The following is a 68,425-nucleotide window of genomic DNA, read 5'->3' on the forward strand; positions in this document are numbered from 1 at the left end:
TCTTATTTACCTTGACAACTCATGAATATCAACCTAAATTTATCATAAATAATACAACTGAGTAAATTGTGTGGTAAATAACATGCAGAACTAAGTATCTTTTATATATGCAAAGAATAATTTAAAGATATAATCAAAGAACCAATGGTGAACCCCCAAATCCGGTGTCTGGTCCAGATGATGTGCTCATAAAAAGTGGTTCCAGGGAACTGGTCACTGACATTGGGGCCTGAGATTTGTACCACGAAACAGTCTTTTTAAAAAGTCAGGGCCCTGGCTGGTGTAGCTCAGTGGATTGAGCGCGGGCCTGCGAACCAGACGATCGTGGTTCGATTCCCAGTCAGGGCACATGCCTGGGTTGCAGGCCAGTTCCCTGCAGGGGGATGCACGAGAAACAACCATACATTGATATTTCCTTCCTCTCTCCTTCCCTTCCCCTCCAAAGATAAATAAATAAAATATTTTTTAAAAAAACTATTTAAAAAAATAAAAAAGTCAAAACTCACTGATACTCCACTATAATCAACCACTTTTCCTGCTGACCTGTACTGAGATGTTATTTCCCAAACTTGCCACGCGATGGCAGCAGAGATGCACACTTGGGACATGTATTAGTGGCTTGGCCAAAGGGCTTATTTGATTTTGATGTTTAAAATGAGTGTGTTTTCTTCTTTTTAACCTCTTGGGTTGAAATTCATTTTCAATAGATGTTACTTTCTTCATTGTTTAAGGAAGCTGCAATAAACACAGTGCATTACAAATGTGCTTTTCACACTTGCATCTTCTACAATTTTCCAGCACACTTGGATCTTCTAAAAACCTGACTCTATTACACTATACAGCTAGTTCCAACAAATGGCACATAAAACACATTCATTGCTTCCTTTGCCCTAATCTGGAAACCAGTCACAAGGCAACTGGGCAGTCCTTACATTTAGACATTTTAAAATACAATTCTTTTTTTAATGTATTTGATTGATTATACCATTACAGTTGGTCTATTCCCCCCCTTCCTTCCCCTCCACCCTGCACACCCCTCCCCCACCCTCGCCCCTTTAGTTTATGACCATGTGTCTCAAGTTCTTTAGATTCTGTATTTCCCCTACTATTCTTGCCCTCCCCCTTATCTATTTTTACCTACCGTCTATGCTACTTATTTTCTGTACTTTCTCCCCCCTTCTCCTCCTCCCACTCCCCTGTTGCTAATCCTCCATGTAAATACACTTCTAAATACCATTGCATTCAATAGTCATTGACATTCCACCAGAATCAAGCGCTTTTCTTGTTGACCAGCACTCAAGTGTTATTTCCAACATGAACAAGAAATGGAAGAAGACAACCAAGCTTGGAACCGGTTTTTTTTCTTTGTTTTCATTGACCATATTGTACTATGGAGCAAGTCTTAAAAAAGTCAAATTCTTTGAGGTTCTGGCCAAGATGGAGGCACAGCTAGAAAATCTTCACTTCCTCACACAACCAAAGGAGGATAACAACCAATCTACAATCAATAAACAACCAGAACTGCCAGAAAATCAAACTGCGTGGCACGCTGACAACCAAAGAATTAAGGAAACAGTCAACCAGACCAACCTGACCAGTGCGCCAAAACAAAGAAATATGGCCCAAATGAGAGAACAGAGCAAAACTCCAGAAAAGGAGCTAAGTGATGAGACAGCCAGCTCATCTGTTGGAGAGTTCAAAGCCTTGGTAACCAAAATGCTCACAGAACTGACTGAGCTAGGTCAAAAAATGAAAGAACAAATAAAGACACCCAAAGTGAAATAAAGCAAAATATTCAGGAAACCAACAGTGAGAGAAAGGAAATCAGGACTCAGATCAACTATTTGGAACAAAAGGAAGAAATAAACATCCAACCACAACACAATGAAGAAATGAGAATTCAAAAAAAATGAGGAGAAGCTTAGGAACCTCTGGGACAACTTCAAATGTTCCAATACCCAAATTATAGGGGTGCCAGAAGGAGAAGAACAAGAGCAAGAAAATTGAAAACTTATTTCAACAAAAAATGAAGGACAACTTCCCCAATCTGGTGAAGCAAATAGACTTCCAGGAAGCCCAGAGACTCCCAAAGAAGAACCCACCAAGGCACATCATCCTTAAGTTACCCAAGATTAAAGATAAAGAGAGAACCTTAAAAGCAGTGAGAGGAAAGGTGAGAGTTACCTACAAAAAATTTCCCATAAGGCTATCAGCTGATTTCTCAAAAGAAACCTTGTGGGTAAGAAGGGTCTGGAAAGACCTATTCCAAGTCATGGAAGGGAAGGACCCACATCCAAGGTGACTTTATCCAGCAAAGTTATCATTTACAATGGAAGGGCAGATAAATGCTTGCCAGATAGGATCAAGTTAAAGGAGTTCATCATCACCAAGCCCTTATTATAGAAAACATTAAAGGGACTTATCTAAGAAATTGAAGAAGATCAAAAAGTATGAACAGTAAAATGACAACAGACTCACAACTATCGACAAATGAACCAAAAAGAAAAGAAAAACAAAACCAAAAAGAAAACAAGAACTAAGCAAACAACTAGAACAGGAACAGAATCAGAGAAATGGACATCACATTTCTCCACTGAATGGAGGGACTTCAGTGAGGGGGGGAAGGTAGAGGGAAGAAAAAGCTTAACTGGTAGGCATAGAACAGATGGGGAGAGATAAAAATGGGATAGGAAACAGAGAACTGAAAGAACTTATATGTACAACCCACAGAACTAAGATGCGGGGGAAGCTGGAGGGTCGGGGTGGAGAGGGGATAAAGGGGGGAATTGAGAAAAATGTAATAGCACAATCAATTAAAAAACTTTGCAAAAAAATAAATACAAGTAAATAAAAAATAACAAAATAACTGGACATGACTAATGGTAAAGATGCTCCATACCACACCTTAAAAAAGAAATCTTCACTCTTGAATACACAGCTTAGAAACAGAAGCTGAAAATGCACAAGTTTTGCACCAATACCAGGAACCTAAAATAGTAAACGAAATACAGGCAAAGTGGAGAAAAAGAGCCCATAGACATGTCCTGAGGGGCACGGACATAAAATGAGAGCACTTGTATCTTACTTTACTTTTTTTTACCTCTTTGTGGGGAATTTCTAACAAAGTTGACCTCCATATTACTTAAGGAAACTACAAGAGAAAAAGCAAATTACAAACGACTTTCAAGCAAACTTGGCACTTGTAAAAACCTGCCTTTATTATGCTACAAAGCTAGTTCCAAAAAACATCACATGAAATATGTTTATACCTCGCTTGGCCAATATCTGGAGACCAGTCACAAAGTAAGTACGTAGTCCTGACATTTGGAGGTCTTCAAGTGCGCTTCTAAATTGCACTGCTATGAAAAGTCAATGATATTCCCCCTGGAATCAACCCCTTTTCCTGCTGACCTGCACTAAGGTGTCATCCCCAAAATGGCCGCGAGGTGGGAGCAGAGACCGACAGAGGCGATGCATATCCCACTAATAACTTGGCTGAAAGGTCCTTCACTTTTTACTGTAAGATGCAATGACTGGCACACTTCTCATTTCCCCTCCCAACATGTGACTGCACGACGTCATAGCCACTCAGTTCCACTGCCCTCTGCCACCTTTTGGGCAACTTCCCATTCCATCGTCCCACAGCACGGTTACCTTTAGGAGCACAGAGCCCTTCCAGGCGCCTTCAACAGTCTTCCAGGAAACAGAAATGTCTCTCCACTAAGAGAAATTCGGAATACCGAATTAAACGGGCATGTGAAGGTGCAAAGTCTGGTGAGTGCTACGCATGAATCACGACTGCGCTGCCGGGCTGAAGCCCCTTTTCCCTGGTCACCAAAGAGAAACTTGCGCTCCCACCCCATCCTGAACCTTTCCCGTCTTCTGCTTCGACTCTTTCCCACAGGCAGTGCTTGCGGTTGGTCTGATGGGGCATCACGTGTTGCGAATTTCCCCAAGGAGCTCCCCCTACAGGACGCCCTGTGGTATCACCACAGAGGCAACATCACCTTCTTTGGATGAAAACCGCCCTGTGGAGGGGATGCTGGTGGTGGTTCCTTCATTTGCCTACAGTCTCTCCCGTTCCACATTATTCTCAAATTTCTACGATCCATACCCCTCACAATTTGCTTGCAATCAGAATGGTTTCCATATATTTCTGTAGAGAACCGCAAGTGGAAATGAGGTCAAGAAAGATCCCCCCTCCTGCTGAACTTCTGTGGAATCCAAACCTCAAAGCAATTCACGTAATCATGCAGGTGGAATAGATTTTTGACACTGGATTTGGATACTTTGAGTATGTCACCTGTCTCCCGCATGGCCTCAGTGAACATCTGGACTCGATGGCTCTGAACTGCAAATGGTCTGCCAGACCCATGGGGCACCTTTGTGGGAGAAATCCTGGGGAAGAGACTTCGAAAACCACTTCTGACACATTTCGTCACCTACAGAGCCTTCTCCATGCACACTACCAATCTTTATTTTGTCATTCCAGTTGGGTTTTCACCTGCCTTGAAATGACAAAGCCTAATGTGCCTAAAGTGCTCCTTATGGTCATCCATCTTCAGTATGCAAATGGCCACAAAATCACACCGGTTTGGATGAGTTTTTTCTTTCAATGCACGTGGTGTGACATCTGTCATGATACAGTCTGACCCAACACTGTTGAATGAAGTTAGACAAGTTAGTGAACCAGAGTCACAGGATGGGACAAGGCAGTGAGGGTGTTGGGGGCTGAACTGATTTTTGGGCCAACCCGGTATAAACGAACCTTCAACCAGAATCGCATCATTGACAGTATGTGTTTTGCTCACGCAGCACTTATGCTAGAATTCACTGGAAATGGGTGACTGGAAAGTTCTCTCACTTGGTACTTCTGAAATAGACTCCTACAGACCTTCCAGAATGAACCACCATGCGAGTTACAAAATACTTTGATCTGAATGATGCTACAGACACTACACACCGAAACTTGAGAACAAAATCTGTATGTTTAAACGCATAGGTTCGTCACAAAACCTCCAATTGTACAAGAGCTGCACCCATTTTAGGAACTGAAAAGAGTCAATGAAGCCAAGACACACTGGAGGGAACATGTGTCTAGACATGTCCAGAAAGGCGTGCACATGAAATGATAGTGATGTTATTGTATTTTATTCTGTTTTATTCTACTCTATTCTATTCTGTTTTACCTCTGGATGGAGAATTTTGAATACATTTATTTTGCCCTTGTTTAAGGAAGCTGCAACAGACAAAGCAAATTACAGACAACTTTCAAACACACTTAGAACTTGTGAAAACCTCACTCTATGACGCTACAAAGCCAGTACCAAATAATGTCGCATAACACACGTTCATTGCTCCCTTTGCTCTTAACCTGCACAGCACTCACAAGGTAACTGGACAGTGCAGACATTTACACGCTTTGGAATGCACTTGTAAATACCACTACCGCCAAAAGCCATTGATATCCCACTACAATTAACCACTTTTCCTGCTGACCTGAACTAAGGTGTCATCCCCCCAAATGGCCACAAGATGGCAGCAGAGACCGACACTTGGAAAGCATGTCCCACACGTGGCTGGGCTGAAAGGTTCCTTCACTTTTTCCTGTGAGATTTGATGACAGGCACACTTTCATTCTTCTCTTGTAGTCGCATTATATATAAATTTTACCTCCACATCTTTTTAGGAAGCTGCAACAGACAAAGGAAATTACAAACGACCTTCAAGCACACTTGGCACTTGGAAAAAACTGCCTCTTTTATGCTACAAAGGCGCTTCCAAGAAATGTCACATANGACACTTGGAAAGCATGTCCCACAATGGCATGGCTGAAAGGTTCCTTCACTTTTTCCTGTGAGATTTGATGACAGGCACACTTTCATTCTTCTCTTGTAGTCGCATTATATATAAATTTTACCTCCACATCTTTTTAGGAAGCTGCAACAGACAAAGGAAATTACAAACGACCTTCAAGCACACTTGGCACTTGGAAAAAACTGCCTCTTTTATGCTACAAAGGCGCTTCCAAGAAATGTCACATAAAACACGCCTATTCCTCCCCTGGCTGTTACTCTGGAGAACAGCCACAAGGTAGCTGTATAGTCTTGACATTTACACGCCTTGGTAAATACCACTGCCATCAAAAGTCGTTGATGTTTCACTGGAATCAACCACTTCTCCTGCCGACCTAGACTAACATGTCATTCCCCAAAATGGCCACGAGATGGCAGCAAAGACCGACACTTGGAACACACACTGTACTATGGCCTTGGCTGCAAGGTTCCTTCACGTTTTCCAGTAAGATTTAACCACAGGCACATTTTTTTTTTCTTTTTCCTCAACAGTGTGAGTGGTCCGCGGTTTCATCATTTACTTCCATTGTCCTCTGCTATCATTCAGCCCACTTCACCATTCCATCTGCCCACAACATTGTTATGTTTCGGAGCACAGAACTCTTCCAGGTGCCTTTTGCAGTCTTCCACGGACTGGAAATCCACTAAGAGAATTTAGGAAAGGCTGCTGAAATACCTGGCAGTCTGAGGATATAACGTCTTATATGTACTGTGGATGTATCAGGACTGCCCCGCCAGGCTGGAACTATCTCCCCTGGTCACCAAAGAGAAACGTGTTCTCTCGCCTTTTCCTGATGGACGATTGATTACAAGTCTTCTGCTGACACATTCAGGACTCTTTCCCTGGGGCAGTGAGTTCCACTGGTCCAATGGGGAGCAGCACTTTGGAAGCAACCACCTGATATACAGCAAGGAGCTCCTGGAACAGGACTCCCTAGTGATCCCACCATGTCCACAGCATCACCTTCTTTGGGTGCAGACCACACTTCGGAGTGGTTGCTGGCCCTGATGAAGGGCACTCCCTTCGTGTTCCCACCATCTCTCCCCATTCCACATTAGTGTCAGATATCAACGACTCATCCTCCTGTCCACAATGACTTGGAAACAACATTTTTCTCACATATGAGCAGACAATTTGATGTGGCAATGTGGTCAGGCAGGGATCCTTCCTCCTCCCCCCTTAACTTCTGTGAACCCAAATATCAAAGCAATCAATGTAACCATGCTGGTGGAAATGGTTTTTGACACTAGATTTCAATCTTTTGAGGGTGTCACCTGGCTCCAGGGTGGCATATCGCACCCTGTCCTCAGTGAACATCTGGTCTTCAAGGCTCTCAACTGCAACGGGTCAGCCAGTGGCACTTCCGCTGGAGGAAGCTCTGCTGGCATGAGATTTGGCAAACCTCTGACACGTTCCAACACGCACAGCACCTTCTCCACACACACAACAAATCTTTCCTGTTTTGCCTTACAGCTGTGCGTTTACCTTCCTGGAAACGACAAAGCCTAATGTGCTTAATGTTGCTTGTGCTCATGCATCTTCAGTGTGAAAATGGCCACAGGAATATTCACCAGGTTTGATCAGTTTTTTTTAACACAAGCAGATATGACAGGTGTCACAAAACTCTAAAAAAAATGGTTTCAAATAACTGTAAAGACAAGTATACCGGACCAGAGTCACATGACAGGTGGGAGTGACTTTGTGGCCAACCCGATTTAAAGCAGGATTCAACCAGCATCGCAGCATCGGAACCCTATACAATATGGTTTGTGCCCTAACAACACTTAAGCTAGGCTTCACTGAGGATGCGTGACTAGACAGTTCTCTCATTCGGGACTTATGACATGCACTCCTACAGAACGTCTGAAATGAACCACCGTTGGACTGACAAAATAACCTGAATGATAGTGAGGATGCTCTGTACCAAAGCTTGAGAAAGAAGTCTTCACCCTTGAGTTAGGTCAGAAACAGAACCTGAAAATGCACACATTGAGCCCTCGTATGAGGAACCTGAAAGGGTACACACAGTGCAGGCAAACTGGAGGAAACGATCCCGAAGACGTGTCTGGGAGGGCGCGTACATAAAAATGAAATTGCTTGTATTGTACTTTATTTTTTATCTGTTGGTGGAGAATTTAAAATGAATTTACCTCCACATGGTTTGAGGAAGCTGCAGCAGACAGAGCAAATGACAAATGATTTTCGAGCACACTTGGCACTTGTAGAAACAAGTGTCTATTAGGCTACACAGCAGGATCCGAGAAATGTCACATAAAACCCGCTTCTTGGCCCCTGGCTGTTAATCTGGAGACCAGTTGTAAGGTAGCTGGACGGTGCTGACCTTTGGACGTTTTCAAATGCACATGTAAATACCACTGACGTCAAAAGTCATTGACACGCCCCTGGAATCCACCACCTTTCCTGTTGACCCGCACTAAGGTGTCATTACTCAAGATGGCCACGAGATGGCAGCACGGATCGACAGATGGACCGTATATCCCACGAATGGCCTGGCTGAAAGGTTCCTTTGCTTTTTACCCTGAGATGCAATGACAGGCACACTTTTCATTGTTCCCCAACAACGTGACTGCAAAACATCCTCCCCGTTTTGTTCCTTCTGTCACCATTCCATCGTGCCACAGCACTGTTACCTATCGGAGCAGAGAACTCTTCCAGGGGCCTTCTGCAGTCTGCCAAGGAATGGAAATTTCTCTCCAATAACGGAATTTCAGGAAGACCAAAGGAAATGGCCATGCAAAGGCGCAAGGTCTGGCGAGCATTGCGGATGAATCGGGACCGCGCGGCCAGGCTGGGACCTTTCTTCCCTGGTCACCAAAGAGAACCGTGAGCTCTCCTCACCGTATTGTGAAGCTTCCACGTCTCCTGCGGACGGATTCCAGACTCTTTCCCTCGGGTGGTGCTTTCGGTCGGTGGGTCTGATGGGGAGCAGGGCTCGTTGCAGTTGTAAGGCAAAGGAGTTTTCTGCAAGGAGCTCCCGCTGCAGGACTCCCTCCCGAGTTCACCACAAGGGCACCATCCCCTCCTTTGGATGAAGACCGCCCTTTGGAGGGGCTGCGGGTGGCGGTTCCCTTGTTTGCCCAAAGTCTCTTCCATTCCACACCAGCGTAAAATGTCGATGGTTCATCCCCGCTCCCCACAACTGGTCTTAAAAACGAAATGTTTTCCTTACATTTCATTAGAGAACCCTTCGTGGAAATGCTGTCCACATTGGCTCCCCACCGCCCTGCTTAACCTCAGCGGAACTCAAACGTCAAAGCGATGAACCTAACCAAACTCGTGCAATCGATTTTTGGAGCCTGATCAGGGTACTTTGATTGTGTCGCCCGTCTCCCGCGTGCCACGACGTGGTCTGTCCTAGTTGACATCTGCCCGGGACGGCTCTCCACTGCACCTGGTCCGCCGGACCCGTGGGGCAACGGCACGCGAGTGACCTCCAGAATGAAACTGGGAATCCACTTCTGACGCGTTGCATCACTCACGGCAACGTCTCCACACACCCCACAAGTCTTTCTTTGCCTTACAGCTGCTCTTTTACTAAACTTTCTTGAAATGACACAGCCTCATTCGAAGGGTCGAAATGTTGCTTATGTTCATGCGTCTTCGGTGAGAAGAGGGCCAAACACACGTTCACCAGTTTTGCTGATGAGATGTTCTTTATCTTACTGTGATATGACAGCTGTCACGATCCAGTCTAACAAAACAGTTTGAAATGACATTAAAGGCACCAGGAACCCGGCGGCATGGTTGTGGGGGGGCAAACTGACTTCTCGGCCAACCCCATTTATTTATTTTATTTTTTTAAGATTTTATTTATTTATCTTAGAGGGGAAGGGAAGGAGAGAGAGAGAGAGAGAAATATCAATGTATGGTTTCCTCTCCTGCATCCCCTGCTAGGAACTGGGAGCTGGCCTGCAACCCAGGCATGTGCCCTGACTGGGAATCAAACCACGATCGTGTGGTTCGCAGGCCCACGCTCAATCCACTGAGCTACACCAGCCAGGGCTTGGCCAACCCCATTTAAAGCGAGGTTCGACTACCATCACAGCCTTGGAATCCTATGTTACGCGTTTTCTGCTCTCACAGCACTGAAGCTGGCATTCACATAAGTTAGCTCTAATGCACTCAACCTAGCACGAGGAGAAAGTTCTGTGGTACAGAACTTCTGAAACGCACTCCTACACAACCTCCAAAATGAAGCACTATTTGAATTACAAACTAACTGGACATGAATGATGCTACAGATGCTCCGTACCAAAACCTGAGAAAGACATCTTCGCCCTTGACTGCACACGTGGTAAACAAAACCTGGAAATGTACAAATTTTCCACCTGTACTGGGAACCTAAAATGGTAAACAAGGTCCAGACAAAGTGGAGAAAACGAGCCCATAGACACGTCCAGAAGGGCGTGTCCATACAATGATGGTGCTTATATGAGACTTTTTTTGCCTCAGTGCAAAATTATGAATAATTTTAAGGAAGCTGCAACAGACCAAGACAATGATGAATGATTTTGAAACACACCTGAAACTTTTAACAACCTGATTATATTACACCATAAGGACAGCTCCAACAAATGTCACATAAACCACGTTTATTGTTCCCTTGGCCACTGATCTGGAAACCAGTCTCAAGGTAACTAGCAAGTCCTTACACTTAGACGTTTTGAAATACACTTCTAAATACCACTGCCATCAACAGTCATTGACATGCCACCAGAACCAACCACTTTTCCCACCGACCTGCACCAACATGTCATTCCCCAGAATGCCCACGAGGTGGCAGCAGCATGCACGCTTAGAACACTTTGGAAATGACCAGACTGTACCATCCATCAGTTTTCAACAAACTTCAAAGGACTGAAATGATAAAAACTATGTGTCTTGCCCTCGAGGATGCTAATTTAGAAGTCAGAAACAGAAGGTAACTAGAAAGTCCTTTCATTTGAATGCGATTAAATACTCTTCTCAGATAACACTCCAAGTACCCTTAGTAGATAATTCACTATAGCCAAGGATGTTTCCTGCTGACCAGCACGAAGCTGTTATTCCCACGTGAAACGGGAGATGGCAGCAGAGGGCCACACTTGAGACATTTTTCAAAGGGATCATCCTGTGCTAAGGCCAGTTTGAACAAATTTCAGAGGACTGAAATTACACGCAGTATGTTTCTTACCGTCACTGCTGTTAACATGAAAATTGGGAACGAAAGCTAACTACTAAGTTCTGATGTTTAAAAGTTACTAACTACACGTCTAAATAACATTGCAATCAACGTTCACTGATATTCTACGACACTCAACCACTTTTCCCGATGACCTGCAACTAAACTGTTATTCCCAAAAGGCCCACGGGATGGCAGCAGAGATGCACAGTTGGAACACTGCACTATCTCCCTGGCCAAAAGGTTCATTCTGTTTTTCAGCAAAGACAAAATAAAAGACGCGTTTCCAAAGCTAACTTTATTGAACAATGTATTCACTGTTTTGTTCCACTGCTTCTTGCCATCTTTCAGGCATCCATACTTCCATAGTCCCAAAAGCTTTTCTCTTTTACCAATGCCAACATAAAGCCAGTTTCAACAAGCATCGCAGCACTGAAATTACATACAATGTGTTTCTCCAAGTGCTCTCATCGCATTTAAGCTGGAATTCACCAAAAAGGGGTGACATGAAAGTCCTTATATTTAGTAGTTACATAACACGCTCCTAAACAACCTCAAAAACAGAACAATTCCAATTGCAAAAGAATTTACATTGAACGGGGATAAAGATACGACATATGAAAACAACTTCACCCTTAAATGCAGCAGTTTGGACACTGTCCATATAAAAGCTGAGAATGTACAAGTTTTGTACCCATATTAGGAACCTAAAATAGTACATTAAATTCAAAGAAGGTAGACAGAAACATGCACGTTGACGAATCTGCAAGGGTATATATATGAAATGATAGCAGTTTTTTTAACCCTTGGGGTAGAGTTTTGAAGAAATGTTTTCTCATCGTTTAAGTGAGCAGCAACAAAGTAAATTTCAAATACTTTTCAAGCACACTTGGAACTTTTTTAAAAAATGACTGTATGTAGCTATAAAGCAGGTTTCAACAAATGTCTCGCAACCTTTGCTTACTGCTCTCTTTGCCATTAATATGAAAACCAGTCGCAAAGTAACTAGAAAGTCTGTATATTTAGATGTTTTAAAATACACTTCTAAATACCTTCCCAAAATAAATCACAGAGTGGAAAACAATTTATATAGCAAAATAATAAAAATACTACACAGCAAGATCTTTCTGGCTTCAAAAATAATAAAAGCAAATAATGATAACAATAAAATTTAGTGGTTCTCAACCAAAGGTGAGTTTTGCCCCCAGGGGACTTCAGGCGATGTACTGAGCCATTTTAAATTGTCCTGAGAGGAAAGGAAGTGAGGGTGTTGACGGTGAATAGAGGTACTGCATGCTGACAGGCACCCTACAATGCAGAGGACAATCCCCCTGGAGAACGAATTCTCTGGCCCAAAACCTCCATGGTGCTGAGAATAAAAATCCCTGCTCTGCATCTTGAAGACCCCATTAGAATACAAACAGCATGTCCCTTTGCATCCTACATTTCAAAGGCTGCCTTTCTTGGAACAGGAAGCCTGAAGCTGAAACTTAAAGAAGAAAAAATGCCAGCCACCTTGCCAACATTGGGGAGAAGGGTCCTGGGCAATAGGTCAGGAGGCAAAGGAAGATCTGTCCACTCAGGAGACCAGATCACACTGTGATTAAACAGAGTAGTCACCTGAGGATCTCTGCTTCTTTCCATTGCTCATACATCACTTTAATAACTGATTCATGGTGTCACTTAGAACAAAGAATCTTACTCTGTTAGATTCCACACTTGACCATCTGAAGTTTTCCTCTTTGGAAATGTGGACATTTGTTACCTTCTGTGTTCCCCAGGTGATCTACCTGGGGCATATTGCCCGTCACAAAATACTTCTGATTTCTGGAACACCATGCTTCCAGGCCCTAAACTCATGTAAAATGCTAAGAAGGATGTTACTATTTTATTTACTCATTAATGTATTTATGACTAACAAAGAATTTTTCTAGCTCCTCACATTACCTCACTTCTTCTTGTTTTCTTTCAAGCGTTAACTATTTCTATTTCAAGCTCTATTTCCACGAGAGCATGTTTACCCTCGTGACTCAGGAGATTCAGTGGAAAAGTATCACAAATGGAATTTAGTGCCGTGATGAGAAAATAACATGCAGAAGTAAATATGTAAAAATAGTAAATCAAAGATAAATGTTTTAAAAAAGACTGAATAGCAAAACAGGTTTAAAAGAAAACCTGGAAATAAACTTAACACGATATACAGAATCTGTATGAACAAAATTGGAAATTAATACCCAATAACAGAAACTCTAACAAATGAAATATATCACCTAGTTCTCAAGTTAAAAAGGGTTATCATTGCATATCCATTTACCAAAGCTATCTATAACTGAAATATAATCTAGATTTATAAAGAAAAGTGGTCTCACAGGAAGTAGTCAGCTAAATTAGACCTGAGGCATATACCCCAGAAACAGTCTGGCCCCCCCTTTGGTGCTCCTCACAGAGTAGCTGTATTTGCCCCTTACAGCCTCGTCACCTTGTAGCCCCCATGCAGCTCACCTCCTGTCCTTGGAACACATTGCTTGCATCACGTTACGATGTGAGCATCATCTCGTGACCACGGAGACCAGCAGCCGGCAGCGCCTAAACTCCAGCCCACATACTTGTTCATCTCTCCACCAGAACTGGCCGTCCCTCAAGCCTGCCAGCCTAACTATGCCTCCCACCCAGCCCCACCCACATCTGTGGCCCCCTCTCACCTCCAGCCCAGTCCTGCCTCTGACCTTAGACCCCGCCCCTCATCTGTACGTTTGATTCTTAGTGGTCCATTTAAACAAAACCAGCCATGAATCAGGTACACTTGTGGACATGCAGTGTAGTGATGAAATACATTAATAGTGTATACTTTATAAAATTGAGCAGTACTCTGAAAAACTTCAGAGACTAAAAGGACAAGACACAAACTGGGAGAAACTATGAATGACCTAAAACATGGGGTGAAAAAACATCGAAAGGGAAAGATTGGGAAAAAATACACAGGATGGTGCAAAAGCAGCTTTACAGTTATTCACATGGACAATAACGTCATAATTATTCAGTAATAGGACAACAATAAACTTTGTTTCTCGTATTCACAACTCTAAACCTGCTTTTGCCCCACCCTCTACTACACAAACATAAACCACGTGAAAATTACATAGTAACATGCAGTGGACTTCACAGTAACAAGCATGACTAGAGATGAAGAGCACTTTATATCAATGAGTTTAATTCACCAGGAAGATCCAAATTCACCATGTACTTAGTATCATAAACTTAACTTACAGAGAACAGAGACATGAAAAATAATTGATAATCATAGTAGATTTAACCAACCTCTCTCATCAAAGACAGAGCATACCTCTTTCAGAAACAAGAAACCACCTAAACAATTCAGTAAGTTTGTAAGAAACACCATGAGCAGCAAATTGGACTCACATTCACAAATACCCAACCGACTCTACACAGCTCTTCCCACGGACCTGCACTAAGGTGTTATTCCCAAAATGACCACGGGATGGCAGCAGAGATGCACGCTTGGAACATTTTTTACATTGACCACGTGTAATGAACCAAGTTCCAAAAAAAAAAAAAAAAAATTTCAGAGGATTGAAAGAAATTACATGAAGTATGTTTCTTGCTCTCATTGTAGATAATCTAGAAATCGGTTGTAAAATACAACTAGGAAGTTCTTACATTAAAAGTTATGAAATGCACTTCTAAGTAATCCTCAAAATGAATCACAATTGGAGTTTAAAAATCATTTCAACTGAATAATATTAAAAACAACACATTAAAAACCTATGGGAAGACATAATGATAAATGTGCACATTAGGGGAGAACAGTTAAAAATTCACATGCTTTGCATCCATACTACAAACCCAGAAAAATAAATTAAATCCTGGAATGTAGAAGAATAGAAATAGGCAAGGAGAGATGTCTGGAAGGGTATATACTTAAAACAATAGCAGTTATTACCTGTTTGGATGGGATCTTGAATTAATTTTTACTTTTCTGTATAATTCAAGTAAGCTGCCACAAAAATAAAAAAGCATTCTCAGTTTGGGTAATAAAACAGTACAAGAGGAAAACTTGGCATAATTTAAGAGTAAATAGACTGCCTTGGTAACAACACCACAGGCCTTTGCTCTGCTCTCCCAGCCCAGTCTCCTCCCTCAGAGGGGCCCCTTTTCCAAAGTGCACTTTTTGTGTGTGCAAATGCAGCCCAGCAGCAGAGAGGAAATGCCAGGCCCAGACCTGAAAGAGCAGAGCAGTGCTGGGAGGCACAGCCTGAGGGGGAACTTGCCCTGGGGCTGCCTCACTTGGGGGGGGGCGGGGGGGGCCTCACAGCCAAGTCTCTTCACAACTGAGCAGCAGCAGCACTGGGCTGACCCACACAGGTGCTGCTTCATGATTCACCTGGAACAACACTGAGCTTCCTAACAGCCATGCTGCACTCACACCCATTAGTACCAAAACACAGCTATTTGCACTAAATAGAGTTTCCTTCTTGCCCACACCCCAACTCTGGAACTCCTCCTGGCATTGACTTGGACCCAATGACCATCAGTTCATAGACACCAGATGCCACAGACAGACTCAGGACCAGACACAGGCCCTAGACTCCAGAACCTGGGCCCCAGAGCAGATCCAGAACCAAAAGATGGACCCCAGACCCCAGCCCCAATCCCAAAACTGTACCCACAACCCAGGCCAGACCATTGACCCTGAATGCCAGACCCCAGACGCCAGAGACTGATGGCAAATGCTGGACACCAGATTCCACACCTCAGAGTTAAGAACCAGAGCTGCACATGGACCCTCCACACACCCACCCAGGACATGAAGCTGCACCTGAAGAGACTCCAGATCCCAGACACACAGACACAGATTGAATCCCAGACCACAGACCCAGGAGACAGAACCCAGATCTGGAACCAGGACCCCACAGCCAGACTCCACAGCTGCAGCTGGACAATGGAGCCCAGGTGCCACCTGCAGGAGGGGAACTGAGTCCTCACAATGCAAACAGAGCCAGGAGCTGATAAAGTGCAAGCAGCTGGCCTCAGAATTAGTTTTTTGTGCCAATGCAAATATACAGGGAAGAAAATAACTCCCAACACTCTTAAATTATACCAAGCCCTGCAGAAATAGACCAAAAAGGCTGACAGAGCAAAAAATAATAATAATGCTTACTCTTGCCGGGAAAACTCCATAATCTCTCAGAGGCTGCACTTTCCAGAAGTTAGTGTCCTGGCCATGAATGTCACATGGCCAGCTCACAAAACCAGTCACATGAATAAAAAATTATTTTTGTCCTATCTTCTAAGTTCTAACAGCTGGAATAACAATCAAATTCACATAACCCGATTAATGGGAGGTTTCCAACGTCTAATACATGGGCAAGGGAAAATCATATGAAAATGAATACCAAACATAATGAGGTAATATTGAGTATATGGGGTATTTTGGAAAATGGAAGAACAGAGTCTTAGACTTCACAGGTCAAGTGGGGGACATGCAGGTTATTTAGAAAAAAAAAAGGCAGCATACCTGCCAGGTCAGTTTCTGTTGGGCAACTCCCACAACTTTAAGACACAAGGAGTACAGGAAGACAGTCCACAAGCTCCTGCTAGGAGTCTTACTGTCTGAAGCTGAGGTGATTGTGCTGAAGCTCTCTTCCTAAACCAAGCTGTGGCAACTGAACCTCTTAGGAAGAAATGAGATGAAAATCTTAAGGAATTTCTCAGTCTTCCCTTTCTTAACCGCCAGTTTAACACCGACGTGCCAACTGCAAAACGTGGGCCGTGAGCGCAGCGCGACTCCCTGTCCTCGCACCGCGAAAAACGGGAGGAGTCCTTCGCTCCTTCATCACTCTCCCCGGACGCGGATTTCCCCGGGGTTTCGTCTCTCGCAACCAGGAAAGAGAGGGGTGAGCCAGGCGCCCTCCGCGAGCACGTCCGGTGAACCCCCAGCCGGCTCCGGTTCCTCGAACCCCGGGACCCGCGCTGCGCCCCGTGCGCGCCATTGAGAGGCGGGAGGCGGGGCGCGCTTGTCGCCCAGGGTGAGGTCGCTCCACTCGGCTTTCCTTTCCTTCCGACAGGGAAGAGGGACCCCCAAGCCTGTGTGAGCGCGCGAACCGGTGTCCCGTCGTCTCCCGCCCTATCTCCCTGCCCCCAACCCTCCTGGAGCTTCACACGGTTTCTGTCACCGCCGCCCCACGCGTAGGTCCCCGACCCGAAACCTCCGTTCTCTCTGTTCCACCCAAATGCCTCCCGGGCCCTCCCCCCTGCCGCCCCCCCCAAGTAGCCCGTTCACGCCTCCGGAGGCGCGTCCGGCCCACCCTCTCCGTGCCCGACGCTTCCCAGCACCGAGCACCAGGCTCCGATCCTCCTTCCAGACACGCGCCGCCCGCCCCTTCCCACCGGGGCTTCGACCCCCACCCCCGACCCCAACCCGCCGGGATCGCATCCCACCTGCCCCTCCGCCGCCCCAACACCCCTCCCGGGCCCCTCCGTCACTCCTCCCCATTAAGTTCTTGAAGTTCCCTGGCCCGCAGCACCGCGTCCCCTCCACTCTCAGTCGCGGACCCTCGTCTGCCCCGCCGCGCCGACGCCCCTCCGCTCACGCGGGTTCATGCGCCCGCGCGCGCCGGTCCTGCAGCCGCTGGGAGGGGACAGAAGGGATCGGCTGGCCCCGGGGTGGAGGCAGCCTGGACCCGAGAAGGGTTCCAGGCCGGACGATCGGGACCGTCAGAACCGCAGGGAGGCCGAGCGGAGCGTCGGGCAAGTCCGGCCGGAGAAGGGATCGCGTGCTCGCGGGAAGTGCGTGTGAAGCATTTACTGGTGTCAGGCCCGGGGACGGGCATCTCGCGTGTGATACAGGACACACCCTGGTGAAAGGGACACAGGTGCCTTCATTCTCGCCCCGGGGGCGGGTGTGCAAGGGGAGGCGGGCCTGGGGGCTGGGCGAAGCCCCAGAGACCACCCTGTCGTCCCCACCGGGGCTTGCGTGGCTTCTGCGGGAGCGCCGTCCTGAGCGCCCACGTGCGAGGCACGTGTGGCCACTCGGGGCAGCGGGGACCGAGTGACGGAACAAGGGCACTGGGTGCGGATGCTGTGGGGTGTGTGTACGTGAGACGTGACTGGGAGCAACCGCTTCCCTGATGCCAAACGGGGCGGCACCTCACCGGCGTCGGGAGTCTCGTGAAGGCGCCCGCGTCCCCGTGTGCAGCGACCGGGGCCAGTGAGTCGCTTGGGCCCCCGCGTCCAGGACAAGCCCCTTGAGGCCCTTGGAGCGGGAGGCCCTCGGTGGCCGCTGCGGCGCGGGCTTCTCCTCCTCTTTTATGTGTCTGTCCTGGCTTCTGACCTTTGCTCGCCCAGCCCTAACCCTGACCCCTAACCCCTGATTCTCACTGAGTCCTTGGTTCTGACCCTTGAACTCGATCTTGACCTTTGCCTCGATCCTTACCCTGACCCCCGAACCCAAACCCTAGCTCCAGCCCCCACCTCTCACCCCACCTCCCCTCTGACTCTGTAACCCTAAATTAAAGGGTAACAACGCTAAACCTAACCCGCAGCCTTCACACTCACCTGTCCCATGACCCTAACCACAAATGCCAGACTCTGACCTCGAAATCCGAACCTGTAACCTGGGCATCCAGTCTCTAACCTTGAACCTAAACCCAGGCCCACACATCGTGTTTTCATGTAACTGCTAACTCACAGCGCCAACCCGAAACCCAGTCCTGAACCAACCCCGGCAGCCACCCCAGCTTAGCTCTCACCGCGGAACCTGACCCCAGCTCTCGCCTGCCTTGGTCCGACCTGTCCCAGCCACACGGACCCGCTGCACCCAGGACTCCGGGCGCCGCCCCGCGGAGTCCCGAGTTCTCGGCGCCTCAGAGACGGCGCCCCCTGGTGTCCGTCTTCCGCCGTTCACACCGGCCGCGCGGCTGCCCGCGCGTGTGTGGCTGGTGTAACAATTATCTTTATCTTTTGCTGTTTTTAACATCTTCTCATTTGTTTCGGAGTGGAACGGATTTATTACGGTTTGAGTAAGTGGGCTGCCCTTTTTTCTGCTTGGGATCGTAGAGTTTGCATGTCATTTGGGGTGGAAATCTCATGATCATCTGCTCGAAGACTGTGGGGGGGGGGGCTTCGGGAGAGGGGCACGTGGGAGAGGAGCCGGGGCCCGGAAAGGAGCCCCCCGCCTCCGACTCAGAGGAGGGGCGCCTGCTCCAGGGGGTTAGAGAAACAAGTGCACCCCAACACCCCGCCCTCTGAGCCTGCTGGAACGTCCCTCCACGGTTGCCCCCGCCCCCGGGCTCTGTCCACCCTGGGCCGGCCCAGGGACGTGGGGGCACGAGGCCCTTTGCTGAGTGGAGGGCCCACCGAATCCCAGAGAGGGGTCCAGAGAGGGAGGAGGGCGAGGGTCCCAGCCGGCTGGGCTCCTGGCCCACGGGGACGAGGCGGAGAAGCCCGCGGGGTGGACGAGTCCTGGAAATCCACTCGTCGCACTCAGGCGACCCACCCTGGTGGGCCCGGGACAAGGGCCACTTGGGGCTGGAGGGCCGGACACTTGAGGACGGCAGGCGGCCACTCGGGGCAAGATCACAGGCCCCGCCGCAAGGCCTGATGCAACCGGAGGCCTGGGAGGGCGCAGGGTTTGCTCTGGGCCCGGGCCCAGAGTGACCGCACCCAGGTGGGGAGGGACAGCGGTCGGAGGGGTCGGGCTGCCGGGTCGAGTCCTGGCCTCTGAGCACTGACCCTGGGGTCACCCCGGGACACCCTCCTGTCCCGTCCTCTGTCACTCACAGCAATGGCCTGGGCGTCCCCACTGTCCCCACGAGAGTCTGGGGCTGTGAGGACAGGACCCCCTTCTCCGCGGCAGGGCTGGCCCCACCGCAGGACCCTGGTCCGGACTCGGGGCGCCACTGCCCGCCCCCAGCACCCCTCTGCGGCCTGGGTGGAGTCGCGTGCTGAGGTCCCTCCTCTGGCGCCTCCTCCTGGGCGGGCGCAGCGCGCGGCCAATGAGCGAGGAGCTGCTCTAGGAAGCACCGCGTCTCGGCGGGGACAACGCTGGGGACAGAGGTCACAGAGGGGGCTTTGCTGTGAGGACCTGGGCACCACGCAGGTGGGTGTCGCTGGTCGGATGACCCGAGTCCCCGCAGGGAGACGGGTGGGCGCGGAGCGGCCCGCCGACCTGTCCCCAACCCGACGCAGCAGTGCCGGGCAGAGGGAGTCACCGCCCGGAGGGACAGTGGGAACTCTCTGGGCCACGCACTGCGGGGTCCCCGGGACTCCAGGGCCGCTCCCTCGGTCTGCCCGGCGGGGAGGGTCCCTCGGCCGGACTGCGGCCAGGTGGGAATGCCGCCCGCCGGGGCAGCGGCTCACCCTTCGGATTATTCACCTGCCAGCTGGGCCCGCGGCTGCTCAGGGGTCTCCCCCCGTCAGGTTGGCGGGACGGGGCCGCAGGTGCTGCTGCGGGTCCCGGGAAGCCCGGGGGGTGCGGAGGCCGCCTGTGCGCCAGGGGCGGGGGAGGAGGTCGGGCCCCGCGGGTCTCCGCAGAGCCCGGTCGGCGCGTCCTGACCCTGGCGCCCGCCCGACAGGAGCGTGTCGCCTCGTCTGCTCGTCCTGAGAAAGAGCTCGCTCTCCTCCAGCTGTCTCTGCGACCGACGGACCTCGAGTCAACCGCTCACCCTTCCCTCCGGAGCTGCAGAATTCCTGCGTCGGGGTCCAGCCCCGTGGGCCGCTGCGCTGACCAGGTCCGCCGTCCGCCCCTCCCCCGGGGACCGAAGACCCGCACTCAGACCCTGCGGCGTAGCTCTGCACCCCACCCCCACGGCCCTGGGGCGCCGGTGTAACCCCACAGTGAGCGCCCCCCGTGGGAAAGCGCCTTTGGGGCTGCTGGGGCCTTCTGGGTGCCTTTCTGTATCTCCGTATCTGTGATTCTGCCTGTCTGTCTCTCTGTCTGTCTGTCTCTGTCGGGACTCTCCCCACTCTCGTACCCTCCCAACCTCCCACCCAGGCCTGGAAGAAGTCTGATTTCTTTTCTCTCACAGCTGCTGCCCCAGCGCGGTGAGAAGAGTGGCCCTGGTGTCCTGGGGTTTCCCTCTGCACGACCTCCTGCCCCTCCTCAGCTCCTGGGGGGCCCCGAACCCCCACCATGATGCCGGCAGGTGGGCAGGAGAGTTCGTCCAGCACCCGCCCGGGCCTGCCCTGCCCGGCGAAGAATGGCAACGCGGACTGGATGTCAGCGCTGTGTCCCCGGCTCTGGGACGTCCCCCTGCACCACCTGGCCATCCCAGGTGAGTGCCTGCCCGGCGGGGGTGAGCTGCAGGAAGCGTCCTGAGGGTGTCCCAGGGCCGCGCTCCCTCTTCGGGCTGCAGGGAGGGTCCTTGCCGCCTCTTCCAGCTCCGGGGGGCTCCGGGAGTCCCTGGGCTGGTGGCTATGTCCCTCCCGTCTCTGCCTCCGTCTTCACGTGGCTTCTCTTCTGGGTCTGCGTCTCCTCTTCTGTCACTTCTCAGGACACTCACTGGACACAGGGCCACCCTGACCCAGGACGACCTCCTCTCAGTGCCTTCCCTCATCCCGCCTGCAAAGGCCCTGTGTCCACACAGGTCTAATGACCGGCTCTGGGAGGGTCTGACTTGGGGGCTGCCGTCCCAGTGTTCTCGGCATGCTCTCCACGAGTGTCCTGCGTGCTCCCTGCCTGTTGCCGGTCAGAGCTCCACGCGCGGCGCCACGCACACCTTGGGGAGGGGCTCACGGCCGCCGTGCGGGCTTCCTTGCAGGCAGCCACGACACGATGACCTACAGCCTGAACAGGAGGTGCCCCATCTCCCACACGCAGTCCCCGCTGCTGCAGCTGCTGGCCAGGGTGCTGCCCTGCGTCACCCAGCCCGCCGTGCTCAAGTGGTCGGTCACCCAGGTGAGTGTGTGCGGGCGCGGGGCTCGGGCCGAGCCGCGCCCCCCCCCCCCCCCCCCCCCCCCGGCGCCCCCCCCACCCCCCGGGGGGGGGGAAGGAGAACAAACAACCCNTGGGAAGGGCTGGAAGGCTCCCAAGGAGCGGCGCAGGTAGCTGCACAGGCTGCACTTCACCGTACAGCCACACGGGGGCGGCGGTGCGACCGGCCGACCCGGGGGTTGTTGCTGGGAGGCCCGCGGCGTCAGAAGGTGCGGAACCGAGACCTTCCGGGGAGCCATGCGGGGGTGGAGGGGGGGGCTGGGGGGGTGTCAGACGGGTGCCACCCACCCGGCCAGCCGGCCGGGGAGGGGACTGGCGGGCTGGTGGCCCCGGGTCCCAGGAGCATGTGTGACCTACGTGGCTGCAGGTACCAGGAGCCTGTGCCTTTGGGGCCTGGGATCCGGGACCCGGGACACCCGCCCAGGCCTTTGCATGCGCTGCGCACCCGGCCCAGCACTCAGCAGGGTTCAGTCCTGCCCCGCCAGTGGGGTTGGGGGCGAGTGGAGCAGAGACCCAGCTCCCTGCAGGGCCTCCCGCGCTGCAAACCGTTCTCACGGCCGGCCGTTCCTGGTTTGTCTGCCTGCCGTCGCTCTGAGCAGAGCCCATTGCTGTGGACGTCCTCGAGGTTGAGGTTGACGTTTCTCGCTGCTTCTGCTCTTCTGGGCAGAGGTCTTCGTCTTTCTTCTTTTCCTTTACGCAGATTCTGCTTTTCCATTATTGCTGCTACCGGGGGCAGAGTACCATTTTCGTTTACTTTCATGCGGTATTACTCCTGACCTTTTCTGGTACTGGTTTGGAGAGAGGAAAAATACCATTTCGTCTCCCATTTTCTTTTTTTCCTGTTTTTTTTTAAAGATTTTATTTACATTCATCTTTAGAGGGGGAGGGAAGGAGAGAGGAAGAGAAACATCCATATGTGGTGCCTCTCATGCGCCCCCTGCTGGGAACTGGCCTGCTACCCAGGCATGTGCCCTGACTGGGAATCGAACTGCGATCCTTTGGTTTGCAGGTCCGCGGTCCATCCACTGAGCTACACCAGCCCTGGCCACATTGATTTTCTGATCTCCCTCCTGACTCTGTGGGGTGGGGGCAGAGGCCACGGGTTGCCCTGTGTGTGGTGTTTGCGTGGCTTTCCCTTGGTGCCCTGGTGGGGGCGGTGTTCAGCCTCTGTTCTTGTCACTGATTCCTCCTTGCCTCTCCTGGAGCTTCTTCCGGGTGGAGAGTCCCCACTGGAGTCAACCTTCCTGAACAGGCTCTGACCTCCCAGGGCCCAGCAGGGCTTTGGGGGGCCCTGGGGGGAGGGCTCCTTCCAGTGAGGGCCTGGGAGGAAAGCAAGGTGGGACCCTGAAGGAATCTCCAAGTCCGGGGCCGAGCCGAGGGCACGTCGTCGGCTGGGGGCCGGCCTGGCTGCTTCCCAGGACAGGCCCCACCTCAGGGATGCTGTGTGGCTCCACTGGCCCGTGTCCCCTGAAGAGCTGGACCCACGTGGGAGACCTGGGCTCCCGTGGTTGCCTGTGCTGTGAGCCGACCTTGGCGACACAGCACGGGGCGCCGATGAGCGAGCCGGGCAGCGTGGGTGTGAGGTGGGAGCCCCCCCCCCCCGGCGCCACCCACCGAGAGGTGACCCCCCTGGGTGTGCAGGTGCTGACGGTGACGGAGCAGCTGGACGCGGGGGTGCGGTACCTGGACCTGCGGATCGCGCACGAGCCGGGCGGCTCTGAGAAGAACCTGCACTTTGTGCACATGATGTACACGACGGTGCTGGTGGAGGTGGGCACCCACCGGGCACAGGGGTGGCCGGCCGGGGCTCCGGGCGGGATGTGGCCAGCCACTCCCGGTCATCGAGGCCTCTGGGCCCACACGGGCCCACACGCGCTTGCTCCGTGGGGCTGCCTGGAGTCTTGCCGATGTGCATCTCCCTGGACTTTCTGCCGCCCGTGCAGCTGGTCTCCGTCCCTCCCGCTGTCAGCGGCTGCACCGGTGTGCCCAAAGCCGCAATCGGACGGGCCACCGTCCGCTCCACAGCTGCCCTGGGCCCCTCTGTAGACCCCTGGGGTGGGGAGAGGCCAGCTCTGGACCTCCCTCTACAGGTGGTCACCTGCGGGCCTGGCATGCTCCCGGGACATCCCGGGCTAGCGCCTGCACACACAGCATCCTCAGTGTGGACGGCACACACACGCAGGCACACTGTCTGCACGTGGTACTCCATACACACAGCCACACACGTGTGTACGTGCACACTTCTCCCCACACCTGTGGCCAGCTGGCCCAGTGTCCCTTGGGCAGTGGGGTCCAGAGAGGGCAGCCAGATGCCTTCTGTGTATGCTCCTTGGAACCTGGCCCGTGTGCTGGCTGGCTGTACATGGCAAGGGTTATCCCTGAATTCCAGGCTGGGTCAGGCTGAGTGACTGTGCCAGGCTGGGTCAGGCTGTGTGACTGTGTCAGGCTGTGTCAGGCTGTGTGACTGTGACAGGCTGGGTCAGGCTGGGTCAGGCTGTGTCAGACTGTGTGACTGTCAGGCTGTGTCAGGCCGTGCACCCCTGTCCCTGCCCAGGACACGCTCACCGAGATCTCCGAGTGGCTGGAGAGCCACCCCCGGGAGGTGGTCATCCTGGCATGCAGGAACTTCGAGGGCATGACGCAAGACCTGCACGAGTACCTGGTCACCTGCATCAAGAACATCTTTGGGGACATGCTGTGTCCCCGAGGGGTGAGACGGGCCAGGCCTCTGCACAGCTCCTGGGGGGAGTTGGGGTCAGAACACAGCACAGGCTGCCTCTGCTCATGGGCTCCCCTGATGTGACCATGATGTCACCCAGCGGTGGGCAGGGCTGGGTCCTCCTGAGGCCTTGCTCCTGGGCCTGTGGATGGCCGTCTTCCCCGTGTCCTCACACAGGCGTCCCTCTGGGCGTGTCTCTGTCCCCACCTCCTATTCTTACAAGGACCCCAGTCCTGTGGGATCAGGGCCACCCTAGGGACCTCGTTTCTCCTAAATCACGTGTATAGAGACCTGTCAGGTCAGGGCTCTGACCTGTGAACTTGGGGACGCAGGTCAGCCCACACTCCCACTGTGGTTTCACAAAGCAGCTAAGTCTGTGTCGGCTGCTGGCATCTCAGCTCTGTCCCCTTCCCCTCTGGGGAGTGGGAGTTCAACCCCCGGGGGGGGGGGGTTTAGGCCGACCCCATGTCCATGCACCCTGTGCTGCGCCTGGCCCTGCCCCAGTGACAGTCAGCAGCACAGTCGGACCCTGATGGGCCTGGGGTGAAGCAGACGGCAGCGCTGCGATGAGCCAGGGGACACCCCGTTCTGTCCCCAAGAGGGCACCTGGGGGACAGGCTGCCACGGGGGGTGTGCCAGCTGTCCCAAGTCTCCCAGGGATGTCACTGAGGGTGGGGACACGAGACTGCCAGACATGGAGGGACAGTAGAGTTGCCCTCTCACGTGTCACGCTGACTCCCGGTGACCCTCTGTCCCGAGATGAACCGAGTGGGACCAGGCCACATGGAAAGAAGCGGGCATCCGTGTCCCGTGACAAACCGATGCTATGACACAGACAGAGAAGCCCCCTGCCACCCTGCCCACCCCTAGACCCCGACACCCCCCAGCTCTGACCTGCCCCTGCCCTGCAGGAGGTGCCCACGCTGCGCCAGCTGTGGGCGCGGGGCCAGCAGGTGTTGCTCTCCTACGAGGACGCGGCCTCCGTGAGCCGGCACCGGGCGCTGTGGCCCGGCGTGCCCTACTGGTGGGGCAACCAGGTGAAGCCCAAGAAGCTCATCCACTACCTGGAGCACATGAAGAGCTTCGGCCGCCCAGGTGGGTGTGTGCTGCGCGGGGGGCAGGTCACACGCGTGGGCTGGGCCCAACAGGGGGGGCTGGCCAAACAGTGTGTGGTTCTGCTTGCAGATTAAATACGTGGGCACAGCCACACGTGACATGCATGTGCACACACGTGTGTACAGACAAGTGTGCACACACCCGGCATGCCCGTATGTGCACCTGTCCACACACATGTGGACATGCCCATGGGACCCCCCCCCCATGCCACGTGTGTACACGGAGACTAAGACATAGGACCCTTGGGGACGCTATTCCGTCCCCACACGGGATCTGGACAGGGGGCCTTTGGGGCCACTTCCGCCGGGCGTGCTCAGAAATGACGAGAGCACACAGACTGGACACTGTGGTCCAGCCCAGCGGGCCGAGTTCTTGTCGTTTCTGAAGGGGGAGCCGAAACCCTGGGGGGGAGCTGCAGGGGACACAGGCGGGCTGGCGCCTCTCCTGGGGACTCGGAGTCACCGGCCCCACCCTCCGTGCTGCAGACGGCATGTTTGTGGCCGGCATCAACCTCACGGAGAACCTGGAGTACATCCTGGCGCACCCGTCCCAGTCGCTGCGGAAGATGACGCTGCGGGGCCTGCCGCCGCTGGGCGCCTGGGTGCGGGAGCAGAGCCCGGGGCCCGGCCCGCGCTGCACCAACATCATCGCGGGGGACTTCATCGGCGCCGGCACGTTCGTCAGCGACGTCATCAGGCTCAACGAGAAGCTGCTGGGCTGCTGACCAAGGCTGCCCGCCCTCCCGGCGCAGGGGGCTGTGTTGAGATGGGCTCCTTGGGCACAGCGGCCCCGAAACCACGAGTGGCCCCAAGACTGCCTGGGGCGGGCAACAGGTACCACCTGCCCCCCAAAGGAAGCCCCCTCTCCGGAGCACCTTTCCCCGGGAGCCCTGAGGCCTCAGCCCTGACTCTGGGCCCCCGTCGCTGAGTTCCTGCTGTGCCTTTCGGACCCCGCAGGCAGGCAGGCAGGCAAGCCTCTCGGAGGGACAGCCAGTGAGGGGGGTGGGTGCCCCCGGGAGGCCACGGGGCACTGCTCTGTGGGCTGCACCTCTGAACCGGGGACGTGGCCCCTGCGGGAGAAGCCCCCTTGAGTTCAGAGACCTCTGGGGAGGGGAGCTCATCCGGAGGCTAGCTGGTGCCCTGTGGCCCAGGCTCTCAGGGACGGCTGGGTCGGGCCATCACCCCCAGGGGCTCCCGGCAGCCCTGGCGCTGCCTCCCATACCTGGGTGTGCGCCCATCCCAGGCTGCCGGGTCACGTGAGCACTACCACCCGGAGGTCAGTCCTCACTGATTTATTCTCTGCGTTTGGAGCCGCGGACGGCCTGGTCAGCGGCAGGTGTGGGACGTCCAGGGGTGCGGGCAGCAGGCGGGCGGGCGGTCGGCTGCAGTGATGGGGCGTGTCCGCGGCGTGTGCGTCCCAGCGTCTCCGGAGATGAGGATGGCGCTGCGCTGGGTTCAGTCCGGTTCAGGTCCCTTCGGCAGACTCAGCACAGCCCTGGGCGGAGGGCGCCGCCCCATCACCCCCGCGCACACTGACGCTCGGGGCCGTGAAGACACGGTACTCAGACGGGAGGTTGAGCGCCAGTCTAAGGGAAGACGCGCACAGACACTTCTCACGTGAGGAAAGATGCAAACGGAACCCCTGCGCTCCGCACGTCGTTTGGAGGCGTGCTGGGCTGCGTGGGCTCCCAGAGGCGCGTGTCTGTGGAAGCTGCAGCTCTGTACCCGGCCTCTGTCTCGGGCTCCCGCCCCGTGCTCAGCAGCGGCCGTCTCCGCGGCAGTTTGGCTCCAAGAAGCACCTTCCTGCTTGTGGGTCTAGCTCCGGGCGGAGGCCGGAGTACGGACTGGGAAACGGAGGGTTCAAGTCCAGCAGGGGAAACTTCCGGGAGCACACCCCGTCCACGCAGACTGCTGCCGGCCCACTGACCTGCCACTTGCAGCCGCCACCTCCACACAGGACCCGCCTCCCTCTCGGGCGCACAGGACGGTCCCGGTCACAGGTGCCAGTTCACTCTGGGAAGAGCTTCCGGAATCTGCCGTAGGCAGAGTTGCTGATGATGGCCGTGACGTCGGCCACGCCGGCCTCCGGGACCACCTGCACGTCCTGCACCGTGGCCTCCTGGTGCAGCCAACTGCGGGGAGGGCCGGCTTAGGGGGGCAGCAGCGTGGGACGCACAGCGCGCTCAGGGTACGCTTGCGGAGGGACCCAATGGGACGCGTGGAGGCCACGCTGCTGCTCAGAACGCACCTGACCAAGTGCCCCGCAGGCACCGAGGCCGCACAGCCGCCCGGCAACACCCTGCCCGCCCCGCGGCCGGACACACCTCAGCTGCGGCCCCGCCAGGCGGACGCGCAGGGTCAGCACCCGTCTGCCCGTGGCTCTCAGCACGGCGTCTTCCAGCGCGGCTTTCAGCTGCTCCAGCCCCAGCCCCAGGTGGGCGGACACGGCCAGGGCACCTGGTTCCGATGGGCTGTACCTGGGTGGGGACGGCCAGGGACCTGGCTCAGCCGCAGTCAGCAGAGCGAGGGTCCCCACAGGGCCCCTGCCCACGGAGCCCCGACCATGACACCTCCTCAGGCTGTCCCAGGAGGGGACGCCGCCTCTCTCCGGATGGGCCGTAGTAGGGGAGTCTGGGCAAGAGCCTGCGGTGAAACACGGACTGTGCGGAGGGCAGGCACCGCTCTGGGGGCTCGCAGCTGGTGGCACGTGACACACGGCAGCTAGGTCGAGAGCACCCCAGCGCCCCCGCCTTCCTGAACAGGCCAGGCCACCATGCGCGCGGCCTCCCCTGTACCAGGGGCAGCACACGCTGCCACCCGAGAGGCCCCTGTGGGCGTGGGCCTCCCCGGTCGTGGGCGGGGACAAGGCAGGCGGGCGCAGCTCACCCGGGCACCAGGTCCACCTTGTTGTGGACCTCCAGCGCGGAGTCCAGCAGTGGCGCGGGCAGGCGCAGGCCACGCAGGGCGGAGAGCACGCTGGCTTTCTGCAGCTCACGCTCAGGGTGGCTCACGTCTCTCACGTGCACGATGACGTCCTGGGGACCGACGGCCGCGTGGCAGGACATTCGAGGACACCGGTGTCAGCCCCACACGGAGACCCACCCAGGGCCCGCTGCCCCAGGCTGTCCCCAGTGGACAGGCTCCTCGCTGAGTCCTGCCCAGCAGAGTCCCCTGGGCCGCTCCCCACCCCTGCTGCGGGCCAGGCCCCCACTAGGGGGCACTCTAGAGGGAACCCTACAGGGATGGTTTTCTCCCTCTTTCTCCCCCACCCTTCCCCTCTCTAAAAATAAATAATTCTTAAAGAAAAAAATAACTAAAACCAGAGTCACCCCTCATTTGGCCGCTGGAAAAAAACGACGTGTCCTGTGGGGCAACCCGGCCTCCCCTGGGCTGTGTTTCGGGGGCCCGGCCCTGACTGCCTGGCTGCCACCCCCCACCCCACCCCCCCACGTACCGAGCGGGCCACGTCCTCCAGGGTGGCGGAGAAGGACTCGATGAGGCCGTGGGGCAGCTGCGACAGGAAGCCGATGGTGTCCATGTAGAGCACGGCCATGCGGCAGGGCAGCCACCCCGCGTGCGCCGTGACGTCCAGCGTGGCGAACAGCTGGTCGCGGGGCTGAGCGGCGGCGTCGCCCGTCAGAGCCTTGATCAGCGTGGTCTTCCCTGGGCATCGGGCACCGGGGCACCGCTGCGTCACGGGCCCTTCCCGGTCCTCGCACCCCTTGGGGACCCCCCCCACCCCCGCCAGGGCTGTCTGACACGGGGGTACCGGGTTTGCACTCCCTGGGAGGCAGGGGTCCCCAGGTGTACACGTGTGCTTTTGTAGCCTGGGCGCACCCCCGCGTGCTGCAGGACTTGGGGGAACTGCCCTCGGCTGCACGCAGACGACGGGCCCCTGAGGACACGGTGCTGCCACCTCACCCAGACAGGGCCGGGCCTCAGCGGGTTCGGTACTGGCTTGCGGAGGGATGGTAGAGAGGAGCCCCGAACACGGTGCCTCTGGCTCCTCTGAGCACCTGCGACTCAGGGCGCGGGGCCTGCCCAGCAGCACAGCCGGACTCCGAGTGAGGTCTCCGCATGGGGCAGGCACCGCCCCCCCTTCACCCGTGGCCCCCTCACCACTGTTGGTGTATCCCACCACGGAGACCACCGGGAACTCCCGCCGCTGCCGCTGCCGCCCCAGGAGCTGCCTCTTCCTGCGCAGCCTCTCCAGGGCCTGCCGGATCTTCATCTCCTTCTCCTTCAGGAGGCGCTGTCGCACCTGCATGAACGACTCTCCTACAACCACAGGACGCTGAGTCAGTGCGCAGACACGGGAGGACAACGCCCAGAGCGGCCGGGCAGACTGAAGCCCTGCGGNAGGAGCCCCGAACACGGTGCCTCTGGCTCCTCTGAGCGCCTGCGACTCAGGGCGCGGGGCCTGCCCAGCAGCACAGCCGGACTCCGAGTGCGGTCTCCGCATGGGGCAGGCACCGCCCCCCTTCACCCGCGGCCCACTCACCACTGTTGGTGTATCCCACCACGGAGACCACCGGGAACTCCCGCCGCTGCCGCTGCCGCCCCAGGAGCTGCCTCTTCCTGCGCAGCCTCTCCAGGGCCTGCCGGATCTTCATCTCCTTCTCCTTCAGGAGGCGCTGTCGCACCTGCATGAACGACTCTCCTACAACCACAGGACGCTGAGTCAGTGCGCAGACACGGGAGGACAACGCCCAAAGCGGCCGGGCAGACTGAAGCCCTGCGGGTGCACGGCCTGTGAGCTCCAAGATGCCAGGCAGCTGCACCCAGCACCCCAAAGTTCTGACACACCAAGTGCTTCCTGCTGACAGCCGTCTCCCTCCAACGTCTAAGGTCACCTTCACTTGGCAGAAAGTGAGAGCATTGGAAGAACAACCCCGATAGCCCCAGTGGGCTGCGGGGTAGCCCCGGGATGTACCACTTCCTGACCCTCAGAACCTGGGAACGAGACCTTGTTCGGGCACAGGGTGTTTGCAGGTGGGATGAAGGATCTGAGAGGAGGTCGTCCTGGGTCAGATGGCCCTACATCCAAAGGCAGTGTCCTTAGAAGGGACAGAAGAGAAAATGCAGACCACAGGAGAAGTCATGTGGAGACAGACGCTGAGACGGGAGGGACTGAGACGGGAGAGACGCAACCACCAGGCCAGGGACACCAGGAGCCCCCGGAGCTGGAAGAGGCAGCAAGGCCCCTCCCTGCAGCCTGTGGAGGGAGCACGACCCCGGGACCCCTGGACCTCAGATGTCTGGTCTCCAGAACAGGGGTGGCAGGGATCAAATTTTTTAAAGTTATATTTTGTAAAACAATTATTGCTTTTTTAAAACGACTTTTTAAATAAATTTGTGGTTTAGAGAGAGGGGAAGAGCGGGGAAAAGGGGGCAGCGATGGGCTGCCCTCGACCTGCCCTCGACTGGGAGTAGAATCGGCGACATTTCGGTCAGGTGTGTGGACCTCTGTTACAACTGCCCCGAGGCCACCCGGACCCCCAGCTGGTTGGATGAGGCCGCAAAACTGCAGACCAGCCCCGGGCGCAGCCCCTGCCGCATCGGGATCATGCAGGGACGTTGTCCCCTTCCTAGTGGTGGCTGCCGGCGCCTCCCCCTTCCCAGCACCTGGTGAGCAGACCCTGGACACGCTACCTGACCCCATGATGTAGCGAGAGCTCGCTCCACGTCCATCCGGGCGGGCTCCTACGTTCTTCAGGTTGGACCTGCCGTGGCAACAGGGCAACTCCGTGGATGGAAGAAGACGCAGAGGCCCATCCAGGGAGAAGGGAGTGGGCGCCACACAGCACACTGGGTGTGGCCTGAGCGGAGATGGCCGGTGTGCTGGGGGCCTCCCTCCCGCATGGGCCTTCACTGTCAGTCACACAGGGTCCCCCACTGGGTGAGGTGCCCATGGAGGGTGGGCCCCATCGGGTATCCCACCAGCCCCTGTGCAGGGGGCGGAGCCGGCCACACCCTGTCCGTCCCACACTCCAGCCACCCTGGGACTGGGAAAACAGGCAGGAGGCCCTGCTCTCGGTGACGACACCCGACACTATGCCAGCACCTGAGCACGGGGAGCTCCGCCAGGGCCACCTGCAGCCGTGCCTCCTTGGTCCGGGCGTTGCAGCGGAAAATGTGCAGAACCACAGTGAATCGGTCGAACACCTGCACGCCCCAGACGGCCTCCAGTTCTTTCTGGAAAAGGAGAGCGGGTGAGGGACCTGCAGGACAGCTTGGGAGGGGGCTCACTGAAGCCCCCCAGTCACCGCCCCTCACAGGTGGCCCCCTTCTCAGGAGCACCAGCCTAAGCGTTCCTGCCCTCAGAGTCCAGCCCCTCCACCTCTTGTCCTACGAGCCTGCAGGTCCTTCACCCCACCGCATCATTGGACCTCAGAGGAGGGGACGTGGTGCTGTCTGGGACGCTGTGTCTCATGCCCCCCACTGGGCGGGCTGACCCAAGGCCCCGCATGAGGGTGGATGGCACATGGCGGGTCCCGAGTACCTTGGTGGACGCAGACATCCTCTCCACGTTCAGGAAGACAGCTGTGACTTCCGACAATGCTCTGATCTTCTCTGAGGAGAGAAGCTCACGTCAGGGGTCCCACCCACAACATCTGTCCCGGGTAGTGCCTGCTCTTGGGTCGGCCGTGCCACCAGACCCTCTCAGCAAGGTGTTCGGGACAGCTGAGGGGTGCACTGGCTTCCAGGGAAAACCTGGGGCCCAAGATCACACTGGGAGTGAATGCATGTACCCAAGGCTCAGGCAGACAGACAGGCAGAGAGCACCCCCTTCCAACTACCTGCTCGGAACCAGGAGCCCACGACAGCCTGACGTGGGGACTGTCAGGGTCCCAGGAGAGTGCGGTTCACAAGCAGGACCCACATCAGACATTAAGAATGGGCAGCTGAGGGGGACGTCAGGGCTGGGGCTGCCCTCTCTGAACTGCCCACCCCGGAGGCTCCACTGAGTTCTGATGTGGCTAGAGGTTCTTCAACGTCGGGTCCCAGTCCCAGCGAGGTCAGATCCAAGTTTCAGCAACAGCCTGCGGTTGCCATTCTTCTGGGGCAAAGCAGGGACACGCGCACCGCACCCACCTGTCAGGTGCTCCAAGGTCCCTTTGCCGAAGATGAGCTTCCGGTCGGGCATTTTGGTCGGCACCACCATCGTCTCCACCACGGACCAGTGGTCCAGCGTGTGGACCAGGGCTCTCGCCTCTGCTACCTGCCACTCGGCTTCCGGGAGAGAAGTATCCTCGGTGACGGCTGCTTCCAGCCAACTTAGGGCAGCTTGGGGAGGGGTTCGCTGAAGCCCCCTTCTCAGGAACACCAGCCTCTGAGTTCTTGTCCTCAGAGTCCAGCCCCTCTGCCTCTCATCCTAAGAGCCCCCAGCCTCAAACTTCCACCGTAGGAGTTTTGGCAATTGGACAGCCGTCCGGAAGCCCCGCTCCCTGGCTTCCCGTCGCAAAAGGTCCAGCCACCGAAGCCCCGCCCCTGAGCTCTCTGCCCCATAAAGTCTAGCGCCTCGGCTCCGCACCTTCCGCGAACCAAGCCCCCAGGGTTGCCGGTCCCCGTACTGAATTCAACCTCCGAAGCCCCATTCCCGGTCTCGAGTTGCAGAAACGAAGCCCCGCCCCCTAGGCGCAGGGCCCAATCAAGTCCAGCCATTGAAGCCCCGCCTCTCAGCTCCCAGTTTTGAGTAGGTCCCTGAAGCCCCGCCCCTCAAGGCCCCGCCCCGCCAGCGCCGCCAGCAGCCCCGCGCCGGCTCACCTCGCGTCAGCTGCGGCTTCCCCGGTCCCCACTTGACCTCAGGGTGAACCAGGCACACGCGCTGGGCCTCTGCCGGCAGCAAGGGCTCGCTCCGCAGCAGTTCTTCCTCCTCTTCCTCGTTCTCTGCATCTTCTGGCTCCTCCTCCTCCCCCGCCAGTACGGCTCCGCCGCTCCGGCCATCCGCACCGGGACCCCGGCCACCACCCCGTCGCCCCTGCAAGGCCCCCGGATCACCCGGATGGAGGGCAGCGAGCGCGCGATCAGGACAGAAAGTCGGCGGCGGGGGCAGCGCGACCCTCAAAGCTGGCCGGCTGCGAACCACGCGAGAGAGCGCGGCCCCCAGGCGGACGGCGGCCCGCAGGGTCCACATCCCGCGTCTTCTCTAACGCCAGGGGGCGGGGCTTCGGGGGGGGGTGCTGTCGAGCGACCGTGCGGACTCCCCATTGGCCGTACGTGTCACGTGTGCGCGGCCGCTTGAAAGAAAGGAGGTCGTGGCCGGGAAAGGAGGGGCTCGCGGCGTAGGCGCCGAGGACGCGTTCTGCACCCGCGCGGGCGGCTGGCATCGGACCCCCAGACTAGAAATGGCGCGAATAGGGGGGGCTGGCTCCGGCCCGGCCCAGCCCCTCGGCGGGCGCTCTCGACACCCGGAGCCTTCCCGCGCCTGGCTCCGGCAGGCACGGCGGTCCCAGGTTTTGCCTTGGGGCGCGAGCCTGTCCCCGATGGCCCCTGCTGCGGATCGCGGTCTGCGGGGCAGTCTAGGGAGGGTTGCTCATGCCGCGTGGGGATTCGGAGTCCAGCCGAGGGTTTCCGGAGTGTATGCTGGCAGCCCGAGTGTGGCCCCGGGGTGTCTTCCCATCCCCGGAGATCCCACCTCCAGCCTTGGGGGCGTCCCAGTACGCCCCGGGGGTCTGCACCCTTGAGAAAGATTGAACGCGTGAGCTCGTGGTGGTGCATTCCACGTTTTACAGACTCAAGGACCTGGTAGGAATTGGACTTTCATTACGGCTTGGTGACGGTCTGGCCAGGAGGGGATGAACCCCGGCGTCTGTCTCCACACACAGTGTCCACGAGAGTGTCAGTGATTGTTCCCAGAGAATTTGCGGTGATGGGAATCTGGGCAGGTGTACCGGTTACTTGGTCTCTGAATCCTATTTTGGTCTGCGGGGGAACAGGTGACACATTGCAGCAGAGTAATGACGAGGTGCAGAAAAGAAAGCAGAAGGACACGAAAATCCTTTACAATGTGACCACACAGAGATACCTTGAGGTTTTGTGTCTACCAGTCCTTTGTAGACACGCGCGCTTGCCTACAGTCGTCCCCCGGTACCCACGGGGGTGGGTTCCGGGGCCCCCCTCGGACACCCAAATCCACGGGTGCTCCAGTGCCTTATATGAAACGGAATAGGATGCAGGCCACGCACATCCTCCCCTGTAGACTTCAAAATTGCGTCTAGATTACTTGATACACTGCCAAGGCAAGGTAAATGCTACACTGTATCATTTCAGAAATAATGACACAAACAGGCTGCATGTGTTCAGTACATGTGCAACCGCGGTAGACCTGACTTCACCGCAACAAGGTAACGTGCTAACTGCCAGTCAGCAGCAACCTAACCTTTCCTCATCCTGATCCTCCGGGATAGTTTCCGTCTCTGCCTGGATGAATTCGCCGGTGCAGAACCTGCAGATATGGAGGGCCCATGCCTACGTGTGAGTGTACATCTAAGTTTTTACCAGAAAACAATGTGTATCATATACAGGGTGGAGCAACAGGTTTCCAGTTGTTCATACGGAGACCGATACAAGTAATCAATGATACAAAAACAAACTTTCACATACAGCTATAAATCTACTTTTGCCCCACCCTGTATATTGCTTAAAATCTTTTTTTTTTTTCAACTTAAAGTGTATCTGGGTCCTGGCTGGTGTGGAACCAAAGGGTCACACTTTCGATTCCCAGTCGGGGCACGTGCCTGGGTTAGGGGCCAGGTCCCCAGTCGGGGGCGCACGTGAGGCAACCCCACGTTCATGTTTCCCTCCTTTGTCTACAAATAAAATCTTTGTAAAAAATGTATCCTGAATACATACTTTCAAAAAGTACGCAACGCTGCATATTGGCTGCCTGGAAAATGAGCTAATGGACATCTTATCATGAATACCGCATGTTAATTGGGCTTCTGTGTTTACCGAGGTGTCAGGTACTGAGTTCTCATACAGACTGGTTCGTAGCCACCGCGCATGCGCATCACAACGAAGTAGCCGTCCCACTATAATCTCTCCTGTAGTGCTGGAGAAATGACAAGAAGTACAGGAGCTGCTAATTTGGGCTTTTAACGTGAACCAGAACCCTTTAAGTGATGCTGGGGTCGCACACAAGGGCCGGGGTGGGGGCGCAGGAGCTGGGGCAGGCGTGGTGCATGGGGTGGGGACTGGGCTCTAGCGTGGAGGCTGCACAGAGGCGCGCGGGGGCGGGAGGACTGGGCACACGGGACGAGGTGGGGCGGAGGTGCCACGGGGCTGGCGGAGCGGGGCTCAGTGCCACTCCCAGTCCTGGTACTGCACCCGCCCTCGACACACCTGCTGGGCTCTGGTCCGGGCCCTGGGCCTCCTGCTTCATCCCCCTGCAGGGCTTGCTTCCCTGGGTGGTCTCGTCATTGAGGCAGGGTGGGGGTTGGGAGTGGGGGGGCGGTCAGGAGGAGACTGCAAGTGGGACTGATGGGCTATTTAGACCAGCTCGCACAGCGCGCCCAGGGCGAGTCGGGGNCAGTCCTGGTACTGCACCCGCCCTCGACACACCTGCTGGGCTCTGGTCCGGGCCTCCTGCTTCGTCCCCCTGCAGGGCTTGCTTCCCTGGGTGGTCTCGTCATTGAGGCAGGGTGGGGGTTGGGAGTGGGGGGGCGGTCAGGAGGAGACTGCAAGTGGGACTGATGGGCTATTTAGACCAGCTCGCACAGCGCGCCCAGGGCGAGTCGGGGCAGGCAGGTTGTCTTTAAGAACCGGTCGGTGGGAGCGTGGAAAGGGGCGGGAGGCCGGTGGGCAGAGGTGGTTCTGCGCCTGAGCCCATGCTTTCTTCCTGGGTAAACACGTCCGCCTGGGGGTGGGGGAGTCTGGAGCTGCACCCCCACCGCCACAACTCCGCGGCCTCAGGAACGGGTGAGCCTCTGGGGGGGTAGTGCTCACTTTATACCAAGGGACCCACGAAACTGACCCACCCAGTGCCGGGAGGAAAACTGCCAGGGACCTGGCTGTCCTGAACCCAGAGTCCAGAGAGGGGCCTGTTGTGCAGGTTTCCTCCCAGGCTCCAGAGATCCCAGGAACAGCTTAGTCCAACAGGTGGGGACCACCCAGCACCACCAGGGTGCTGCCCAGGGGGATGGGATCCCAGGCGCGGGGCCTGGGAAGGGAAGATGCCTGATGGTGCTTGGTCTACAGAGGGTAGTGCTGCACCTGACCGGGTGCCAGGGCGCTGTCCCAGCCCTGGGATGCGGGCCTCCGGCCTCAGCGGCTGCAGGTGTTCACGGGGCTGGAGAGGGGCCAGGTGATGTGCATGGTTTGTTAGTGTCTCACGAGTACGATGGAGACCAGGGGTTATTAGCCCCTTTCACAGGCGGTGCCGGAGCTTCTGGAACGCAGGGCAGTTCAGGCAGGACAGACGGACGTGAGACCTGGCCCAGGGCAGCCCCGGGACCTGCGACAGCCCCCTTTGCAGGGCATGAGGGTGTTAGTGCTTTGAGGTCTGGGGTCTTCCCGCGTGTGTGAAGGTAACCCCCAAGTATGCTCGCCTGGCCTTTCCAGGGGGCAGGGACCAGTGGGAATGAGGTGCATGGGGACAGACAAAACCGTGTGGGCTGCAGCACGGTGGCCAAGAGCAGTGAGGGGACACAGAGCAGGGTGTCGTCAGTGGGGATGCAGCTCCCGGGGAGGGTGAGGGCAGGGCACGCGGGAAACAGCGGCCGCCCGCCCCCGCCTGGCCAGAACCCCTCCCCGGTCCGGCAGACAGCAGCCCCTCTGCAGCACCCGGAAGCGGGGTGCTCGCCGTTCTAACATCTTTGTGTTCACTGATTTTACAGAGGAAAGGAGCGGGGAGAGAGGGGGGTACTTTCTGGTTCCCCTCATCGATGCGTCCTTGCCTGCCCCTTGTCTGTGCCCTGACCCAGGATGGAGCCCGCCCCGTGGGGCACTGGGGCAACACCCCGACCCACAGAGCAGCTGGCCAGGCTGTCTCGGTGGCTCTGCAGCTCCCATGGAGAGGGGACCCCAACCCCAGAACCTGCCAGGCACGTGGTCTCGGGGCCTGACAAACACTGCAAGATGCTGATAGTGCGGGGGTCCTGTGGACCATGTGGGACTTCTGGGTGGTGGGCCCTGGCCCCCAAAGCCAAGACTCTGGTCCACCAGGCCTTTCCCAGCCGGGTCTGGGCCACGTGGACCTCTGGTCATCCCCCGTTCCTGTCATCCCAGGAAAACGACCTTTGCCCCGTCACTCCTGAGGCCCTGAACCTCCAGGGAGAGGCTGAGGACCAGTCTGTGTGGCTCGAGGGAGCAGCTGGGGCAGGACAGTGGTCCCCGTGCCATGCGTGGGCACCTCATGGCCACGGTGCCCTGCAGGTGACAGCCACCCCAGCTGAGGGGAGGCTGAGGGGAGGCCGGGTGACCTGTCCTGCTGTTGCCCGAGGACAGTGTCCACGCCCAGTGGGCAGGGTGAGGGGGACTGGCCGGCCAGCAGGGGAGGCTCCCCGGAGCACTGCAGGAAGCAGGACCCTGCCGGCTGGCCCTCGAGAAGTCTCAGAACTCGTGGTTCCAGCTTTTCCCAGAAGAGGGGGTGCCCCTGGGGTCGTCGGGGACACAGGCGGAAGGAGGATACTGCTGAAAAAGGGGGGTGACCCACAGGCGTCTCACTGGACCAGTCTCTCCCTCTGTCCCCACGGTCCCAGGACCCAGCCTCGGTGGCAAAACACCCTCTGTGCTTGGAGGGAGGCGGTGTCCCCAGGGCCAGGACCCAGAGCTGAGGGGAGAGCACCCAGCTGCCTGGCCTGTCTGCCTGGGCTGCTGGCTGAGCAGAGCCTGAGGCTGGAAACCCTTAAATTATTTATTGGAAAATACAAATGTGATCTCGTAAAACGTTTTAAAATCGCGCTCCACAGCAAATACACGTTAACTGTACAGTTTGTACATGGAGGAGGAAAGGATCGCAGAAGCACCGCCAGGGGGCAGCCCAGTGCCCGGACGCGGGCCGACGTGGGGCGCAGGGCACAGTGTCCGGACGCACTTGCTGCTGACCAGATGCAGACAGCCACAGCCGACTGCGCAGGGACAGGCCCCATGAACGGGTAGGTCCTCCCGGGACAGAACAGGGTTCCCTGGGGCGTCACCCATCGGCCGGGCCCGGTCCGTCCCCAAACCGTGGGTCTGAAGGCGGCCCCACCATCTCCCGGGCCGGCATCCGCTCTGCCCGCCGGGCCAGGCGGCAGCGTCCCCCTTGCAGGCCCAGCTGCGCCCAGCCTCAGTGCCGAATAAATAAACAGACTCATCACTCCGAACGAGTGCACCTCATGTTCCGTAAAGAGCTCACCCTCCGAAACTGTCACACGCGGTGCTGTTGGCTTCCACGCAGGAGCAGAGGCGTCGCCGACCACGCCCATGGCCCTCGGAGCCCGTCACGAGGGCTGCATGTCGTCCTCACTGCCCTCCTCTTCCTCCTCCTCGTCCTCGTACAGGTCGGCGGCACCCAGGGCGGACGGCGTCTGGAAGAAGGGCCTCTGGGCCAGCGGCGTCCGCAGGGCGCTCAGCTTCTGCTCCACGGGGCTCAGCTCCGCCTCGTACCTACAGCAGGGGCCACGGTGAGAGCGCGAGGGGGTGCTGAGGGCAGGGCTCCCTGAGGACAGACCGGGACGTGGGAAGCCGTCCAGAGTAGGTGTGTGGTGTCCAGGAAACACGCCGCGGCGGCAAGTGGGCTGTGAGTGCGGAGGGGGTGGGGCGCCTGCCCCCCTGCACACGGGAGGGCGAGCCTGTGTGCAGAGCACCCCATCCCACCCTCGGTCGGTGCGGGGTCTGTCACGGGAGGCAGCGAGTGCAGCCCAGGACACCCACACGTGGATCACAAGCCGCCCTTCCTCGGGGTTGAGAGGGGATGTGCACAGCCCTCCAACCTGGGCAAAACGCGGACACACCCCTCACCCAGTCTGGACAGGGCTTGTGCCCAAAAAACCAGCGGTCCCCCCACCTTCCCGGCACCAGGGCACCGCTTTGCGGCTGGGAGACAGGACAAGACGCCCAGGACAGGAGCAGGGTGGCCAGGGACCCCCGCTGAATAGGGAACCTCAGGTCTCACTGACGACAAAGCCATGCACTCAAGAGGCTGGGGAGAGACCAGAGCGCACGGATGCGCGGACCACCTGCCCAGGGAAGGAGTGGAACTGTGGCCTGGCGGGCAGGGACCCGGGCGGGGCAGCCACCTCTAGCCCGTGGTCCCGGGCCTGTCCCAGGACGGAGCCTCTCACCTGCCCACACGGACACCGCGGAAAGCAGCGCCGCCCAAAGGTCGCACAGGTGAATGCACGGACCACAGCAGCAAGCGGACTGCTCCCACCGGCCACCACCCCATCCTGTCCCCCTTCACCCGCCCCCACGTCCCCACCCATCCCACCCCCCACCCCATACTCACCCGTCCTCCCAGGGGTCCCCCGCAGCCTCCTCAGCCACCAGGATGTCGTACTCCTCGGCCGCATACCTCTCCCAGTCCGACAGCTCAGGGCCTTCCGCCTCTGCCTCCTGTGGGTACACGCGTGTCACACCTGCAGGCGGGTGGGTGGGTGGGCAGTGGCATCAGGGCCCGGGGGCGGGGCCACACTCACCCTGAGCAGGGACACCTGCTCCCTCTGCTCATGGTCCAGGTACTTCTCGATGTTGAAGAAGGTGTCAAAGAAGATGTAGGCGAGCTTGCACCTCTTGAGGTCTCGCAGCGTGATCCTGCCTGTGGGGCGAGGGGGTGCTCAGGCCTGAGGACCGTCTGGGGCGCGGCCCCCGGGGACCGTGCCTCTCCCTGCAGCCCATCCAGAACCGCACGTGCAGACCCAGCGAGGGATGTGAGCAATGCACGTAGGAGCTCCGCCCTGGTGAGGTCTGAGTCAGGAAGTTGGTTGGGGGGACAGAGAGGGAATGGGGACAATAGGAGAACAGGCCCTGGGGTCCGGAGCAACCCCGAGGCGGCGGTGGGCTGAGAACATGGGCACTGTGGCCACCAGGGGACGCTGTGAACACATGATCTGGGCAGCAGGTAAAGGACAGTAGAGGATCCCCCCTCCATCCCCCCTCCCCGCAGGCTCAGCAAGGTCCCAGGACAATTCCATTCAAATGCCCCAACTCAGCAGACGAGACACTAAGGGGGTGTGTCTCTCTGTCCCCCTCCCTGACCCCAGGGCCCCACGTCCTTCCCCGAGCACCACCAGCCACCTCCTGCAGGAAGGCGTTCAGGGGAAGGTGGAGCCCCGGCTGCCCCTGCAAGTCCCAGCACCTGGCAGGGACACCAGTGACCCCAGGTCTCCCCTCACAGGTGCGCCCGGGAAACTGAGGACGTGGACCTGTGGTTGGGACATCCAGCCTCTTGGCTCCGAGTGCTGTGAGGCAGACAGGACCCTGCCGTCATGGTGGGGAGGGCAGAGCGAGGGAGTGGACAGGGCGGGTAGGTGGGAGCACCCTCACTGGTGGGAGAAGGCCCCGCCCTTCCGCCCCCCTCACACCAGTGCGCAACGCCCCGGGTGCTCACTGTGGGCACGTGGCTGCTGCGGTGCCCAAGGCCCTGTCACCCGTCAGGCACTCGGCCGGGGCTCCCCACAGGCGTCCCTTCTCAGCTGGGGCATCCTCTTTGCTCACACGGCAGCCCCACCAGGAGCCAGCCCCCACCCCCAGCCCGGGCCGCCGGCAGCCGCACCTGCGCACTCAGGCTGCACCAGGTCCAGCATCTGGCAGAGGCAGTCCTCGAAGGGCAGGGCCTCGATGCCCATGCCCTCCAGCCGGCGGCTCTGCTCCTCGTAGAAGTGCTGCAGCTCGAACATGGACAGCGCCCCGTCCCCGTCCAGGTCCATGCAGCGGAACCAGTACTCGATGCTGCCGGTGGGCGGGGTGGGCGGTGAGCTCAACCCGGCCGCCAGAGACCCAGCCGCCTTCCTCCCAGAACCTGGTGACCGACCCCCAGAGCTCTAGGGACACACCCCTGGGGACAAGCACACCCAGCACAGCCCCAGGGGTGTTCTCAGGGAATGAGAGATGCCTGCGGACCCCAGCGTCCGGGGCAGCACCGGCCCTACCTAGTGGGGGTCTTCTTGTCTTCCTCGGAGATCAGGAACCAGACGAAGTCGGCGTAGCTAATCTTCCCCTCCTTCTGCACTTTCCTGCCTCTGCATCCGGGGAAGGAAACACAAGGCCATGTCCGGGGAGCAGCATCAGGAGGCGGCCCCGGCCCGCCCGCTGGGCCGGGCGAGCCAGCCTGTGCCCCGTGCAGGGGCCTCGGGCAGGCTCCCTCAATGCTCGGGCCACACACAGGCCACTTCCACAGGTGCCCACGATGTGGGTCCCCTGCACGGCCTCCTGGGACCGTGGTGCGTACCCTCCCTTCCCGATGACCTTGTGGGACGTGACGGAGCTGCGGGACGTAACTGTGTGTCTCGTCCGTGACCCGGTGAGGCCTGTGGGAAGCCACATGTCCCCGCCCCCGACATCTGTCCGGCCATGAATGCCCCGGAGCTGAGCACTTGCCCAGGCCCTCGGCCACACCCCCAGGACGACGGCCCGGTGCAGACACGTACCGAGTCACGGCTCCGGAGAAGATCCTTTCGACCATGCGCGTGGAGATGGCTGTGGGAGAGACGGCTGTGAGTGACAGGGCCCAGCGCAGGCTCGTGGGGCCGGCAGGGAGGGGTCTGAACCACCAGGACGGGCGGGTGGACCCTGGAACTGGAGGTCCCACACGCGCCCTGCACACTCCTGAGGCCAAGAGGAGCCCACTCACAGACACGGGCTTGCCAGGCGGTCCCTGGGCCCCGCGACAGAGTGGAGGGCAGACAGGGATGGAGCTCTTGTCACAGTGTAGGGCCCATGTCACCGTCACTGAAATGGGGATAGAAACTCATTCTGGGCATGCACAACGCATAAGTAGAAAGATGCTGTGACAGGGGCCCCAAACAAGGTGGGTCAAAGGAGAGACGTGTATGTCTCCACATTCTGGAGTCTGGACACGGAGACCCAGGGATGGGCCGGGCCGGCCCCTCCTGAGGCCCCTCTCCTGGGCGTGTGGGTGGCCGTCTTCCCCCTGCGTCCTCACACACGGTGTCCTTCTGGGTGTGTCTGTGTCCCCATCTCCTCTTCTGACAAGGCCCCCAGTCCTATGGGATCATGACCACCCCACTGACCCCACTTCAGCAACATGTACCCCAAATAGTCACATTCTGAGGTCCTGCAGGCAAGGACCCCGACATACTCGTTTTCAAGAACACAGTTCAGGCCACAGGCAGCACTGTGCCCAGGAGACGGGGACTGAAGGCAGCCTGTCCACGTACGTCCCCTGCTCGCCCACCTCGGTGGTGCTCACTACAGGTGGGAATGACTACGGTTGGAGGGTGGGACCTACTTTCCAAAAATGTACGTCCCTGTCCTGATCCTCAAGATCTGTGAACTGCACCTTATTTGTCCACAGGGTGTTTGCAGGTGGGATGAGTGAAGGGACAGAGAGGAGGTCGTCCAGGGTCAGGGTGGCCCTGCATGCAGTGCATGTAGTGACAGTGTCCTTAGAAGTGACAGAGGAGGAGATGCAGACCCACAGGAGAAGCCACATGGAGACAGAGACAAGGAGGACGCAGCCACCAGCCGGGGGATGCTGGGCTGCCCCAGCCAGGGAGCCCTGGAGCTGGAAGAGGCGGGAAGGACCCTCCCTGGAGCCTGTGGAGGGAGTGCAGCCCTGGGACCCCTGGACCTCCCGACCCAGTCTCCAGGTCACGGGAGGGCAAGCGTCCAGCATGAGGACGTGGCTGAGTGTGAGCAGCGTGTCCTCCACACCCTCTGGGGGAAGCCCCTTCATGCACAGCTGAATTTGGACGTTTGGTCTGCAGAAGCAAGAAAACACCGCTTGCTGCTGTTTGGGCCCCAGCACGGCCGCTCCCAGGCAGCAGGTCAGCTGGCACCTGGAGCAGATGAGGAGACGCGTGAGGGGCGCACGGGATGGACCCCCTGAGCCCTCTGGCAGGATCGGGGCAGGCCCTGCTGCTGCTCCGGCGGGAGCCCCTCAGGCGTGCCCAGGGCTCACAGAGACCCGCGTGGACACCTGTACTTGGCAAGTGAGGATTCACGTGACCTGCTGCCAGCAGCCCTGGCCTGACCCTGACAGGCGGGAAGGTCCCCGAACACCCAGGGTCAGCCTGAGGAGACGTGTGGTGACAAGCGTCCCAGCCGGCTTCCAGGGAGCAGCAGCGCACGGGCCGAGACCTTGCTGCTCGTGAGCCCCCCCATGAGCCCCCCACCTGCGGCGGCACGCTCACCATGGTCGTTGTGCCGGGCCAGGTCCTGCGGGTCAATGAGCAGGTCGTGGTCGGTGTCCAGCTCCCAGAACTTGCAGTAGATGACGTAGAAATGCTCGTAGGAGAAGAACTCCGTCAGCTGGTTGATGTCCGCCTCCTCCTCCAGCAGCGCCACGTTCTGCAAACGCCCGAGACGCTGCTGCGGTTTGGGGGGCATGGGCCTCCCTGGTGGGGACCTCAGAAATCCCCCCCCAGGAACTCATGGGGCCCAGGCCCTGCTTGAGGGTGGGAGCACAGTCGCCCTGGGGCCTGCATGGGGACCAGACGCTGTCCCAGCGGCCCCTGCAGGTCAGCCCTGCCCCTCAATGCCCCAGACCCACGAGCCCGCATGCCCTCAGTGTGCAGGGCACCCCACAGTCCCGCAGGCTCTGCTTCCCGCACAGGCCGCAGGAAGCACAGACGGTCAGAGGGATGGAGGGTGGGTGGATGTCAGGCCCCGCCCCGCCGCCCACCTGCAGGAAGGTGCTCCTGCGCAGCTCGGCACAGGTGATCCTCCCCGACCAGGACCTGTTCACAGCGTAGAAGATCCTCTGAATGACCTGCAGGGCAGGAGGGCTTCAGCACAGAAGGGCACACGGCTGCAGGACCACCCGCCGCCAGCAGAGGGCGCCTGCAGCCCAAGGAAGGGACAGGTGGGTGGGGCCTCCCACCCAGGGCCAGGCCTGTGCCCCACACAGACACACCAGGGCTGCAGTGGCGCATTAAAACGGAATCAGCTCCACACACGTCCCCACCAATCCACCACCCCGGGAACAGCGGGATCTGAAGGCGGGGTTAGAACACATCCCGGCATGCACGGAGGGCAGCCCTGCATACTCCCACCTGTGCCCGTCCCAGGACCCCTCCCCCCGCCCGTGCAATGTGGGACAGCCGTGCCTGCAGCGCCCCACGCGTGACTGGTCACAGGCCCTGTTCACACTCCGTCCAACATCCCGGCCCCGTGACGACCCCATGGTGCTGACAGGCGCAGGCTGAGTGTGAATCGTGGCCCTGGCCCTCCGCGTGTTATGGGACACATGCTTCCAACCAGAGCAGTCGCTGGAGAGAAGCGCTCATTGTGGGAGGGCTAGGGTCCTGCCCGGAAGGGGGAAGGAAGGGTCTGGGACGCCCTGCGCCCTCACTGTGCTGCTGATGCGGGAGGCGCCTGGGGCCCAGGCCCGCACCATGCCCCTCCTCAGCCCTGACCCCTCACGCACCAAGCCCCGCCCAGCCAAGACCAGAGAGCCGGTCCAGGGGGAGGAGGTGGGGTCTGGGTGGGCCGTGGGTACCCACCGTGGTAATGTAGCGCGAGTGGAACTCCGACGCCTCCTTCAGGAAGGCCAGGCCGGGGTGGGTGTTCACCACGTCCTGCACAGGGGACAGGGCGCAGCTGGGCACGCGAGGCAGCTGCAGGGGCTGCACATACCAGCTCCCCAACCGAGCCCCCGGCCGCTGCTCCAGGGCTGCTGGGCGCGCACACGCTGCGTGCGCAGTGACGGACGTGTGGTTACATACGACCACATGCCCACGCACCAGGAAGCCCCACGCCGGGTGCTCTTCCCTCCATCTCAGGGACACCACCTCCCACAGGGCACGGCCTGTAGGGACATGCCTGTGCCATCCGCACTCACAGCTGGGGGGACGCTGGCTGAGTCAGCTCTCGGGGGCGGGGCGTGTGAGCCGTGGACTCGCGTAGGGAGGGAGGGGCGGAGGAGGGGCGGAGGAGGGGCGGGGCGTGTACTGGTGGCCCAGGCAGTACCTGCAGGAAGGGAACGAAGTCCTCCTGCACCAGGTAGTTGCACCCCGGGCTCATGAGCAGGTGGACGAACCGGGCAGCGTCGTCGTGGCAGTTCTGCAAGATCCTGGGGGCGGGGAGAGCATCCACGTGTCCTGGTCACGCCTGCGCATCTACACCACCCGCCCCGGTGTGGGGATGGGTCGCTGCCACGTGGGGCGCGAACGGGGCCCGTAGGAGCCGTGACACAGGTGGCCCGACCGCCCACCCAGCCCAGGCCCAGGACTCACTTTCTCCACATGGCAACGAACTTGTGGACGGAGACGGAGCCCGTGCGCTCCCCGCCGGCGCAGCAGAAGAGGGGCCCCTTCCAGTACAGCGGGCAGCCACAGGCCTGCGTACAGGGCATCGGCATGAGTGCACACCCCCTCCGCACCCGAAACGGATCCCACTGTGGAGCCACCACCCCGAGAGCGGCGAGCAGCAGGTCCCCTGCCCTGGACACGAGGCGGCAGCTGGTAAGCCACCAGGAAGGGAAGGGCAGTGTATGTTGGAGAACATTCTGAGTGCGGCAACGACGGCCACCTCACCTTGTGCAACGGCAGCCGAACAGGAGGAGCGCCCAGACGTTCGTCCCTGAACGGGGAAAGAAGGCTGACCCAGGCACACAGCCTCCACTCAGAAAAGGCAGGCAGAAAGGATGAAAAGGCAGGAAGGAGAGAGCAAGTGCTCACGGGGGAGAATCCACAAAACCCCAAGTGCGCTGCTTGAAAAGATCAACTGCAGCTTCACAAAAGAGAAACAAAACCGGTGCCCGGGTTTGCGGCCCCTCGGGCCCCAGAGCAGCTGACCGAGGGGACGCACGGGCCAAATAACTCCACGCCGACCCACCAGCCCGCGGATGACCGCGTGTCCACCACAAGGACACACGAAGCCCAATGTCGTCGCAGCAGTCGGCCTGGTCCTTATACCTCATCCCCATCGGCACCCACGGCCTCTCATCGGTCCCTGTCCACTGCCCAACACCCAGCCCACGGCGTGGCGGGAAAGGAAACACAGGCCTCCTTCGGCAGTTGGGTTCTGTCCAAGGTGGACCTAACGCCCTTAAGCTGCTCTGAGCAGTGGCACCCGGAGCCGGATGGCCCCGCGAGGACAGAGGCTGAGCATACACAGAAACCCTCAGCGCGTCCTCACGCCACCTCCGCCAGCAGGCGCTGTGGGTAGGGACTCTGGAGGGCCTGAGAGTAGGACCGCACACACAGTGACCAGGCCAGCACAGCACCGGACCGTCCCCCCAGGCAAACACGCACGTCTGAGAGCAGCTGCCAAGGGCGCGCACGCTCCTCTCCACGCAGGACTCCAGGCTGCCGGCGAGCTGGGCTGCCCTCTGCCCTGAAACAAGTCCTGGTCACGCAAACACACGGCAGTCGGAGCCCATCACTGGGGACATGGGGGTAAGTCGATCGCCCACCTCGAAAGGCGCCCCAGGAACTGCAAAATGCAAAAACCAGAACCACCACCGTCCATGCAACTCTTGCACCCAGGAAACGTGGCAGGACAGTAGGACCCCTCGGCCACAGAACGGAGCTGCACGTGTGCGCACCCCAGGGCCACGCTGGGGAGCAAGTGCACAGCTCGTGGGGGGACGCGCGCCCAGGACCCAGGGAGGGAGACGCCGCCGAGAGAAGGCAGTAGCCCCGTATCGGCAGGGAGGAGGACGTGGTGCACAAAGCCTGGGGAGCAGCGAGAGGGAAACCCCACTGACACTGAATGCCACTTTGGGGGAAAGACAGAACAAAACGTGGACGGAGGGTTGGAGGATAGAGGCGGGGCCCGCACGGCCACGTCAGAATCTCTGAGGGGAGGAGGTCTCCAGAGGTTCTGAAGCCGGGAGACCTGACCAGGAAAACATGAGCTGCGGCACCGCCAGTCGGGGCGGAGACACAGCGACGCACGCTGTCCTCCACGGTAAACAAGCTGTCATCGGGAGGAAGCGAGCAGCCGAGACTGCCGCCCAACAGCTCCCAGCCGAGCTCAGCACCAGCGTGGCGCACTGAGAAACCGCAGCCGCGGCGAGAGGCAGCTCCAGGCCCGCCAGGAATAAGCAGGTCCCCGGAGGCCCAGGCAGCTGCACGAACACAGACCATGCACCGCCCGCGCCCGGACCAGCCACATGGGGGTCGTCGGTGACGTTTCCATCCACCTGAGAGTGGGAGTCCAGCACAAGAGGATCCCGAGCCCCGAAGACACACGGTCTCGCACCCAAGTCCGCAGCAGTGGTGAGCACTGCAGGCTGCTGTCCTGAGGAGGTGCAACCACGTGATTCCACAACAGGACCCGCGGGTGACACCCAGGGGGCACACGTTTGCTGAAAGAGGACCAAGGCCGAAGCAGCAGAAGCCCCGGCGCAGCCCACGGGGCGCTGACGACTCCCCCAAAGGGAGGCTCAGAGAGGTCGCAGCAGGCGGACTCAGTCCAGCAAGGAGCCTGCACTCGCACCCCAGAAGCTGCCTGACACAGCGCTGAGGCTGCCATGCCAAGGCCAAGGTCCCTCTGCGGCATGTGGACACACCAAGAGCGGCCAGGCTCCGGAAGCGGGAGGAAGAGCCGCCGCTCCCGCGAAGCTGAGGTGCTCTGGCTGGGGCTGCCGTGGGCAGGACTGTGCCTAGCAGACTGCGAAGGCGGGCCTCACGCAGCTGGGCCTCACGCAGCTGGTCGGCGGTGTGACGGTGGCGAACTCTAGGCGGCGACAGGCTGTTCCTCACGTGCGAGCCCGCTCCCAGTCCCCGCCCCCCAGTGCAGAAGACCAGCTGGAAACCAGCACAACCGGCGCGCGCGCATGAGCACGCGCTCGAGTGTTGGGGGCCGAGGCCCCGCCCCCTGGCCTGCGCAGGACCCCGCAGGGGTTCGCCGCAGGGCGGGGTTCGCCTCCCGCCCTGCTTCCCGACGCACACATATGCAGGGCGGAGGGGACGACGTGAGGGCCACTCTTCCGGCACTGAGGACACCCGCAAACCACAGACATCCGCACGGGGGCAAAAGCAGCCCCGGCCGGGAGGGCGCAGGGCCACGCGTCTGTGCAGTACCCGCACCTGGCAGCACGCCGGGCGCTGCCCTACCTTACACGGGCGTGACCCCTCTCTCGCCTGGGAGGTGACACAGGACGCGCCTGTTCCCTGACCTTCAGGACGAAAGGGAACCCAAGGCCCTGTGTGCGTGACCCTCCGCTTGAAGGGGGAGGGCCCAGGGCCACCAGCTCTGCCCTTAACCCCGGCAGGACGCCCACCTTGGCCACTCTGCCCATGTCCTCCATGGTGGCCCTCTCGTGCGGGAACTGGGCGAAGGTTCTCTCGATCTTAGCGATGACGGCATCCGTGTGCGCCGTGTCCTGTGGCCGACCTCGAGGAAAGTAGAAGGCGGGAATGTTTTGGCTGGAGGCTGGCGGCCGGGGCTCCTCCTTCCTCGTCTGCACCTGGGAGACAGGATGGGAGGCGGCTCCGTTAGCCCTTGGGGCGCGAATGTGCTCCGGGCACCCGTGTGTGTGACTGACGGGCTGGGACCTGTCCCGCAGTGCGGCCCCGAGCCACTTGCCCGGCATGTGGGCAGCGGACCCCCCGACCAGCCCAGCGGCTAACTGCAGCACGCGCCGCGCACATAGTAGGTGGCACTCCCGCCGTGACTGCCACGCGGGGCTGGACCCCGCTGCCCAGCAGCATCCTGCTGCTCCAGGGCAGGGGGACCCCGGCCCAGGGACAGCTGCCGCCCCAGCTGCTGAGGCCACCCAGCGCGGCACACAACCTGTCCCACGTTCCCTCCCCCGGGAAGTCAGGGCCACACAGGCGGGCCACGCATGCTCCCACGGGGTAGGGGGGCTTTGCCTGAAGCTCACAAGGGTCCTAGTTGTCCTGTGTCCTCACGACATCAGGATGCCCGCCCCCCGCCCCACCCCACACGAGACTGAAAATGGACCAGGATGGGGAAAGACTGCTGGCAACTGTGAATGGGCTGCAGACTGCACCAAAGACAGAGGACGGAGACAGGGGCATTTTCTGGGAAGACGGAGAAAGAGCAGGCACGGGGCAGTGAGCGGGAAGCCCGGGGTGTCTGAACGCATGGCTGCCCCAGTGGCACTGCTGGCCCCAGACCCTGGGACCCACACTGGGGTCTGCGCAGCCTGCCGACGCTGCGTGAGCGTGGAAGTGGTAGAAGCGGTACGGCTTGGTAGAAGCAGGCCAGGCTGTGATGCTATCCAGATCAAGTGTACTTTCTTTCAGTGTATGGCATTTCCAAGTCAGGACAGGTTTACGGGCGAGTGACCCCATGGAAAGCCGAGGAAGACGCTGCTGAGTCCACAGGCAGGCCGAGGACGTGGACCCAGGGAGGAACAGCGTCACCGCGTCCCAGGTGTGGGAACTGCAACACCCCGAGCGCCCAGTGCCAGCACGGAGGGCAGGCGCTGGTGGGAAGTGCCCAAAGCCAGCACGGAGGGAGACTGAGCATAGGGCGCCCCGCCCAGAGCTGCCGGGACAAGGAGAAGCAGCAGAGGCCGCGTGGACACGGGGGATTTGCAGGCTTAGCCTGCGGGACAGAAATAGAGCTGCCGGCACAGCTGCGGAACACTCTCTTCCCACCCTGTCAGGAGCTGGCCAGCTGCCGTGGCGGGCTGTGCACCGGGGACAGCGTTTCCTGACCTCGGTGTGACTGGGCTGGACACCAGCGAGGAGGACAGAAGCAGCCGGGATGGGTGCAAAGGTGTGAGTGTGCACGAGGGTCCGGAGGGCCGTGAGGTGGGCCTGCGGCCGCCCGGAGAGGACGTGCAGCAGGACGCCACTGCACAGCGGGCCCCTCACCTCCTCACCCGGGCCACGGCCGCCTGTCCTGTCCAGGCGCCCTCCCGGCACAGAGCTGTTTCAGGCCCGGCCCAATTCCAGGAATCGCAGGGATGCCTGCGGCCTCCTGGGGCACACCGTGCCACCGCACCGGTGCCCTGGCCCCTCCAAGCACGTCCCGCAGGTGGTGACCTCTGTGCGTGTGTGTGCGGGCAGTGTGCCCTCAATTCCAGGAGTCCGCCCGAGACAGCAGCTGGGCCAGGCCGATGGACACGCTGCTCCCCACCGAAGGCCGAGTGCTCCAGGCACAGGAGGGACTCAGGAAGTGAGCCTGACCTGCTGTACTGCACGGGCTGGCCAGCAGGGCTCCAGCACGCGGCAGGGGCCAGGCAGGCCAGGCAGAGGCATGCCAGGAAGGGCTGAGAAGTGCTGCGGGGTCTCGGGGTGCATGCCCACAGGGCACAAGAACAGTCTGACACGCTGGACCCCGACCGTGTGGCTTGGCCCAGCAGCACGAGGGTTTTAGGTGCCCCGAGCACCCACCGCACCGCTGCCTCTCCCAGCGGGAGACCACAGCTTCTGTCCCGGAGCCCCGGACGACCACAGTGAGCGACCAGGCCCACATCAAGCACAGAGAGACGAGACCTCGTCCCTTCCTTATCTTTCATATAGAGATAAGACAGCACACCCCGCACAAGGGGAGCCAGCCGCGTGCCATACACGGGGAACCTCCTGCTCAGGGACCCCGGGGGTCCCAGAGCTGGGACCAGGAGGCGCCCAGAACCCCTGCCGGGCCCTGTGGCACTGTGACAGCACAGTTCCAGGCAGGCGGACGTGTGGCCCAGACGCACTGCAGCCTGCACAGCGTCCCTGTCATGTCTGACCCCACCTCCACCATCGCCCTGTGGGCTCCTCAGGGTTCATGGGCCCATCACTCCCACCCTCCCAACCACACACCCGTGCCCACCTGCTGAGGCTGTGCTGCGGGCCACGCTGAACCACACCAGGCAGAAACACCCAGGCAAGGTCCCTCTGTCTACCCCACCCCCCACGGGAACGACCCTCTGGTTCTTCCCTGCCCATGGGGGTGCCGTCACAAAGGCATTAGCACGACACACGCCGTCCTCCCTGAAACCGCTGTGAACACGAGCGCCATGCGACGAGAAACAACGCCCCACGCGGGGAACTCGGAGACTCTGCTCCCCAGATGCTGACGCGTCTGCACCAGCAGCCGCCCCAACACAGTCCAGACTTGGAGACGGGGCCCGTATGGCAGTGCGGGCCACACAAGGAGCAGGCCTGAACGCACCACACACCCTGCAACCACCCCACAGGGCGCTGACGGCCACACGGCCGCCTTCCCTCCGTGGCGAGCAAGGGCACACTGCGCTGCGTCCACCGCGAGGGACCCCGAGTCAGACGAGTTTGGACAGACTCTGTTCACAGGGAGGGGCAGACAGCGTGTGGGACTTGGGGACTTGGGAACATGGGACAGACAGGGGGCAGTGGCAGCTGAGGACGAGCTGGCGTGCGCTCCCAGGAAACCCCCAGCGGGAGCCCGGCAAACAGTGGGCCTGTGCTCGCCCAGGTGAAGCGTGGGGTCTGGCACAGCCCGGTATTCAGGCCACAACAGGGCACCCGCGTGCAGAGCTTGCCCAGAGGCAGCAACTGTAAAGCAGTGGGAGCGCTCCCAGCGGGAGCAGAGGGTGAGGCTCGGCCAGCGGGAGGACCGCCTGTCACAAAGGGGTGCGCACGTGTCCCAGGAACACTCCACGGCTGCCTGCACTCACTCCCACAACGCGTGCAGCCAGCAGCCCCAGAGCCCCACCTCACCGCTCTGAGCACTCCCGGGAGTTACGGCCAAGCCCCGGCGCCCACCAGTCCCCCAAAAGCACGGAATTCTGTTTTCTGGGTGGTCCAGGGTGTGACTGTCCCCTCAGACCCCTTCAAATGCACTGCAGCCCACAGCGCCTCAGCAAGGCTTCGGCACCACACACGTGGGCGCACAATGCTCTCTCTCCATGGGAGAGCAAGCCCGGGCCCGACAAAGGGCCGGGCCCCAACGACTCCATGCCCGGCCAGCCGTGGGGTGCACACTGAAGCCAGTCCCGAAACCTCGGGGGCATCAGTGGCCAGACCACGGGGGAGACGCTGCTGCAGCTGTTTCCAGAGGGAGCTCTGCCCCGGCAAACTTCCCTAGCCGCATGGACCCCCACCGGAGTGGCTGCAGCCCCCGCCCCAGGGACGAGCGAGGGGCCTGAGGAGGACCCACGGGAACAGACACACAAGACAGCGGACAGAGGACCCGCCAATCTGCACCTGCTGGAAGGCCTTGAGCCGCTTCTTGAAGCGCGAGGGCAGCACGAAGTCGCAGCCGCGGGCCAGTGAGGCCAGCTCCTGCCTCAGGTCTGGGTCCTGGCGCAGGGACAGCTCGCGGAGCCGCATGTCCACGCGCACGGGCCACCGGGGCCCGGGGTCTCGGGGCTGGGCCGGGCCAGGGGGCTGGAGGCGGCAGCTGTGCCGGGTGGGGTGGAGAGGGTGGCCGGGCTCAGCGCGCTCCATGCGCGGCCAGGCGGGCGCTCTGGGGGCCGGCCCCGGGCCGCACACATTCCACAGGCTGAGGCGGGCACATGGCTGGAGGGTGGGGGAGGCAGGGCCGGCAGGGCAGTGGCAGCTGAGCAGGGATCCGGCTGTGGCAGCGGCGGCGGCGGCGGCCGAGAGGGAGGGAGGGAGGGAGGGAGCCCCAGGCGGCTGCCGGAGCTGTTCTCTGTGCCGGTGGCAGTGGCGGGAGGGGCGCAGCGACTGTCTGCAGCTCAGCCCACCCAAGGGACAGGGACAGAGACTGACACTGAGAGGTCGGCTGGCAGCGAGAGGACGCAGGGGCAGCGCCTGCGAGTTCCCGGGAGGGAGGGGACAAAGGCGCGCTCCAGACAAGGGGAGGCTGTGCCGAGGCAGATGGGACCAGTCCCGGAGCGCGCGCCCTGCCCTGCCCCGTGGTTCTGGGCTGGCCGAAGACTGGGGACAGCTGCTCCCCGCCCAGCCGCACACACAGGGTCTGCTGGCTCCGCCCCCCACCCCCGCTGCTCCAGCGCTAACGCTCCAGCGCCAACTCCCAGGGGCAGGCTCAGGCCGTCTGCCCAGCGCCGAGGGGCAGGCAAGGAGTCTGCAGGGCTGGGTGGCCTTGGGGCCCCTCCACTTGGCTCCAGGATTGAGGCAGACACTGCTGGGTGGGACGTCCTGACCCTGAGGTGGATGAAGAGGGCAGGGACGGCAGGGGTCAGGCCCAGATGCTGAGTTCACAGCCCAGGCCTCCCTGACGGATGGAAAGCCACGTTCACAAAGCCCGGGGGGGGGGTGCGGGGGCAGGCCTCCTGGACCCTGTGTGCTGACGCCAGGTCAGCAGCACTAGGTTGGGTGGGGCAGGGGCGGTGGGACATCCTGCCGCCCGAGAGGGAAGACAGCCTCACAGTGGCCGACTACTCCAATCAAGTGTGGCTGAGCAACGCTGAGCAGCACCTCGCTCCATCTGGGGTCCCACACCCCAGAACGGTCACTGCACCTCACGGCCGGGCCCTGGGCAGCACCTGCCTGCCAGTGCCTACTGCCCGGGAGGAGCCCTTCCTTCCCACAGTGCAGGCAGCTCCCCTCAGTGAGGTCCCCAGAGGGCAGCCTCTCCTGGCCTCCGCCCCTCCCTGTGCCCTCACTTTGTCAGCCAGGGCTCCCCCGAGTCTGCCAGACACAGCACCATGTGCAGAGGGGTGACCAGCTCCCTCTGCCAGGCCCCCAGCCTCATGGTGACAGGGTCCCCGACAGGCAGGTGGCACCGCGGGCGTGTCCCTGCCGCTGGGGACAACAGCCCCAGAACAGAGCTGGGCCGACAGAGCACAGCACCCTCCCCACTGCCCACCTTGCGTCTCTGATCGATGAACAGCTTCTTCTCCTCCAGCAGCCTCGGGGTCACGGACACGAGGCAGGAGGCACATAGCCCCCATGGGCTCCAGCACACCCCACCGTTCGTTCACATGCCGTTTGGGGTGGGGGGCTGCATGAGTCGCGGCGGCCACATTGGCTGCGCTGGAGCACAGCACCCTCTTTCCCAAACACAAGCGCATTCTGCACCGTATCCACGTTCTCCACCGTATCCACGTTCTCCACCATATCCACACACTGTTTCTCGGCCGGTGGCCCTTTCACCCCCTCTCACCCCGGGCACCTCTGATCACTCCCCGCCCCGAGTTCTGCCCCTTACTGCCTAACACCGAGTTGGGGACAAACAGGAGGGGCCCCGACTGTCTCTCCCTCTCCCTTCAGCATCCGCACCATCTGAACCCCCATTCCCTGGGGGCTCTCCCCGGGGTCACCCCCTCAGTGCTCCCACTCCTGCCTTGCCCCGTCTCTGCTCAAGTCCACCTTCCTGCCCACTCTTTGAATGTCGTGAAGGACTCAGGGTGTGACCCCCTCGAAGTTCTCCAGACGGAGAGCTGAGAGATGACGCCACCACGAGAGGGACAGACGACAGGGTGCCAGGTGACCTGGGAGCTGGGCTGTAAGGCTGGGTGGGTGCTTGAGCTCCACCCTCTGACACCCAGCGGCCACATGCAGGAGGCCACTGGGCACCTCACTGCAGACAGGCCGCACTCAGAGTGATGCTGGTTGGCGGGGCTGGAGCCAGACTACCACCCAGGTGGCGATGGGGCGGCCAGGCGCTCCCCTGAACAGGCGCAATCCTGCACGCTGGCTGGCTTCCTGCTGAGGGGCCCTCATTGGTCCTCCTTCCCTGCAGACCTGGAGAGGGGGTGCTGCTCCCAGAGCTTGGGACGCCAGCCGGGCGCTGCCCGGCTGGCCCACCTCCCCGTGCAAAGGAGCTGTCCTCTGGCCACGGACAGGGAGGAGTCGTACGACGACGCCCAGGATTCACATCCCACCCCACACAGTGCCGGCCTACTACCTGCTCTGCTCCCAGTCCAAGCCCCACGATCCCACAGGGAAGGCCCTTCCTGCAAGGGCACCCAGCCCCTCTTCCCATCTCCCGAGTGGGCCCCTCCGGTCCTCCAGGAGCCGGTGTGCACAGAGACAGAAGTGCCCTGGACCTTCGCTGGAGGGCCCGTGAGCCTGCCACCTGCTCCACAGAAACCCAGGCAGCCCTGGATGGACGGCGCACCACAATGGATGTGCCGTCCATCCTGGATGAAGTGCCACGTCTTCCCACACACAAGGCAAGGCCCTGCGTCGGCCGAGGACCCCTTGCTAGACTGTCTCCTCACACAGAGCTGACCTGTCCGTACTCGGTGTCCCCAGTCCCTCGGGGACGCAGCACAGGGCACAAAATGCAGGAATGCACCTTGGAGCGCTGCTGGGCCTGGTCCCAGAAACACTGCAGACACAGTGGGGAGCTCTGTAAAGATGTGAGCAGTCCAGGGCGGGCAGTCTGGGGAGTTCGGATGGACAGTACAGACAGACAGACAGCGGGATGGATGCCAGCAGGACAGGAAGCTCTGTCAGTGCTGGAGGGAGCAACCTGAGCTCTGGCCCATACGCACAGCCTGGCTGGCTCAAAGGGACAGGCTCCAGCAAGGCCCCGCCCTGCAGGTTCTGTGTTGACTGGGGAGGGGCTCCAGGTCAAAGCTCAGCGACCCTTCCATGGGATGGCCATTGCGGGGGTGGGGGGGGGGTGTCGGTCCTGACAGGCCTCCTGTTGCGCTCCTCTGGGGGGGGGGGGGGGGNTGGGGACCCTGTGACACTGAATGGTACCAGTTTGTGACGTGCTTGATGCTGCGGACGATGGCACAGGGGCTCCCGCCGAGAACTGAAGGGTTCACAGCCAACTCCAATGCAGTACCGTAGGTAGGTTTTAGCACCAACCCTACGTTTTTCCATAACAAGTGGAGGCCACATCTTATTAAACGGACCCTGTGCTAAACGGCAGAAATCAGCTTGCGTTTCACGCTCTGTCCATGTCCAGCTCCAGACAGACTAGGGCTAAAACCTCAACAACGCTCAGGAGCTCCCTGGGTTACAGTGTCGTCCCAACAGCCCGCGTTGCAGTTCGCTCCCCAGTCGGGATGCACACAGAAGTCAACCCATGAATGCATGACTGAGCGGAGCCACACACAGATCTCTTCCTCTCAAGTGGAAAAAAAATTTCACACCACCTGAAGAAAACTCCAAAATTACGGCCAACGTGGGACCCTAGGTTTTCAGCATGTAGGGCTGTCTCGTTTAGGGGGCGGGGTGGGGGGGGGTACACGCCACCTGCGGCCAGCGCTCACACCTGCTGTTGCCACCCCCTGCCTCCTCCGGCACCTGCCACGCGTCCGCGTCCCGAGGTACCTGGCCCTAAGCAGGCGCTAGCGGAAGGAAGAGAAACTTACTCCTCTGGGCCCGGCCGACCTGCGGGTCCCGCGGACATGCGGCCCATGCCTGGGGCTGGAGGCGGCCCCCACCGGCAGCGCGGGCGCCGCGGCGGCCGGAGCTGCGGGCGCGGGCCGGGACCGCCCCGCGTCTCCATCGCCGCAGTCGGCCCGCCCGGGCGCCCGGATCCTCTGCAGACAGTCCCGCAGCATGGCCTGCGTGCCGGCCTCGCTGAGCCAGCGCAGGAACAGCTCGTCCACCTTCATCTTCAGCACGGGCTGCAGGGCTTTGCCGGGCGGCATCTCTGAGGCTCGGCCCCGCCTTTCTGGGAGCCCCGATCCTCACGCCAGGGGCCGAGTGCGGCCACCAGAGACCTCGGGGGTGCAGGACACAAGTGCAGGCGGCGCCCGACCGGGCTGTGGTGCGGGCCCGGGGCCCGGGAGAAGGCGGGGACCGGCCTGACGAGACTTTTCGGTCCGGACGCGGCGGCGGCCCGCGCCTCGGCGTTTTTTGCACAGACTTGGAGATACCGGCTGAGGCGGCCCAGGCAGGACGTGCGCGCCTCAGAACAGCTTCAAAACGGCCGCGCCAGCCACGTTCCCAAACAAAGTCGCCTACGTCTCGCGTCACCGCGGCGCGTGGCGTCACCATGGCGGCGCACGTCGCCGCCGTTGGACGCGCCGGCCGCCGGAGTTCTGTGGAGGCATTGGCGGAAGCGGGGGCGTGCAGGCGCGGGGGTGGGGGTGGGGTGTGGGTGGGGACGGGGACGGGGGGTGGCCGCCGCCCGGAGACAAGTTTTCCTGCTGTGCGGCTTCTTAAGGGTGCGATCCACGCGGACGACGCAACCCTAAGGCCTAGGAAGTGCGAGCTTGCGCCGGGCGTAGTCGCCGAGGGCTGGGTTGGGCGGGGAGTAGATTCGGCGGGTCGAGCATGCGCACTGCGTGCCCACCGAGCGCAGAGGGGCGTGCGCCGTGCGTGCTCTCCGAGAGCGTCCGGGCACGCGCAGTGCGTCCCCCGAGCTCGGGAGCGAGCACGCGCGATGCGGGGCGGGGCGGGGCGGGGCGCGAGCGCGAGCGCGAGCAGGAGCCCGAGCTCGGATCTTCGATGGAAAGGGTAGGTCCTGAGCGCAGGCGCCCCGTTTACGTTCATTTCGTTTACCAAGTGATAATGATGCGTTGGGGGCGTGCAGCTACTTTCAACGCTGGTGTATTCGGATGAGAGTGAACTGCTTTTCTTTTTTGAACTGCTGCTATGACTGCAAAAATAAAAACAATACATCTGGAGTTAATTACGTGACGTTGCCCCATGCCTCGTTTATTTCCGAGTATGCTTCTTCCAGGGTCGGTAAATCATCTCCGTTGCACACGTGTATCTCTTTCCTTTCTTCCTGATCTTTTTTATTTTGTGAGATTTGTTTTTAAACAAAAGTTTTCTGAAGCTTTTGCTGGTTTCTGGTCTCTTTTAGGGGCAATTGCAGGGTGTAACGAGCTGGGTTCTGCTGAATACTTCTGCACAGGGTCGATATAGCCAGACCGACGACGCAAGTGTTTGGAGCCAACGATTCCAAGCTCAGCTCGGGTCCCTGACTGGAGATGGAGATCCGTGTGCCCTGAGTCTGCACGGCGCCACGGGCAGGGATTCTGAGTGAGGTCCACGCATGGAGAAGCACACGCCCCTGTGTGCCACGCTGTCCCTTCTGGAGAGAAGCACACACGAGCACAGCTGTCTGTCTGGGCGTCGCATACAGCCCTCTTGTCCGAGAACAAGGCTGGCTTTCACTCAGGGGCTGTAATGAGCTGCCTGTCAGAGCTCCATTCATTAGCGGTTTGGGGGGGAAGAGGGCTTTTGGAGCTGCTGCACAAGCCGGCTTTATCTGCCTGGGCGCACGCAGCAGGGAGACGGAGGGAGAGCCTGTGTGGCTGCCAAGGGGACAGAACTCCGTGGCAGGACAGGCACAGAATGCCCCTTCAGGACGTGCGGGCTCCGCGGAGCTGTCCCAGGAGCACAAAGAGGGGCTGTGGCCGGGGAGCCTGTGGGGACGGGCACTGCCTGCCCCAGCAGGAGCAGGGGGTCTGCCTGTGGCGTGGGGGGCAGCCGAGCTGGTTCCTTCTGTCTCCCGGGGGTGGCAAGAGGTCCCAGGGGTGGAAGAGGGGGTGGGTGGGGGACGGTGTTCATGGAAGGAGAATTCTGGAGGACTTCCTAGAAGGAGGCCTGAGCACCAGCTGGTGGGCTTGCTTCTGAGGTGCATTATCTAGGCCAGGTGGGAGGGCAGGCCACACCTTCCTTGGCCCACCTGAGCCCTGGGGCCACACCTGAAGCTTCCCCGGCACCGGGATCTCACATCCATCCCCTCCCGGTGAATCACACACAGTCTGCGTGCACCAGAGCCCCAGGTGGTGATTGGTGGCACGCTGGGGTGTGAGAAAGGAAGACAGCCCCCCGAGGAACTGTGCGGGGAGGTAGATCCCACCGGCCCTGGAGTTGGCCTTGAGTGCCAAGCACACGTCACCAGTGAGGCCAGAGGTCAGAAGCAGATCGCGCTTGTGTCTGCCACCTGTGTGACCCTCGGTGAGCCTCTTTGGTTTCCGTCTGCAAGGGCCTCACTCCTTGCAGCGGGTGCTGGAATTGCCACTCGGGTGCACGTTTGATGTCACGCCATCTCCTCTCCAAGCAGCTAACGAGACGCTCAAAGAAACCTCGGTCCAGGCCCCTTTCCGATTGGCGGGTCTTGGGACCATTTATGAATTCCGTCTTGGTCTTTCCCTTTCCCACTCATACTTGCTTTAGGGCCGACTGATTCCTCTTTCTCCATTTGGTTTCGTTTGTGGTTCCATCAGCCTGCAACTTGAAAGTGCAGGGATTGAAACGGCAACTTCTGTGCAACTTGAAAGTGCAGGGATTTGCTCTCTTCCGGGGCCGTTCCCGTCCATCCGTTCGAGGGCCACAGGCCGCTGACCCGCAGGCCCATTCCACTCTTTGAATACCGCGTGTTTCATTCCCCCCCGCCGCCCAACGTTTCCTTCCTGTGCAGCCCGCACCCCCTTCCCGCCGCGCGCAGGCCAGCCAGCAGCCAGCGCCCCGCTTTCCTGATTAAAAGCAGAGCGGTTTTACGGGAGAGCTCTCGCCAGACAGGACGATGAATCAAATGGCCTTTGAAGGTTTCTGCAGCCGAGACGGTTTTACGGCCCGTTCCTCCTGGGCTCTCGTGGCGCTGCAATCGGCACGGAAAGGGGGGCGGCCCGTTAAAATTTCTGCCTAAACAGTATCATTTCCGATGAAGTGCTAGGTGGCCCTGGTCGTTGAAAACACTCATTTTATTTTGTTAGCGCCCATTTTGATATCCTCTAGAAGGGTGGCAGGGTTGAACAGCTCAGAGAGAGTGCAACTAATTGATAGCAGTTCTGGCCAAACTAAAGAGAACCGAAAAATAAAAACCCACCCCCGAATCTTGAGCAGCACTCAAATTTGCCCTTTCATCCACAAGAAAGACTGGTACCGAGGTACCGTGTGCCCTTCTTCCTAGGTATTTGTGGCGAAACTTTTCAGACGTCCACTGGCTTGCTGTTGCCAGCACCCCAGTGTGAAGCAGCAACAGGAGCCCAGGCTCCTGGTGTGGCTCAGCGGGTCGGGCAGCATCCTGCCAACCGAACGTCGCTGGTTTGATTCTCCGGGAGGGCGCCTGCCTTGGTTTGCAGGTTGGGTCCCTGGTCGGGGCGCGTTCGGGAGGCAGCTGGTGGATGTTTCTGTCCCTCTCTCCCCCTCTGTCAAAAAAACAAATATCAATAAAACGGAAAAAAAGAGAAGCGGTGAATAGCGGGGGCACGGCTCTGTGACCCCGTGACTCCTAAGGGGCCACTGACTGCCTTTCTTTTGTTTTTCTTGCTTTCTTTTTGGTTTGTTTTTATCCAGTGACTGCCCGAACGCGTGTTATTCACTGTGAGCTCTTCCCGTCCGTGCGCCTGCCTCTACCAGTCCCTTCGGTTTTAATTTACTCACAATGTGTTTATTATGCCGGAGAAGAGCCTAATTAAACCGGTTAGGATTGGGCGTTTGGCGTGTGCACTGGAGCCCGAGGACAGAGATAAATAAAACAGTGGATGGTCTCGCAGATGCCCGGTCTAACGGGGAGGGAGAGGGAATTATGTAATTAGACAATTCACTGGGCAATTATACGACGCGATGGAGGATTACGATAGAATGCAAACCGGGGCGGGGTGGGGGGGTGGGGGGGAGAGGAACCTGTGAGAGGCCGTGCTACTCCCGTGGAACTTTTCAGGACGGTTAATGCTGGAACACAGAACGCACGGACAGCACCCAGAAGAAACAAAGGTGGAAAGAGCGTCTGGGGTTCTGCTGTGAAGGGCTTCTGTGCCCGGCAAAGAGGTTTGGATTTTCTTATGGACGACCCGTTACACTGGGGAGCTGGAGACAGAGCACCCCGTGTTCCGCTGTGCGGAAACGTCAGGTACACCTGTTGCCTGCGGCAATCTTGGGGGCAGAGAAGGTGCCCTGCACACCTGCAGCTCTGGGAGGGGGTCAGAAACCACACCTGGGGGCTGGTCAAGACTAGCGGCCCTGGGGGAGTGAGCTCGGGAGAGAGATGACCGTCGCGTCTGCAAGAGTGAGAGCTCGGCAAGAAGAGCGCAGAGATGCGACGGGCAGCCCGGACACGGCTGGGTCATTTCGTTCCACTGGAACGTGTGTCCGTTACGGCACAGCCTTGGGGGCCAGACCCGGTGAAGGCCTAACGCCCTCTGTGAGGAAGACGTTTGGAAGAATGAAGGTGGGTAAATGGGCAAGAGAAGAAGCCTGATGTGAGCGGGACCCCCGTGAGTGACTTTGGGGAGAAGCCCCGGCCTGGATCAGCCAAGCCCTGAGTTGGAGACGGTTGTCACGCACCGTGCGTTAGCTGACGGGTGCAGCAAACACAGAGCTGCCGAAGGTTTTTGAGCCGGGCAATTGAAAGCATGGAATAAGAGTGCGGCACGTACATCCGACGTCGAGGACAAAGTCCGCTGAGTGTCCTCTGGCCTCTGTAACCAGCTGCCACCACCTCAGTGGCTTCACACAACACAACAGTGTCCTGTCACTGTTCCGGGGCTCGGAAGTCCAAGGTCACAGTCGCTGGGTGGGGACCCTCCAGTGGGCTGCGGGGGAGAATTGCTGCCTTGTGTTTTCCACCTGCTGGTGGGGTACGGTGCACCTTGGAGTTGGAAGGGGGCGGGGTGAAAGGCTGCCCCCTCCCTCTGACATGGGGGGGCATTTAGGGCACTGGTTGCGGGAGCAGAGATGAGCCCACCTGGCCGTTGTGCACACTGCACAGGGGAGGGCGGCGGCATTGGGGTGAGGGTCAGGGTCAAGGTCAGCGTCGGGCCCAGGCTTGCAGTCCCCCGGGATGGCGAACGCGTCCTGCCATCTGCCTGCGGCGGCGGCTCTGCACGGCGGCTGCCTGATCCGCCGGAAGTCAGTCACGCACCTTGACAGATACCCCTTTGTCCCCTGCCGCTTCTTGCCGGCCCTTGTTTTGGGAAATGAAAGGTAAGTTGAAAAATGCCCCTTTTCCATTTTCATCTCTAATTGAATTCTCTCCTGACCCCTTGGTTCCCCACGGCGGTGTTTGGGGCTTTGAGGATAAGGAAGAGAATTCTGTCTTTGGTTAATAAAATTTCCCGACTTGCCTTCAGCCACCTTCAACTCAATTTCCTGTCCCTGGAGACGGTGTATATTATAGAAGAGAATCCAATTCCTTATTCATAGGAAAAAGGTTCCAATTTAATCTGAATATTCAGCGCGTTGCCCTGGTCAGGGTGATGGATGGCGTATGGAAATACGTCTGGTTCGGGTAATCGAAGGGCAGGACGCGGTCCGGGACGGGAAGGAATAATGAAGTCTGTTCGATATTCTCATAAAGCGCAGGGACGCACATTCCAGGACGAGACCCCGTGTTCCCTTATTACCTCGCCCGTCACAGCCCCGTCGCCGACGCCCCCACCCCCCNGAGAATTCTGTCTTTGGTTAATAAAATTTCCCGACTTGCCTTCAGCCACCTTCAACTCAATTTCCTGTCCCTGGAGACGGTGTATATTATAGAAGAGAATCCAATTCCTTATTCATAGGAAAAAAGTTCCAATTTAATCTGAATATTCAGCGCATTGCCCTGGTCAGGGTGATGGATGGCGTATGGAAATACGTCTGGTTCGGGTAATCGAAGGGCAGGACGCGGTCCGGGACGGGAAGGAATAATGAAGTCTGTTGGATATTCTCATAAAGCGCAGGGACGCACATTCCAGGACGAGACCCCGTGTTCCCTTATTACCTCGCCCGTCACAGCCCCGTCGCCGACGCCCCCACCCCCCGCCCCGGAAAGGTGGTCGAGGATTAAGAATGAATGCGGCGGACAGCCAGTAACATGCAGCAACTCCACAGAGCCAAGGTGGCGGCCGCCCGCCTCTGTTTCCGTGAATAGATGCGGCCGGCCTGTGAGCGGGGCTCCTGGTGAGAAACGGGGACAAGCTGGGAGACACACCGCGTTTTGGAGGAGGGGTTCAGGCGAGGGCGGACATTAATCCTCTCGGGGCGACGGAGAGTTAGAAGCAGATTATTGTCGGGAAATCCTGCTACCTGACTTCAGAAATTTGGGGCGGGGGTGCAGGACTCGGGGCGTTGGGTGTGGAAGAGCGTGGGGTCCCAAGCTCGTGGCTGCCGTGAGTGTGGAGACCGGGACCGGCAGACCCAGGCTCAGGTGGCTGTGCTCTGCTGTTTCGTTAGGTAACAGGTATGAGGCAAAGGACAAAATAAAGGAAGCCACTTTGGGAGGGAGCTGCCTCGCACGTCCGATCGTCCGATGCGTGCTCCCTGTGGGTGTTAACACAGGACAAAGTCACCTGGCGTCACAATGCCACATCATCTGGGCCCGTGACCACACCTCCCTGCTGTGGGTGTCCCTGTCCCCTCCCCTTTCTCATAGGTGCCACCCCTTGGTCTCCTCATGGGGACCCTGTGCGGGCTCCTGCCTGAGTCAGCCCTTCCCCAGTAGCTGCTCTTAGTGATCTCACGGAAACTCGGCCGCCTCTCCCTCTGAAAGACGTTTTGCTCCAGGTGGACCAGGCGAGGAAAGAAAGGCACGTCCCCCCCTTTGGTCCTCCTCCCCTTTGGTTCTCCTGCAGCCCAGTGCAGTTTCGGTCTCAGTGACGAGGACAACCGTCGTCCACACATCTACTCACCGTGCCCATGAGGGAGCGCGTGACGCTGGGTGCCAGCTTTGTTCGTGCTGTTCCCACTGCACGGGACACACTTCAGAGGGAGGGGCAGGGCCCAGGCAGGCTGCCCGAGGCGGGACGCGGGTGGGGGGGCTTTCTGGGGGCCTTCTGAGAAGGAAGATGAGATTCCTGTGCATATTCCACCCAGGAACGGCGTTTCCAGTTACAAAAGTGAGGGGGGTGTCGCCCTGCCCGTCTGTAAGCTGGCCCCTGAGGCAGACTGTGGACACCCAGCTGGACCATGAGGGCAAAGTGATTTTGATGTGTGTGTCCATCTGTGACCCCAAAACATCCCCCCCGGATAACCTCTGACACCCCATCCAGCGCTCCTGGGCTCTCAGATGTGACCTCATGGCGACCCTGATGTGCAGGTGGTCCCGGTGACGTCTGTGACCCCGCGATGGGACTCAGGTTCTCCAACCCCAGTGCCCACCCTGGGGACACTGACTTTATCAGAGCCCACGCCACAGGACATCAACGCGCATTCGCCACACTCACGTGAGGAAGCCCTTGGAACTGGTCTGCACCTGCAGGGTGGGGCCTCACCTGGAAACGGGGTCTTTGCAGGTGAGATGGAACAAAAGCTATGATATGAGGTGGGCCTGGGTCAGGTGGCCCTGTATCCAATGACAGTGTCCTGAGAAGAGACGGAAGAGGAGACCCAGGCCTGGAGGAGAAGCCACGTGGAGATGGAGGCAGAGACGGGAGGGATGCAGCCACCAGCCCTGCCAGGGACACCTGGAGCCCCCGGAGCTGGAAGAGACAGGAAGGCCCCTCCCTGGAGCCTGTGGTGGGGAGTGTGGCCCTGGGACCCCTGGATCTCAGATGTCTGGCCTCCAGGACAGGGGAGGGTGAGTGTCTGTGGTTTGATCCCCTGGTTGGTGGTCATTTGTTACAGGGGCCCCAGGGCAGTGATGGCGGGGGTGGGGGGCACCGGGTCATGGACACAGCATACCCCCCGGCTGCTGTGTGTGAGTGGAAACCCCGAATGATGCTCTGGAACAGCACCGCGGGGCATCTGGGGACACACAGGTCACAGGAAGCTGCCCTGGGGAGGAGCCGCCTGGCGGAGCAGGTGACTCAAGGTGTCTGGGGGACAGCACACACCCGGGGGGCTTTTCCTGGCCCGGTTCCTGCCCTCTAGCTTCTGTGCCCACTGCGCAGGGTACGAAAGCTGCAGTGCCATGGGTGCCCAGCACCTCAGGGGTGTCATTAACCCCCAGTCCTCAGTGTGGGACCCNACACAGGTCACAGGAAGCTGCCCTGGGGAGGAGCCGCCTGGCGGAGCAGGTGACTCAAGGTGTCTGGGGGACAGCACACACCCGGGAGGCTTTTCCTGGCCCGGTTCCTGCCCTCTAGCTTCTGTGCCCACTGCGCAGGGTACGAAAGCTGCAGTGCCATGGGTGCCCAGCACCTCAGGGGTGTCATTAACCCCCAGTCCTCAGTGTGGGACCCCGCCAGACAAGTGGTCCACGGCTTGGGGGTGGCCCGATCGCCAGCCCTCAAAGCGGGGGCGGCATTTCCCAGTGCTCTCAGACTGGGGGGGGAGTGTCCCCACCCCCACATTTGCGGCCTCACGGGGCACCGCTGCCCTCCAGAGGTGTCCTCTCCCAGGGCTGGGGCGCTGTCCTGTTCCGAGGGCCTGGTGGCAGCGCCAGGGCCCGTTCTGGGAAGGAAGTGGGTCCTTCTGGACGCTGTCTGGTCCCGAACCGGACGCGGGGCCCTGAGCAACTTCAGCTCTGTGTCTGAGTCCCGAGTGCCGGGAGGTGGCTCAGACACTGAGCTCGGGGCCAAAGGGACGCAGGTGCTCCAGACTGGCAGATGGACAGACAGACAGACAGGTGCAGATGAGCAGGGAGGCAGACAGGTAGCTGGACAAATGGATACACTCAAACAGACAGACGGATGGTGGGTGGATGACAGCTTGATCGAGTCAGAGACAGGACAGGTGTTCGCTACACGGATCTGGAGACGGAAAACCCCCAGGCACGTGACAGGTACGTGGATGCACAGAGTGCATCATGTAGATAGATCACGTATGACCACCTATAGATCATGTATGACGGATACATGGAATGTAGAGGGACTCCAGATAGCCGACAGAGAAACGGACGAGCGATAGGCAAAGAGGAGGAATCATATAATGCTGTAATATACGATCATACGCCCCATCCGTACATTGCAGATGCAGACATCTCATCTAACAAAACCCGATAGTATACATGCACACATATTCTGTAACAATAGAACACTATTTCCTTAATACGATGTAGTCTGGCCCTGCCAATATATACTCTCCCACACTGTGTAGGTAATTACATGTTTAGATATACTGCACATATGTTCTGGCACATAGATGTGTATTATGCATTTTACACAGTGCAGTAAACATGACTCTGTAACACGAATCACGTGCCCATGCAGATAACATACTAGTGAGCGATCTTTATGATCCCACTGACTGAGAAGATGGCTTTGAAGGCTCACGTGTGTGTTCCAACCCCGCAAGTCCCCACGCCTGCGGGGAGGGTGGGGCGGTGCAGGGCTGGGGACCCTCAGTGACTTCCTGCCGGTGCACTGGCCTTGGCCCTGTGGGAGGCGGAGGGTCCCACTGGGTGACCTCACCTCACAGGAGGCTGCAGGGAGGGGCCGTGGGCTCTCTCGGCTGGAGGGGGAGCCAGAGAGGCCCTGTGCCCGAGAGTGTCCCCAGGACCTGCTCCCACTCTGCGGGGGCTGCCCCTTGTCTCTGAAAAGCATGGCTGCCTGTTGGCAGAATTGTGCATCGACCTGTTATTCGTACGTAGTTCGATGTTGTCACCGAAGGCTGGCATCCTTCTGTCTCGTGTGTTCAGATACTTGTGCTGTGCCCACAAGCAGCTGAAGATCCATGTGTCATGTGCTCAGGGTTATGAGGTGGAAATCGAGGCCCCGCCCAGTGTGGCTGCAGCTCTCAGCTCCGGCCTGCTGGGTGCTGGGCCTGCAGACACAGGGTCGAGACCCCGCCGACGCACGCCAAGCCCAGCTGAGGTCCCTGGAGCTCCGAGGACGCGCCACGGGGGAAGCTGAGGGCTCAGGGCAGCCCCAGGCTGCAGCTTTAGCTCCCCAATACAGGGTTGTTTCCATGTCTTGGGTGTTGTAAATAGCACTGCGAGGCAGGCAGACTAGAAAGCAAGAAAGTAACAAGTAAGGCAGCCAAACAGAGTCACAGATAGAGAAGACCAACGTGGGTGGGGGGAGGAAAGAGGCGAAACTGGGCGAGGAGGGTCAGATGCGTGGAAACTGGGTCTGCTGGGCGAGCCCCCGACAGAGCAGACAGACGCTGGTACAATGTTGCCCCTGAGATGTTTGCATGATGTTACCACCCGGCTCCCGCCGTCCATTCGGTTGGAGAAAAAGACTGTGCTGCAGGCAGAGGTGAACGAAGGGGCAGCAGGCCCAAGAGGGTGTTTATCCCCCAAAGGGGCGCCTTTGAGGTGAACGCTCAGGAAGAAGCAGCTGCCGCCGCGGGCCCGCAGGGGACCCTGTGGGCCAAGGTGACTTCCCCGAACGCCGCCCCCCCCTCTGTGCAGAGAGGCTGCCGCCCCCACGGCTGGCGGGCGCCTCAGATCCGAGCGGGGGCAGTTTATTTGTGGCCACAGCACAAGTGGACCGCATTTCAACACCCTAAAAGCGTCCCTCTGACCGTGGGGACGGCATCTGTCCCACACACCTCTGGCTGTCACTTGATATCGGCGTGCGGACCGGCCCTATTTTGGGACGGCAGCTGCTGGAAGGAGCCAGCAGGCGGCTTTGCCGGGGCGGCGGGAGACGCTGGCAGGTTCCGATTCCTGTTCACATGTTATTTTTCAGGCTCCCTCCGCCCAGCTGAGGCAGCCCAGCTGAGCCAGCTTCCCGTTTCGGGGTGTCAGGTCCAGGAGAGAGAGTCGCAACGGGAGGCGGTTTTTCTGAGGGCGGAAGAGAATTTTCCTCTCGGTGGCAAAGGGCTGGTTCCGTCTGGCTACTGTGCCTCGCGGTGGCTGCCCCAGACCTTTGCCGCACGCCTGGGGCGTTCAGCCAGTTTCGGGGCGCCCGATGCAGCATTTAATAGACCTGTGTCCCGTTCCCGTTTGGGGCC

The 68,425-nt window shown here is 59.2% G+C and overlaps 3 protein-coding genes and 1 long non-coding RNA gene across 8 annotated transcripts; 1 reads left to right on the forward strand and 3 right to left on the reverse strand.

The window, feature by feature from the left end:
* Nucleotides 1-4,725: 4,725 nt before the first annotated feature.
* LOC118974329 (uncharacterized) lies at nt 4,726-7,640 on the reverse strand. The gene is made up of 4 exons (XR_005063874.1): nt 7,555-7,640; nt 5,964-5,970; nt 5,484-5,485; nt 4,726-4,736 (listed from the first exon to the last, which is right to left on the reverse strand). It is a non-coding gene; the product is annotated as an uncharacterized LOC118974329 (long non-coding RNA).
* Nucleotides 7,641-20,042: 12,402 nt separating this feature from the next.
* PLCXD1 (phosphatidylinositol specific phospholipase C X domain containing 1) lies at nt 20,043-27,027 on the forward strand. 4 transcript variants are annotated; one of them, XM_037027690.1, is made up of 8 exons: nt 20,043-20,156; nt 20,632-20,893; nt 21,085-21,330; nt 21,817-21,953; nt 23,631-23,759; nt 24,544-24,699; nt 25,620-25,803; nt 26,310-27,027. In XM_037027690.1, the coding sequence occupies exons 3-8, from the start codon at nt 21,189-21,191 to the stop codon at nt 26,546-26,548; spliced, it is 987 nt and encodes a 328-aa protein (XP_036883585.1). In that variant the 5' UTR covers nt 20,043-20,156; nt 20,632-20,893; nt 21,085-21,188; the 3' UTR covers nt 26,549-27,027. The 4 variants fall into 4 exon arrangements, with proteins under 4 accessions (XP_036883585.1, XP_036883587.1, XP_036883588.1 ...); XM_037027692.1 differs by having other exon boundaries at nt 20,683-20,893; XM_037027693.1 differs by lacking the exon at nt 20,632-20,893.
* A 73-nt stretch (nt 27,028-27,100) lies between these two features.
* On the reverse strand, nt 27,101-33,983 carry GTPBP6 (GTP binding protein 6). Its single transcript, XM_037027689.1, has 10 exons — nt 33,591-33,983; nt 32,919-33,056; nt 32,326-32,396; nt 31,888-32,018; nt 31,476-31,546; nt 30,325-30,483; nt 29,278-29,486; nt 28,710-28,858; nt 28,148-28,300; nt 27,101-27,955 (listed from the first exon to the last, which is right to left on the reverse strand). The coding sequence occupies exons 1-10, from the start codon at nt 33,958-33,960 to the stop codon at nt 27,832-27,834; spliced, it is 1,575 nt and encodes a 524-aa protein (XP_036883584.1). The 5' UTR covers nt 33,961-33,983; the 3' UTR covers nt 27,101-27,831.
* A 4,682-nt stretch (nt 33,984-38,665) lies between these two features.
* PPP2R3B (protein phosphatase 2 regulatory subunit B''beta) lies at nt 38,666-57,791 on the reverse strand. Of its 2 annotated transcripts, none has more exons than XM_037027709.1 (13): nt 57,073-57,791; nt 49,159-49,344; nt 46,163-46,266; nt 45,897-45,999; nt 45,431-45,505; nt 44,611-44,697; nt 44,120-44,276; nt 42,395-42,443; nt 41,897-41,986; nt 41,521-41,696; nt 40,445-40,563; nt 40,255-40,361; nt 38,666-39,413 (listed from the first exon to the last, which is right to left on the reverse strand). In XM_037027709.1, the coding sequence occupies exons 1-13, from the start codon at nt 57,352-57,354 to the stop codon at nt 39,248-39,250; spliced, it is 1,701 nt and encodes a 566-aa protein (XP_036883604.1). In that variant the 5' UTR covers nt 57,355-57,791; the 3' UTR covers nt 38,666-39,247. The 2 variants fall into 2 exon arrangements, with proteins under 2 accessions (XP_036883604.1, XP_036883605.1); XM_037027710.1 differs by lacking the exon at nt 57,073-57,791 and adding an exon at nt 53,021-53,681.
* Between the last annotated feature and the right edge of the window lie 10,634 nt (nt 57,792-68,425).

This window comes from Sturnira hondurensis, unplaced genomic scaffold (genome assembly GCF_014824575.4).
Source record: "Sturnira hondurensis isolate 20B ecotype Veracruz unplaced genomic scaffold, ASM1482457v3 Scaffold0019234, whole genome shotgun sequence".
Lineage (NCBI taxonomy): Eukaryota > Metazoa > Chordata > Mammalia > Chiroptera > Phyllostomidae > Sturnira > Sturnira hondurensis.

What these genes read in the sequence shown, in the direction of transcription:
- GTPBP6 (XM_037027689.1), bottom strand. Translation starts at nt 33,960, where the DNA reads ATGTGGACCCTGCGGGCCGCCGTCCGCCTGGGGGCCGCGCTCTCTCGC. An exon ending in GGATGTCTGCGTCCACCAAG is followed by an intron (nt 32,019 to 32,325) that starts GTACTCGGGACC and finishes CTCCTTTTCCAG; the next exon opens with AAAGAACTGGAGGCCGTCTG. An exon ending in GCGGAGCTCCCCGTGCTCAG is followed by an intron (nt 31,547 to 31,887) that starts GTGCTGGCATAG and finishes TTGCCACGGCAG; the next exon opens with GTCCAACCTGAAGAACGTAG.
- PLCXD1 (XM_037027690.1), top strand. Translation starts at nt 21,189, where the DNA reads ATGATGCCGGCAGGTGGGCAGGAGAGTTCGTCCAGCACCCGCCCGGGC. An exon ending in TCAAGTGGTCGGTCACCCAG is followed by an intron (nt 21,954 to 23,630) that starts GTGAGTGTGTGC and finishes CTGGGTGTGCAG; the next exon opens with GTGCTGACGGTGACGGAGCA. An exon ending in ACACGACGGTGCTGGTGGAG is followed by an intron (nt 23,760 to 24,543) that starts GTGGGCACCCAC and finishes GTCCCTGCCCAG; the next exon opens with GACACGCTCACCGAGATCTC.
- PPP2R3B (XM_037027709.1), bottom strand. Translation starts at nt 57,354, where the DNA reads ATGCCGCCCGGCAAAGCCCTGCAGCCCGTGCTGAAGATGAAGGTGGAC. An exon ending in ACATGGGCAGAGTGGCCAAG is followed by an intron (nt 46,267 to 49,158) that starts GTGGGCGTCCTG and finishes CCCTGTACGCAG; the next exon opens with GCCTGTGGCTGCCCGCTGTA. An exon ending in GGTGCAGCCTGAGTGCGCAG is followed by an intron (nt 40,564 to 41,520) that starts GTGCGGCTGCCG and finishes CTCGCCCCACAG; the next exon opens with GCAGGATCACGCTGCGAGAC.